This window comes from Rhinatrema bivittatum, chromosome 1, assembly GCF_901001135.1.
Source record: "Rhinatrema bivittatum chromosome 1, aRhiBiv1.1, whole genome shotgun sequence".
In the NCBI taxonomy this organism is placed as follows: Eukaryota; Metazoa; Chordata; class Amphibia; order Gymnophiona; family Rhinatrematidae; genus Rhinatrema; species Rhinatrema bivittatum.
In genome coordinates, this window is record NC_042615.1 from 441,753,750 (window position 1) to 441,825,838 (window position 72,089).

Consider the following 72,089-nt stretch of genomic DNA (forward strand, 5'->3'; position numbering starts at 1 on the left):
AAGTCCAGAGAACATTGTTCAAGATTTTGTTCCAATCAGCTACAAAATCTAGATCTTCACTGTATAAATATGGCTCCTTTTGAATTCTAAGGCCACGTAGTATTCTCTGTAACCGAAAATACTCTATTAGTGTCCCTAAATGCAATTCTGTCCAAATCAAACATTTATTCAGTTGAATCACCTTATCCCAAGCTACAAGGGTTTTCAACTCTGTTCAAAAACTGAGGGGGCTCAAATTTCCCATAATTGTTCATCTGAGAAACTCAAAAGTATTCTCCCAGTTGGCTATACATGCCATAATTATATAGGGGTTTAAATATATTATTTGTCAAAAAGATTAACATGACACGGACTAGAACAAGGAGTTCCAACTTAGAGTTTCACAAGCCAGGGTCAAGTCAAGGCAGGCTAGGCAAGCACTATACCCAGGGCCGGTGCAAGGGGATTAGGCACCCTAGGCGAACCTTCTGCCTTGCGCCTCCACACCCCCCTCCCGGTCACGCCGCCACCCCCAGGTCTCAGCCCTGACTCCTACCTCATTCTCGATTGTGCCCGCCTACTCGCCGAGTATGTGGTTTTCTGGGCCGTGAGCAGGTTGGGCGCTGCTCGTAGCCCGCCAAATCGTCACTCCTCTTTGCCGCCACTTGCTCCCCCATATGGCTCGCGCTCAGTGGCGTACCAAGGGTCTCTGGTGCCCAGGGGCCAATGCATTTGTGTGCCTCTCCAGCACCCCACCAAATCTTTCTCTCTCCTTCAACTTTACCTATCTACAATAAAAACATGGCTATCTCATAATAGATTAAAACTGAATGTTTCTAAAACAGAACTGATTTTTCTTTCCACAGTACCAGATTCATGTCATCAGCCTCCCAATACTTTCACGTTTGAAGGACAGGTCATTCCTATAAAACCGTATGCTAAAAATCTAGGTATCCTTATTGACTCAAAACTATCCATGGCCAATAACATCTCAGCCATAGTTAAAAAGTCATTTTTAAATTGCAAATGTTAAAAAAATTAAAACCTTTGCTATTCCCATCTGATTTTCACTCATTTACTCAAGCATTGATATTGACAAATTTAGACTATTGTAATTCCTTATATTTAGGCCTACTCATATCATCCGTTCATCCTCTTCAACTTATAAAAAACGCCACAGCCCGAATATTATTTAATTTAATGTGAAGAGACCATATTATACCAGTATTACAACATCTCCACTGGTTACCCATATCCTACCGTATTTCATATAAGATACTAATCATAATCCACAATCTCCTATATAATAATGATTCAGTTTGGCTCTGTTCATTATTATGAATATATAAGCCAACAAGACAACTTCGATCAATGGATAAATGTATCCTGGAAGTACCATCCATAAAAACAGCAAGTTTAGCGTTAACACGCAAACGAGCATTCTCTGTTGCGGGACCCATCCTCTGGAACTCTATTCCCAAAGAACTTCGATTGACAGTCAATAAGAAAGAGTTCAAAAAATCCCTAAAAAATTATCTCTTTACTCTGGCTTACAAATTCAGTTGAATTTTAAAATAGCACTACTGCTCCCTCAACAGTTCCTCATTAGTCAATGTTGGAAATGTAGTATATGTTATGTTTTATTTGTATTGTTATCTTAATTATGTATGTTAATTGTGAACCGTCTAGACAGACAGAATTCTGACCAATTCATGGTAAACAAAAATCTTCAAATAAATAAATAAATGAATAAATAAATCCTTCTTGTACTATTCCATAAGGCCACAAAAATCTGTGGTATCTCTAGAGAGAAGAATTTGGGGGGGCGGGGGGTAGCAAATATGACATTTCCTCATCACATCCACCTCCATAGCATGGCCCCCTGCTTTAAAATTGGCTATAAAAAAAAGTCTTAATAAGAAAGACCAAAGGGTCTTCTGCGTAATTTTAAAAAGCTGGCCAGATTCACACCTCTAGTAAAACTATTATTAAAATTATTTGATAGCTTTATTCAACTAATTCTATATGGCTATGAGAGTAAAGTCTGGAAAGTATACAGGAAAGAAAAGAATGTCAATATAAATCCTGTACCTCCATTTCTGTAACACACTGTGCATCCATAGAAATTCACCTAACAATGGAGCTTGGGTGTTTTCCTTACAACTCATCAAACAAAAAAATATTTCCAAATTCTGGTATCACCTCACAGTAATAGCAACACAAACACCTTCCACTGCCAGACACATGTGAACTAACACAAAACCCCGCAAAAATCCTTACAGCAAGCCTATCATAACATAACAGTAATATCACCAAGGACTCAAACAACAATAACCCTACCTGTGAAAAAGCAGCACTGTAAATATTACACTGGGTCCCAGAATACTAATTCACCACCTACTGAGGAAACAAAACAACCCCAATTGCTATAGATTCCTACACAGACACGCTAGCAGAATCTCTCATTATGGTCACACGCACAGAGCAGGGACAGACCCTCACATATTAGACAAACTGAAATGGAAACCTCAAGAAGCCAGATTCTGAATGTAGCAATGGAAAAACAGAACCACCATTCCTCATAAAACAAATAAAATCACGAAACATAAAGCATCAATTATAATAGTAAAAGCATTCTAATAAAAGAATATTTTAAAACTACTGTTAAATAGAATAATTTATATTAATCAAAATCAAATACATTTTTTTTAAATTTCCCAAGCACCAATAACATATTTCAAAACAGCATACATAACAAATAACACCCAGTAATTAAAACTAATAAGGATTTATAAAAGCCCCTGCTGTCCATACCTGGGAACTTTTGATTTCCTGTCACTCTGAAATTGTTAAGGATTAGGTTAGTGGAGCATACAAACTTTATCCTCTCTCTCACACATACTCACATGTTCATTCTTTCTCACACATACACTGTCACAGACACACACATATGCTCTTATACCCACCATAACCTCCCTCTCTCTCTCAGACATTGACACACTTTCAGGCTCTAAGACCCTCTCTCCCCCTCATACCACCCACACACAAGCTCTCACTCCCCTAGATTCTCTCATACACACACATGCTCTCACTCTCACTGGCTCCCTCACATACACGCAAACACACGCCCCCAGGCAAGTTCCCAGTCATTCTCACACACACATACACCACATACAGGCAGGCACCTACTCTCACACAGACAGACCCCAGGAAGATACCCATTCGTTCTCATACACAGATACAGCCTCAGGCAGGCACCCATACATTCACACATATACGCCCCCAGGCAGACTCCTATTCATACACTTGCACACACTGAAGGCAGACCTCCCTCTCTTTCTTTTGCCAGCAACCTCAGAGCCTCTCTCATTCCTCGGCTACTGTTGTCACTGCTGCCATGTGGCTATTTGGGGAGGTGCTGATTGCTGCTATTGGCACTGAGTGAAGCCCATTGTAATGCCTCCTCTGTGCAGGCACCGCGGTATTAAATATTTGCAGGCTTCCACTCCCTCCATGCCGATCTCGTACATTGCAAGATTGGCCTAGAGAAAGTGCTACTCTTGCACATTCCCAAAGATAACATATGCCAATCACTAAAAAGTTTTTGTTTTTTTTACCTTGCTGTCTGATCTTAGTTTTCTCATCGGTTGGTCACAGGCTTTTTTTCCCACCTTCCTTTTCTTGCTTTTTTTGTCAGTTCCTTTTACAGGGTATATTTTTTCTATTTCTTTTCTCTCCATCTGTCTTCTTCCCTCAAACACGCAATCAGGTTCTCATTCTCACATGCTGTCTATCTCACACATATACACACACACACACAGGCTCTCACACTCACATGCAGTCTCAAACATTCACAACTCTCACTCTCACATGTTCTCTCTCATACATACATACACACTTTCTCTCTTGTGCACATGCTGTCTCACTCTCACACACATAGGCTCTCTCACTCCCACATGCTGTCTTGCTCAAGCACAGGCTCTCACTGTCACATGCTTTACCTCTCACACAGAGGATCTCACATGCTGTCTCCAAACATTCAGGTCCTCACTCCCACACACAGTCTCTCAACTCACTCTCATAAACACACACAATCTCTCAACTCATCTCATACACACACACACACACACACACACACACACAGCCTCTCTCTCACATCTGGGCCTCCTCTGCACGGGTTGCCGCAAGATGGGCTTTGCGGTGGCCCTGATCTTCTCTCGCCACCTGTGATGTGGAATCTGTGGCGGCCCTGCTACCGGGTTTCCTCCTTTTCTCGGGCCACCACGACGTGGGATGTGCAGCGGCCTATTAATGCTGCTCCTCTTCTGTATGTGGCCGATGCTCCTCCTCTTTCTTGCCCATGTGGCTCCGGCAATGTTTTTCTTCCGGGGCTGCACAGGCAGGAAGTAGGAGGAGCACCTGCAGGTTTGAACATGACCTTTTTCTTTGGACCTTGGTGAGATAAGATCCACCACGGCCCCGCCAATCTTCCTGCTATGTGCATCCAGCACACAGCACAGCAGTAGTTCCCTGCTCACCCGCCGGTGAGATGAGGTTCACCGGTGGCGGCATGGGCCTCCATGTTGGCCATCAGTGCCCCCCTATGGCCCTGCACCTGAGGGCATTGGCTCCCCATGACCTCCCCTCAGTATTCCACTGCTCGCGCCCCCTAATGCTCAGCGCCCTAGGCCCAGGCCTAGTTTGCCTAGTTCTTCCGGCGGCTCTGACTATACCTAAAGCAGGGGAACAAGGCAAGGCAACTGGAGCTAGGTATTGTTGGATACAAGAAGCTAAACCATAGCAAAGGAATATTCACTTACGCAAGAGAACTGAGGTAGCCTTCTGTTGCTGTCAAAAACTTCCTGTTCCCAGCAATCTCTTTTAATTTAGCTTTGTCTAATCTCCTTATATCATAGGCAGGATTACTTCCACAACATTACATCCATGTCAATGATGGGGCAACTTGAACAGAACAAGGAAACTGAAATACATATGCAGGAGAAAACTGCAACAACAATCCTACAATGGTAAGTTTAACAGCAAGGGGGCTACCTATCTGGGAGCTTTCTAACAAGAAACTGGTTTCCCTCAGTATCCTCTAGTAACTAGGGAAACAAAGCACAGGTCCTCAGCACAACCAGGCCCTAGACAACACCTTGCAAAAGCTGACCCAATCATTTTTAAATAATAAAAAAATATATGAATTATTCCAACTCAATAAGAACTATAATCTCAAAACATGCTTAAAGAAAAACAGACCATGGAATTCAAAGGAAAATGGCCTGTTAGAGCTAAGACTAGCAGAGATAATTATGTTCTTGAACAATTATCTTGGTTTAGTGATGACAATGTATCATCAAGAACAGTCAAAAATATCCTTTTCAATGAATCTAATTATACATTTCAAATGACATTGCAAGCAAGCTTTAACTAATCAAAAATCCAGAGGTAAAAAATACTTTAGACACCAATTAAATATGTGTGATTTGGACCCTCATACCACCCCCTGGATACCAAGTATAATTTTTGTTCACTGTTTTCTAAAAATCTTAAAAATTATAAAATGTAAAAACTATAGTTGAGTATAAACCGATGATTAAAGAAGACCCTGATGATTAAAGTGGTGAAAACACCCAATAGCACCACCTTTTATGATGGTGCTATTGGGTGCGAAAGCCCCAGCGATTGCATTGCAGAGGTGCGATCACTGCCAGTTTTCGCAGGGTGCCCCCCACTTCGCCCCCCACTTTACCCCCCTGTACCGCGCGATTCATGCCGCTGTGGTGTCTTAGAAAATCTAGGCCTAAATGTATTATAATATCAAAATTCAAGGGCAGAAATGAAATTGTAAGGACTGATTAAAGATGGAATAAACAGGATAAAATTAGGAATGAAGATACAAGAAAAGAATACATATTTGTGCTGTGAATGGGAAACTCAAATACTATAAAGAAAAAAAAGAAGCCCTTCATTATTGCAGACGACACCACCCACCTGCGAACAACTACAGCTACGTGAAACTCCACTAATCTACAACCACCTCTTGAAGCCTAGGCTCAATGAGGACCTTTTACATTCTGTTCAAATAGCCCCGAGACCAACGGTGAGTCAGTAACTATCTTTTACCTCTCGCGTTTGGCTCCACAAGAACTATTTGACTCATATAACCTTTTTTTCTCTAAGATTTCTACCTACCATTTATTTTACAAAACCATCTAATGAATATGTATATGGTCTACAATACTATTTAATCATAACATCAACCAGCCTCCTAATTTGCTATTCTCCTATCCCAAAAAAAAAAAAAAAAAATCAGTCCACCATTTTCTCTAATACTAATGTCACCTGCTGATGTCTCAATTGTATAAGTGAATAGTCACCTGCTGATGTCTCAATTGTATAAGTGAATAGTCACCTGCTGATGTCTCCTATATATAAGTGAATAGTCTATGTTAATGTTATCCTAATATCCCTACCCCCTGCAGTGAACAATCTTTCTACGCACATACATCAACCACCTACTATACTGCAACCCACCCTCTAACCAGCAATATGGGTTATCAGCACATCCAACACATTCCCACCATTACACACTTCTACACATCATATAAAGTGATCCGAGACACCCACCAAACCATTCAACACAGATCACTTATACCCGTAATGGCCTCTCCCCTTACACAACTGATAGGCTTAATGACCTTCTCTATCCTACTTCTAAATGCTCAATCTATTGTGAAGAAAACCACCCTACTATATGACATTCTTACTGACGAATCCCCTGACATATGTGCCATCACAGAATCCTGGTTAAAGGATACTGATACTGCATTAATTAACCAATTTCCCACAGACCTATATAGCATTTTCTCCATTCCCAGACCCAAAAAGAAAGGGGGTGGACTACTCCTTGCAGCTAAAAAGAGATTCAACTTCTCTCTTCAATCCACTCCCCCCCCACCTAAACTAGAGATCAGCTTTTTTAAATCCAACTCTCTCCAACTCTGTTTAATCTACGCCCCCCCTGGCATCCTAGAAAAGAACCCCTCCTCCCTCATAGAATACATCTCTAAACACATAAACATTGCCAACCCAGCCATCATTCTCGGAGACTTCAATCTCCATGCTGACTGTGACCCCCTCTCCCCTTCATGCGAAACCATTTTGACAGCTATGAATGCCCTTGGTTTCAAACAGATTGTGACTAACCCCACACACAAAGCGGGTCATACCCTTGACCTTATATTTACCAACACCTTAATCCAAGCTGACCTCCCCACCTGCACACCCATTCCCTGGTCAGATCACTACCGTATTGATACACGGTGCACCATACAAGATTCCCCCCAAACCTCACAACCTACAAAAACAATCAGTTTCCGAAAACAGGCAAAAACTGAAGATATAATAGACGCCCTCTCAGAGGAACTACCTAACCTAGACCTTACAGATGCTAACTCCGCCACCGCTTCATGGTTCCAAATCACCACCAACATAGCAGATAAACTCTGACCCTCTCAAACCAAAAAAATCAACTTAGAAAAGAATAACAAAAAACCATGGTATATAAATGAACTTAAAACCATGAAAATGAATCTTCGCAAATTAGAAAAAACCTGGCGAAGGAACCGCCTCCCTACTACACTATCACAGTTTCGCACCCATTTACACGCCTACCGAAAGGCCACAGAAAAAGCAAAGAAAGACTTCTATGCCTCAAGAATCCATCAATTCCAGTTCAACCCACAAGCCCTTTTCCAATACGTAAACAGCCTCATTACATATCAAGATAGATGTAATCCTGACAATGACGATGAAACAAAATGTGAGAATCTAGCATCTTACTTCCTCTCTAAAGTGGAAACCATTATGGCACGCTTCACAGCTCATTCTGGTTCCCCAAACTCACTCACACCTAAAAACACCCCTATAAACTGCAACAATCAAAACACACAATCACACCCACACACGAAAAACCCAAACCCCTCACTACTGAACTTCGAAAACACATCTGCACTAGAAATCGAAACTACTCTCAAGAAAATCAAACCTGCCTATCACCCCTCAGACAACCTGCCTACCAAAATAATACTCACAAGCCCAGCGACTACAGCCAAACACATCGCAAACATACTGAACAAATCCATTACCCTAGGCCAAGTCCCAAAGCAACTCAAGCACGCCATCATCAAACCCACTCTCAAAAAACCTAATTTGGATCCTAACGAACTAGCCAACTATCGCCCAGTATCAAACCTCCCATTCCTCTCCAAAATACTGGAAAAGATTATCAATAAACAACTCACTGAATACATTGATGAACATAACATACTCTCCACATCTCAATATGGTTTTCGCAAACACCATAGTACAGAAACACTACTCATCACCCTCTCAGAAACTATACTTAAAGCCATGGACAACGGACAATCCCACATACTTGCACTATTAGATATCTCTGCGGCATTTGATACTGTCAACCACCTCACACTCATCAAACGCCTCATGGAAATTGGTATTGCTGGCACAGCCCTACTATGGTTCCAATCTTACCTTAATGACAGAAGCTACAGTGTAAAAATTGGTTGTAACAAATCTAACCCTGTCAAACTATCTCAAGGAGTACCACAGGGTTCATCCCTCTCTTCTACACTCTTTAATATATACCTCCTCCCCCTCTGCCAACTCCTCTCGAAACTGAGTATCCAGCACTTTATATATGCTGACGACGTGCAGATACTCATCCCTATTAATGATTCTATTGCAAACGCAATGAAGATCTGGAACTCTACACTATCTGAGATAAATAAACTGCTCTCCGATAATTTCCTTGCTCTCAATACTAACAAAACAGAGCTACTCATCCTCTCCCCTCCTAACAACCCTTCTCACAGTCTCTCCCCCACACCCCCACTACCCAGTTGCCCTACTACTCTACTAGTCCACAACCTTGGCATTATGATAGACGATCAGTTTAATCTCAAAAAATTCATTTCTGCCACCATAAAAAGCGGATTCTTCAAACTTCACACCTTGAAGAGAATCAAACCTCTTCTTCATACCTCTGACTTCCGTACAGTTCTGCAAGCCACGATCCTGTCCAAACTTGACTATTGCAACGCCATCCTCCTAGGCTTACCAAAAAATACCCTACAACCACTACAGTTATTGCAAAATGCTGCGGCACGCATCCTTACCAACACTCACCGTCATGACCACATTACTCCCGTCCTTCAATCATTACATTGGCTCCCCGTAACCTCCAGGATAGTATATAAAGTACTCACACTCATACACAAAGCCATTCATAACCATGACATGCAATGGTTCCCTGAACATCTCCTGTTTCACTCTCCGACAAGACCCACAAGAACGCATCACTTGGCCAAACTCCAGATACCCTCTCCAAAGCTCATGAAACATACCACCTTTAGAGAGCGATCCTTCATCATCGCAGGAACTGCCCACTGGAATAAAATGCCTTCCCATCTACGCCAGGAACCTTGCCACAAAAAATTCAAGCACAACCTTAAAACATGGCTGTTCAAACTTGCATACCCTGACTAACGAACTGACCCTCCATAAGATATGACATTACCCCGCATCCGACCACCCTCCTGACCCCCTCCCCATTACCCTTTCTCTTTTTTCTTCCTACCCTATTTACCCTCGCCCCTTCACTCTCCTCTCACCCCCCCCTACCCCACAGGTCCTCTCCTCTTCCTCACCCTCCTTCTTTTACTTCACCCTTTCTAATCTTCCTGATTACCTAATATAACATTATTGTTAAAAAACTTTCATGTACATTTGTATATATTTCTCGTACTATCATCCCCTACCCTCTTAACCGCTACCTGTTAATGTTCTATTGTAAAGCTTGTTGCTAGTTATTTAGTTTATTATTATTATTATTATTGTAAAGCTTGTTGCTAGGTTATGTTACACTGTGAACCGAGGTGATGTTTTGCAAACGTGCCTCGGTATATAAGAAACCCTTAAATAAATAAATAAATAAATTATTAGCCTACCAGAAAACAAGATCCAGGCAGACCCGGGAAAAGATAGATTGATGATGATGTATAATGATGCTAGAACAAGCACCATTGTCTAACGTGGAAGTGGCCAACTCCAGTCCTCAAGAGCCACCAACAGGCCTGGTTTTCAAGACATCCATAATGAATATGCAAGAGATAGATTGGCATATACATTGTAAGAGATTTGCATACATATTATATGCAAATCTATCTCATGCATATTCATTGTGGATATCCTGAAAACCAGGCCGGTTGGTGGCTCTTGAGAACTGGAGTTGGCCACCCCTGGTTTAACATATGATAGAATGATGACGATGAAGATATATAGAAATATTTAGTAATAACCAGAAAGAAAGGGAACATTCTTTACTTTTTCTCTGCTATATAAGTATATTAAGGGGTTTGTTTTAGTACTGCCCACATAGTTTGAAAGTCAATAACCCATGGAGTTTTACATCCGTTTGTAAAGGGAAATTATGCACATACTTTCCTTTTGATAATTACCTCATAAAAACCACCTACACACATTTTCACCTGCTAATTTGTGCAGGTAGACGTTTTGAGAAAACATATGCACAATGCTTTTGAAAATGGAAAAACATGCATGTAAGGTAAACCCCTTCCCAGCTTTTCCCCTGGGAAGGCTTCTCGTCATTGTGGGTTAAAGTGCACACACAGAGACTCTACCCAGGTGCTTTTACCTGCATATAAGGTTGGTAATTTTCTAAAAGGCCCTTTCTGCAGGTAAAAGCACAGTTTAATCTCCGCTAGTGGCTTTGGAAATGACCCTCCCTAGGTGCAAAGGAGACCCAAGCCCAAAAAGAGAAAGCTTCCAGAATATTCTTAAAGAAAGCAAAGCTTGGCAAAAATTACAGGACAAAACCCTGCAGGACAAAATACATAGAAGGAGAGTTAAAGCATAGTCTGAAGAAAAAAAATGTTAGATACAGTATCTGGCTAATTTTATCTGGGCAGTGCTGAATATCAGCCAAAATGAATCCATGCATCTAGAAAAGCCCCATTGTCATCTCTTTCAACGGGTAAATTTTGTGTGGACAACCAGGAGCTCTGATAAAATTTAGCTGAAGAGCTGGGCAAAATATTCAAATTTTAGGTTTTGTCTGAATAACTACAAAAGTTAGCCAGATAACCCATGTGAATATGCATTTTCTAGTCCAAGGCTTCCCAAAGCTGTCCTGGGGACTCCACAGGCAGTCGGGTTTTCAGGATATCCATAATGAATATGCGTGAGATACATTTGCATATCATGGAAGGTCAGTATATGCAAATTGCATCATGTATATTCAGTGTGGATATCCTGAAAACCTGACTGGCTGTGCAGTCCCCAGGACAGCTTTGAGAAGCCCTTTTCTAGTCTCCCAATTTCAATATATCGAGTGCACCAAATTAGCTACATAAATCACCATTCAAATAATAAAGATGGCTAATGGATAAAAACATAGTAATTGATTATCATACAAAGATATTATATCTGCCATGAAAAGGTAGAATCACCTGGATATACTAATCATCTGCACTTTAAAAAATAGTCCATATACAAAGAGTCGGCGAGCAGTGAGGTACCCAGGTAAAGTTACCTCAATAAATGTATTCACATAGTTAGTGGAACACAACCAGTTATATGCTAGGGATATTTAGCTCCTAAATTTTTGGCTCGGTTCATTTTTTTCGTTTTGTTTTTTCGATTGTGTGTTTTTTTTTCTCTTCAGTTCATTTTCCAAAGCAAAAATAAAACATTTAACCACAAAAACAAAAAGCAAACACAAAATGGACCATTGTAAAACAAATAACAAAGACACTGGTCTACTGCCTAGCCAAATTTGAACCTGGGGCTCAAGCCTGAATGACCCTCCCCGGTCCCAGCTAGGGCCCTCCCAGTTGCCTCCCACTGCTTGATAAAATGTGTCTACATCGAGAATCTCCCTCCCCATCCCTCGCTTAATCTCCATTCCTTCTCTTCCATAAATGAACATTAAGGGCCAGATTTTAAAAACTCTACGTGTGTAAATCCAGTGGATTTACACACGTAGAGTGCCTTACGCGCGCCAGGCCTATTTTATAAAGGCCCAGCGACGCATGTAAAGCCCCGGGACGTAACTAAGTCCTGGGGCTTTACTAAAGGGGCGGTCCAGGGGCAGGGCTGGGGCGGGGTTGGGGCGGGGGTGGGGTGGGTCAGAGGCTCCAGGCATAGCGGTCATTTGCTGCTGGACTGGGGGATTGCGCGCCAGCCGATTGCCAGCATGCGCAACTTACTTTAGCCCCAGTTTTGAAACAAACAGAAAACAAAGAAAAAGGTAGGGGGGAAAGGGCGGGGGAGGTAGGGGAAGGGAAGTTGGGGTGGGGGGTAGGGAAGTCCTCTCTGAGGCCGCTTCAATTTTGGAGCAGCCTGGGAGGGAATGGGGGAAGGCAGCACGGCTCGGCGTGCGCAAGGCGCACAATTGTGCACCCCGCTGCGCGCCAACCCCCAATTTTTATAACTTGCGCGCACATGTACGCCCGTGCGTACTTCTGGAAATCTACCCCTAAATCAGGGGTTCTCTTTACAGGACTCTTTGTGGCAGATGTAATGAAACCCACGCCAAAAACAGTGCTGCTGTTTAGTACCGATTTTTAATACTGTGCACTATAAAAATCAGTGGCCCTGCTCAATATAGTAAAGAAATGAGTCCCACATTAAAAATGCACGGTAGATTTTAAAAAAAAAAAAAAAAACGCACCAAAGCCCACATAAATCCTTCATGCAGAAAACTGTGGAAAAAGCCAGCATTAAAAATGGTCTTGTAAACCTCTGGACAAAGCATACAGGCCTGCCACAGTTGGTCTAGGCCTACATATTTGCGCCATAAATTTGCAAAATCAGTTTACTAGACCGATCCTGTAAATTTCTGGACCAAGGATGCTGAGGTTAAATGTTGACATTAAAATTCCATTCCAAACATCACTACCTCCTTTCTCCCTCCATCTGGTCAAATCATTCCATCCCCTTATAACATAGCCCATTCTTCCTTGCCGTGCTATCTCTGTCTGCAGCAGGTGCTTACCTTTCAATCTCTGGCCCTAGCTCTGGATTCATGTCTTGATGAATGCCATGCTGGAGGGCGATATTGCGAAGCATGATTTCTGTTGCTGTATGTGGCATGGACAGGGGCATGAGAAGCCATGCTTTGCAGCCATAACCAGCATCTGCTGTAAAAAAGAAAAAGAAAAAAGAATGTATTATTGTTTAGCAAAAAGCTGGCACCCAGCACAGAGAGTTTACATGTATAGAAGAACAGTACACACTTTTGCACCATATACCAAAAAGCACATCCTATTCTGCCTTTGGTAACCACCCCAGAGAGCTTACATTGAAATATTTTAGCTAACACTTTTGGTATCCACCCTCCAACCCACTTGATTTCAAAGGAGGATAGTATGCACTTCTGCCACCATGCCCCACAAAGTGCACACTAATCTGCTTTCGGTATCCATCCCAGTGGGCTTATATTTCAACCTTTTAGCATGTGCTTTGTTTTGACTTATTTCAAACTTACCAAGCAACCAACCTTCACCATATTTCCCTTCAGTAAAATTTTGAACCAATGACTGCCCAAGGATGGAGGAGTCATGGCTTCTTCTGGAAACTTGGAGACAGCACTGAGGATTTTCATGCCCGCATTGCAGACAACTTGTATATTCAGGGAGTGGAAATGCTTCCTGCTACGGTATGCCATTTTTCTCCCATGTCGGGGAGTAAGATTGACATTGATTGCATCTTATTACATTTAGCATTCAGGGCCAGCGTGACCTATTAGGCGAGCTAAGTGGTCGCCTATGGCGCCGACCATTAGGGGGCACTAAACACTGTGTGGAGCCGTGAGTGGAGCCTATCCCGTTCGTGGTAAGAGGAGTAGAGATTTGAAGGAGTAGAGATGGCCCGTGCCATCTTAAAAAATGGCACGGGCCATCCATTGCTCCTAGCATGTGACAGGAGCCAACCAATGGTACCGATAGCCCCTGTCACATGGTAAGGGCAAAGGGCCATCGGCACCATTTTGATTAGTGGCAGCCGACGGCCTGAGAGAGGGAGATCGCTCCCGGGACCCCGCTGGACCACCAGGGACTTTTGGTAAGTCTTGGGAGGGGGGTGGTAGGGCAAGTTGGGGGGGGGTTGCAATTAATTAAATTTGAAGGGTTGGGGTGGGTTTGGGTTTTTTTTTTAATGTGCCCTTTCTCTCCCCCCCAAAAAATAATAAGAAAACCACACGAAATTTTGTGTGTTTTCTTATCGTTTCATCGGCCCCCGAACTGCAACGAAATAGGAAATATCATCTCTATTTCCTATTTTGTTGCAAACAAATGCACATCCCTAGTCTTTCATCTCTTCATAGAGAAAGAATTGCCCTGGAGCTCAGGCTATAAGTCTGTACCACATCGTTCTCCAGCAACCCCAGCAGTGTTTTCCTCAGGTAGAATATCCATATCTGCTGCCTGTGTGCCCTTCTGTGAACGGCTTGAGCCAAGTTCTGCTCCTCTCAGGCCCTCCTTTCTTCTTCTGCAATAAACTGTCTTCTTTCTGTCTGTTCCTTCTCTCTTCCTCGCTCTAATTCTTTGGCTGACCAGCAAAATGTACCAAACCATCATACAAAAAAGTGTACAAAAGAGAAACACCCAGACAGAGCCACACAATGGCCAGCAATAACTAAAATGGCCACCAGAAATATGATTTAACTTTTACTCCTGCCCTGACCCAGGCATAAAACTTGCAGTGCTCAAAAACAAGCATTAGAATGTCTCCTGGCTAATGCAGCTCTGTGCATTGCCCTGTAATAGCTAATAGCATATGAACTAAGCATACAGAAGATTTTTGGTGCAGATTTTTTCAGTGCTAAAATCTATATTACATACATGAGTAAGGTTAGCACCGAAAAACCCACTCTCAAACCGGAGTCAAAACCCACAGTATGCCCAGTGCTGAGTATTACATAAGCCTCGTTGTGGCTCTGACTCTCTACTTTCTCCCCATCTCAGCTCTGCGAGTTGTACACATCATCACATTCAGCTTTTTGCTAAATAGTTTTCTACCAGAAATTTGAATAAGTTTGGTATTTAGATGAATCTAACCTAAAGAAAATAATGCATTTTCTCATTTCTAGGCCGAGCACAGCATTTGGGTGTTTTGCTTACCATACAAATACGTTCAGTAGAATAATTATTTCTATGAAATAGACCTCGATGTTCAAGACATGTTCTTGTGTCTTTGAAAACTGAATTTTATGATCTTTCATTAAATATTTATGAAAAGTTCATGGACACAATGAATAGTTTATGAGCATTTCATTTTTCTTCTCTTCCATAAAAGAGCTGAATTAACTGACCCTCAATGCATAGGAAATTCATACATTATTTATAATTCTTCTGCACTTTTCCAAGCCTATTGTTCTTGCTGGTTTTTATCTGTTCTCTTAGAGTGTATGCTATGCATGGTAACTTCTGTTATATACCATACCTCTTTTATTCAGTTACATGATTGATGATAACTCCTAAAAGAATGAGTAAAGAATGGGAACACCCTCACACCTGTATTTGTGTTTCCTCTATAATAAGGTGAAGAAATCCCCGTTTATTTATTGCTCCATATTAAAGTACACACTCATTTTGTTTCCCAGTCATCTCTTGGAGTCACTCGTAATCTGTCAGGTTTTCAGGATATCCATAATATATATGCATAAGATAGATTTGCATACACTGGAGACCCAAAGAATATAAAACTATTCCATGCATATTCATTGTGGCTATCCTGAAAATCTGACAGCTTAGGTGTGTATCCAAAAGAGGGTTTGGAAACACTGATTTAGTTATATGCACATTGGTGTTATCAAGATTCCAACAGGAAACAATCCACTCTTTTACTGACATGGTTTATTATTTTGTTTTAGACTTCACAATTTAAAAAAATTCACCATGTCTTTCAAGGCTTCTGTAATTATATGGGTCCATATTTAGTAGGATGTTTAGTGGACAAGTTATCCAACTTCAGTTAGTCAGATAACTTGTCCCGTATATTCAGCGGGATAAACGTCCTGCTAAATATATTCTTGCTTAAAGTTATCAGGCCAACCATAGCCAGATAACGAACTATAACCAGATATTTTTTTGAATATCGCCAGTTATGTATAAATTTATTCAGCTATGGTTAGTTGAATAATTTTAGACTTAACTGTATATATTCAAAAAAGAATATCTCTGGTTAAGTTACTGTCCAGTAAAAAAAAAAATCATCATGGCCTGTTCCCCACCTCCCTCCCACTTGAGTTGCAAAGGCACACCAGGGCCAACCATTCCAGCCCCCAAAATGGCCCATTTAAAGTAAAATAAAAAAATTCACACAGGGAAAACACCCTCCCCTCCCTCCCCCTCATCCCCTGCTCCAATTTCCCCTTAAACTTGCAAATTTTAACTTTCACAGCCCTCAGAATCCCCTGCCCCAAACTCTCGCCCCAACCCTTTCCCTTCTCCCTACCCCATACCTTTATTTAAAGTTGATGTCCAGGATCGCGGTAGCCTCCTACTGTGATCCGGGCCTGGCGCTTGTGGGGATGCTTCTGCCATTGCTAGGCAACCAAGATAGAGACATACACTTCCATTGTACACTTTTCATTGCCAATATTTTTAATGTTTTAAGGGGATTCAATCATCATTACTCCATTGTGGTATTTTTGGACAAATGCCTCACTTGTTTTGGAGGTTGTGTGAAATGTAATGTAGCTTGTTGACAGGACTGGTACTTCCAATAGGTAGACCAGGCAGTTGCCTATAGTGCCAACCCTTAGGGGGTAGCCTCTGACCATTAGCCAAAGATACACAGGAGAGCAGCCAAGTGGACACAGCTGAAGATGAGGTGAAAGGCTCAGATGAGGCTGCAAGCAGAACCCATTCTGTTCATGGCTCAAGGCTGAAGAGGCCTGGCAAGGCCACAAAAAGAGTCTATCTCACTCATAGCCAAAGTTCTGAAGAAGTCCAGTAGGACTGCAGGAAAAGCCCATCATTCTTCTGGCTGAATATTTAAAAACACAGATGGGGTTGCATGTGGAACCCATCCCGCACATGGCTCAAGAATAAAGAGGCCAAGTGGGGACCAGAGTGCTATGGTTGGAGCCCATCCCACCTGCACTGAAGACACCGAAGAGAGAGGTCTTGGACAACCACTGGTGAATCCCATTCCATCTGCAGAAGAAGAAATAGAGACCCCAGATCAAGAGCTAGAGAGCCTGCGACCCAGAGAGAGGAAATGTTTGTGTGTGTGCGAGTGAGAGGGAAAAGGAGAGAAAGAGGGAGCCTATGTGGGGATGCAGGTGTGTGTATGAGAGAATGGTGCATTGGTGTATATGTGTGTGAGAGGGATCCAAGAGAGGTTATGTGAAGTAAAAGAGTGAATATGTGTATGTGTGTGGTAGAGCATCTATGTATGGGGAAAGCCTGTGTGTATATGAGAGAAATAAGCATATGTATGTATGAAGTAGTGAGGAGAAAATTTGTATGCATCAAACTCTCCTTCCTATCCCATCAGCTAATCCATAACAATCTCAGGGCATCTGGAAACCAAAAGTTCACAGTTATGGACAACAGATTATTTTTTATCTTTGTTAGTTTAATCATTGGGTGTAATTTTATGTGTCTGCTGTTTTTCAATTTTTTTTTTAGTTTGGTACATTTGTTTTTAATTTTTATGAGTTTTTAATTATTGGATGTCATTCTATTTGTCAGCCATTTGGAAATATTATTTTTAATAGTATGGTTTTTATTATTATTGATGTTTTATATGTTAGGGAGTCTCAGTTTAGAGGACCCTTGGGCCGACAGATGTTCAGGCAAGACGTAGAGGAGCTTTTCACCCTGGAAGCTGGTACTCCCCCTGGAGGAGCCCGTAGGAGCCTGTAGGAGCCTAGCCGCTGGGACTTTAGGCAAGGTTTCACCCTTGTAAGCCGAAGCCCCCCCTGGAGGAGCCCATAGGAGCCCGGCCGCTGGGACTTAGGCAGGTTGGTGATCTTGAGACTGGAGCAGGCAGGCTGATGAGCGGAACTGGGAACTGGAACCAGACTAGAACAGTTGACGGGAACTGTAGCAGGACTCAGGTACTGGAACCAGGCAGGAACTGCAGCAAGACTGTAGCAGGCAAGCAGGAACCAAGCAGTTACTGTAGCAGGCAAGCAGGAACGGAGCGAGTTCCAAGGCTGCTCACTCCGGGGCATGAAGCAACAGGGATCCGGTAGGTAAGCCCGTTGCAAGGTAAAGACTAGGGATGTGAATCGTTTTAGGATGATTAAAATTATCGTCCGATAATTTTAATATCGTCTTAAACCGTTATGGAACACAATACAATAGAGATTCTAACGATTTATCGTTATAAATCATTAGAATCGTGAGCCGGCACACTAAAACCCCCTAAAAACCCACCCCCAACCCTTTAAATAAAATCCCCCCCCCCCCCCAACCCCCCCCCCCCCAATGACTTAAATAACCTGCGGGTCCAGCGGCGGTCCGGAACGGCAGCGGTCCGGAATGGGCTCCTGCTCCTGAATCTTGTTGTCTTCAGCCGGCGCCATTTTCCAAAATGGCGCTGAAAAATGGCGGCGGCCATAGACGAACACGATTGGACGGCAGGAGGTCCTTCCGGACCCCCGCTGGACTTTTGGCAAGTCTCGTGGGGGTCAGGAGGCCCCCCACAAGCTGGCCAAAAGTTCCTGGAGGTCCAGCGGGGGTCAGGGAGCGATTTCCCGCCACGAATCGTTTTCGTACGGAAAATGGCGCCGGCAGGAGATCGACTGCAGGAGGTTGTTCAGCGAGGCGCCGGAACCCTCGCTGAACGACCTCCTGCAGTCGATCTCCTGCCGGCGCCATTTTCCGTACGAAAACGATTCGCTTCGGGAAATCGCTCCCTGACCCCCGCTGGACCTCCAGGAACTTTTGGCCAGCTTGTGGGGGGCCTCCTGACCCCCACGAGACTTGCCAAAAGTCCAGCGGGGGTCCGGAAGGACCTCCTGCCCTCCATAAGAACATAAGAACATAAGAAAATGCCATACTGGGTCAGACCATCAAGCCCAGCATCCTGTTTCCAACAGTGGCCAATCCAGGCCATAAGAACCTGGCAAGTACCCAAAAACTAAGTCTATTCCATGTAACCATTGCTAATGGCAGTGGCTATTCTCTAAGTGAACTTAATAGCAGGTAATGGACTTCTCCTCCAAGAACTTATCCAATCCTTTTTTAAACACAGCTATACTAACTGCACGAACCACATTCTCTGGCAACAAATTCCAGAGTTTAATTGTGCGTTGAGTAAAAAAGAACTTTCTCCGATTAGTTTTAAATGTGCCCCATGCTAACTTCATGGAGTGTCCCCTAGTCCTTCTACTATCCGAAAGAGTAAATAACCGATTCACATCTACCCGTTCTAGACCTCTCATGATTTTAAACACCTCTATCATATCCCCCCTCAGTCGTCTCTTCTCCAAGCTGAAAAGTCCTAACCTCTTTAGTCTTTCCTCATAGGGGAGTTGTTCCATTCCCCTTATCATTTTGGTAGCCCTTCTCTGTACCTTCTCCATCGCAATTATATCTTTTTGAGATGCGGCGACCAGAATTGTACACAGTATTCAAGGTGCGGTCTCACCATGGAGTGATACAGAGGCATTATGACATTTTCCGTTTTATTCATCATTCCTTTTCTAATAATTCCCAACATTCTGTTTGCTTTTTTGACTGCCGCAGCACACTGAACCGACGATTTCAATGTGTTATCCACTATGACACCTAGATCTCTTTCTTGGGTTGTAGCACCTAATATGGAACCCAACATCGTGTAATTATAGCATGGGTTATTTTTCCCTATATGCATCACCTTGCACTTATCCACATTAAATTTCATCTGCCATTTGGATGCCCAATTTTCCAGTCTCACAAGGTCTTCCTGCAATTTATCACAATCTGCTTGTGATTTAACTACTCTGCACAATTTTGTGTCATCTGCAAATTTGATTATCTCACTCGTCGTATTTCTTTCCAGATCATTTATAAATATATTGAACAGTAAGGGTCCCAACACAGAACCCTGAGGTACTCCACTGTCCACTCCCTTCCACTGAGAAAATTGCCCATTTAATCCTACTCTCTGTTTCCTGTCTTTTAGCCAGTTTGCAATCCACGAAAGGACATCGCCACCTATCCCATGACTTTTTACTTTTCCTAGAAGCCTCTCATGAGGAACTTTGTCAAACGCCTTCTGAAAATCCAAGTATACTATATCTACCGGTTCACCTTTATCCACATGTTTATTAACTCCTTCAAAAAAGTGAAGCAGATTTGTGAGGCAAGACTTGCCCTGGGTAAAGCCATGCTGACTTTGTTCCATTAAACCATGTCTTTCTATATGTTCTGTGATTTTGATGTTTATAACACTTTCCACTATTTTTCCTGGCACTGAAGTCAGGCTAACCGGTCTGTAGTTTCCCGGGTCGCCCCTGGAGCCCTTTTTAAATATTGGGGTTACATTTGCTATCCTCCAGTCTTCAGGTACAATGGATGATTTTAATGATAAGTTACAAATTTTTACTAATAGGTCTGAAATTTCATTTTTTACTTCCTTCAGAACTCTGGGGTGTATACCATCCGGTCCAGGTGATTTACTACTCTTCAGTTTGTCAATCAGGCCTACCACATCTTCAAGGTTCACCGTGATTTGATTCAGTCCATCTGAATCATTACCCATGAAAACCTTCTCCATTACGGGTACCTCCCCAACATCCTCTTCAGTAAACACCGAAGCAAAGAAATCATTTAATCTTTCCGCGATGGCCTTATCTTCTCTAAGTGCCCCTTTAACCCCTCGATTATCTAACGGTCCAACTGACTCCCTCACAGGCTTTCTGCTTCGGATATATTTAAAAAAGTTTTTACTGTGAGTTTTTGCCTCTACAGCCAACTTCTTTTCAAATTCTCTCTTAGCCTGTCTTATCAATGTCTTACATTTAACTTGCCAATGTTATGCTTTATCCTATTTTCTTCTGTTGGATCCTTCTTCCAATTTTTGAATGAAGATCTTTTGGCTAAAATAGCTTCTTTCACCTCCCCTTTTAACCATGCCGGTAATCGTTTTGCCTTCTTTCCACCTTTCTTAATGTGTGGAATACATCTGGACTGTGCTTCTAGAATGGTATTTTTTAACAATGACCACGCCTCTTGGACATTTTTTACTTTTGTAGCTGCTCCTTTCAGTTTTTTTCTAACAATTTTCTCATTTTATCAAAGTTTCCCTTTTGAAAGTTTAGCACGAGAGCCTTGGATTTGCACACTGTTCCTTTTCCAGTCATTAAATCAAATTTGATCATATTATGATCACTATTGCCAAGTGGCCCCACCACCGTTACCTCTCTCACCAAGTCCTGTGCTCCACTGAGAATTAGATCTAAAATTGCTCCCTCTCTCGTCGGTTCCTGAACCAATTGCTCCATAAAGCTATCATTTATTCCATCCAGGAACGTTATCTCTCTAGCGTGACCCGATGATACATTTACCCAGTCTATATTGGGGTAATTGAAGTCTCCCATTATTACTGCACTACCAATTTGGTTAGCTTCCCTAATCGTGTTCGTGTTCGTCTATGGCCGCCGCCATTTTTCGGCGCCATTTTGGAAAATGGCGCCGGCTGAAGACAACAAGATTCAGGAGCAGGAGCCCGTTCCGGACCGCTGCCGTTCCGGAACGCCGCTGGACCCGCAGGTTATTTAAGTCATTTGGGGGGGGGGTTCGGGAGGGTGGGGGATTTAATTTAAAGGGTCGGGGGTGGGTTTTAGGGGGTTTTAATGTGCCGGTTTTGCGATTTTTCGATTTTTCGATTTTTCACGATTTTTCACGATATTTTACCCCCCCAAACGGCAACAATACGATTCCCTCCCCCTCCCAGCCGAAATCGATCGTTACGACGATCGAGGACACGATTCACATCCCTAGTAAAGACTGAGGATCCGCGGCCGGTTTATCAAGGCCGCGGCGTCTGACGTCAGGAATTGGGCGGAGTCACCACTGGCGGGAAACGGCCTAGTAAAGCGCCCAAGTGGCGTGCGCACGCGCGCGCCTAGAGACAAGGCATCCATGGGAGGTTTCCCAGTGGCGTGGCCCTCACAGGGACGCCGCCGAACAGGCCGCAAACTAGGCCAAGTGAAGCGGGAGCAGGTCCAGGAACACGGAGGTAAGGGACTGGTCGCAGTGCTCGCGGCCAGAACCGTAACATTATATTGCTTGAATTTATTATTTGATATTTGTAAAGACTGGCAATGTTTCTGTTTTTGATTGTTGTGCTGCATATACAATCTAATGTTGTGGTTTCTAGTTCAGTTTTTGTCTGCATTATTTTAATTTTTACTTTATGGTCTATTTATTCTGTATTTTGTGAGGGTCTGTATGTTCTATATGTGTGACCGTGTAAAGTTTCTGCTAGCATGTAGTTTCTATCTTTGGATCTATAGCAGCTAGGCTTTTTATATTTTTCCTAATATGAGATATATTGGTGTTTTAGGGCCTGGTGTAATATTTACAACATTGCCTTTTCTTAGGCATGGTTATTACTGTTTGAGTGCTGGTAGTTAATGCTGTTTTGGTATGGAAGGTTTACTATATTGCAATTGTAATTCAGTTATTCATGTTTTCTGAGTGTTGTACCCACACCCAATATACTCTACAATAAGTCTAATACTAAATGGCAGCAGGGGTGGCCAATTCCTGTCCTTGAGATCCACAAACATGCTTGGTTTTTTGGGTATCCACAATGAATAGTCATGAGATAGATTTGTGTGCAGTGCACTGCCTCTGTTATATTCAACTCTATCTCATCCATTTTCATTGTGGATATCTTGGAAATCTGACCTTTATGCAACTGGAGTTCACCACCCCTGTCATATGGGTTCCAAGTGTCTTTTTTGCTTTTTAGAAGAGTGTTTTAAGTGACATATAATATGTATATTATAGTTATGTGCACTGCTATAAGCGATATTTGTACCTCAGAAAACTGCACATTGAATGTGCTTTCATGTAAAATCTGTTATTATAAATGCATAACTTTTAATTATGTATGTGGGGTGGGCAGGGGAGAGAAGATTGAGGTTGAGTTTGGGGGAGGGGGAGGGGAGGGGAGGGGAGGGGAGGGGAAGGGAGAGAGGGGAGGGGAGAGAGGCAAGAGGAGAGAGGAGACAAAAGGCTGAAGGTTTACTTAGCATGCCTCATACTCTTGTACTGGCCCTGCTTGGTGAGGTACATACCCTGTAAGAAATGACTACCAGCAGAAATAGTAGAGGAAAGAAGTATTGACTGATTTGCGCATGCTTAGGAAAGATGTGGAGGGTATTTGAAGATGGGTAAGCTAAAAGACAAGCTGGAAGGGAGTTGAGGGAAGAGAATTGGTGTTGGGTTATATATAGAAGTATGTATGCTTATCTACCCAAAGTGGAAGACTTTCAATAGGAAAGACTGAATTGGACAATTTGGTCTTTGCAGTTAAAAGTTTTGTGAAACCAAGTTTATGCAGAAAATGTCATGTGTAAATTTGCTATTCACACAGGGGCGGATTTTAAAAGCCCTGCGCTCCGGCGCGTCTATTTTGCATGGGCCGCGAGCGCGCGCAGAGCCCCGGGACGCACGTAAGTCCCGGGGCTTTGTAAAAGGGGCAGGGAGGGGGCGTGTGGGGGGCATTCCCGAAACGATGCGGCGTTTTGGGGGCATGCCGCGGCATTTCGGGGGCAGGCCCGGGGGCGTGGTCAAGGCCTCCGGACCAGCCCCCGGGTCGGGTGATGGCGCGCCCGCGCAGATTTACGTCTGCTTTTAGCAGGCGTAAATCTGCCAACAAAGGTAAGGGGGGGGGGTTTAGATAGGGCCAGGGGGGTGGGTTAGGTAGGGGAAGGGAGGGGAAGGTGGGGGGAAGGCGAAGGAAAGTTCCCTCCGAGGCCGCTCCGAAATCGGATCGGCCTCGGAGGCAACAGGCAGCGCGCGCTGGGCTCGGTGCGTGTAGGTTGCACAAATGTGCACCCCCTTGCGCGCGCCGACCCCGGATTTTATAAGATATGCGCGGCTACGTGCGTATCTTATAAAATCCAGCGTACTGGTGCGCCTGGTGCGCGAACAAAAGTACGCGATTGCGCAATTTTTTAAAATCTACCCCACAGATTTGATAAGCTACTTTGCATAATTTTGCATCATTGTGATCCATATACTATTAATTTAAATAACATTTTGCATACTAAAAGGAGAACTTGTATACTCTGTCACAAACAACAAGCACTATTAGTCTTTTTTTAGCATGCAAAGCAGTTTTTGAGCAATTTTCCACTGCTTAGTACATCAACCCTTAAATGACTTAAACAAAGCCATGCTTGGCCTAAGTCCTAACAGCAACTGAGTCGAAAAGTTCAAATAAAACAATTCATAACAAAACTATAACACTCTCTTTTTCCCAATAAATGAAAGGAGATCTTTCTTATCTACTGCAGGGATTCAATGGCCAATAGCTGGTACTGTTTCTTATTCAATTGATAATCCCTGGTCCCTGTTCCTCTGTCTTTTTTTGCATAATATCTGTGACTGTTCCCTTGCAGAACTGACTGCTCCTCTTCCTTCTGGGCACACCGGTATCCTCGGTTTTTCTTTTTGACAGCTGGTCTGAACTCATTATTTCTAGTCTTTGCAATTAGCCTTAGCTGTAGGAAGTAAGCAGAACTAATTAACAGAAACTCCTTGCTTATCAGCATTTTCCATCTTGATTGCACTCTTTGTAGTATGAAAAGGTTTTATATTTGTTAATCTCCTCTGCTGATGTTCCCCGTAGTTTCTTTATGCAGGGTACATCCACTATGCCACAGCTGGTAATTTGAGCCATTGCGTTCCATTTAATAATCATAGATCATGCAGTATATAGCCTCACTAACACTCGTTCATACATTTCCTTTCCCTGTACATCATCCTACAAAGGGTTGGAAGAAAGCATGACCTATTTGCTAATTTGTCATAAGTAGGGGCAATTTTCAAAAGTCATTTATTCTAGTAAACAACCATTTACCCACATAAATCAACTGTTACCTCCCTACAAAGAAAAAAAACCCCCAAAACATACGTATCATTTACCCGCATTGAGTGGGGTCTTTCCCATGGTTGTGGTTAGGGTGGAGAATGCTACAATCCAATAGTTTTATTTTTTTCTAAACTGCATGTATTGTTTTGAAGGGAAAATGCATGTTCACTAAACTGCTGATCTTTGTGATCGTGGGCAAGTCACTTTACCCTCCGTTGCCTCGGGAACAACTTTAGGGGCCTATTTACTAAAGGTTTCCTCTCGTTCTGTATCTATGGGAAAAATGCTTAGAATTTACTTAAAATTATTTTTATACCGCTTATGATACAATCTAAGTGGTTTACAATTTTTATGCATACATAATTAGGTAAAACATCAAATTATTAAAATACATAGATCATGAAAATTTAAGACACTCAACTATAAAATCAGTACAAATCAAATGAGTACAAAAAATAAAACCAATACAAACAATAGAATATAAAAATAAATCAAAATGTAAAACAGAATTAATAGAAACTGGATACGTATCTCCTCCCCAATTCGTCCACATTTCACTCACCACTTATACAGTTAGGTGGCGATCTCTGATCATAACCCGATATTCAGCTGCTGTCTCTTAGAAAGATAAGTCACTAATTATATAACTAATTAGCGCTGAATGTTGGCCTCCTGGACTTATAAATTTGGGCACCTAAGTTAAGCACCTATTTTTTGTGAAACTTCATTCCTAAGAGGTTTATATTCAAAGAAAGCTTTTCTCCTAACTTCAGGATCCTAAGTTAGGTATCTATTTTCAGCCAAATTTAGGACCTTATGTTTTCAACTGAATTGACCTAAATTTAAGAGCCTATAACTTAGGGAGCTAAACTTAGGTCTATAATTTATTTGCCTATGTTTAGGAGTCAAAGGGCTTGAGTCACTAAACCTTTTCTCCCATTTCATGACTATGGGAAAAAAAAAACCTTCATGAATAGGCCCAAAGTTAGGTGACTAATGCTGAAGGTCAATATTAAGCAGCACCTCCACCCTAACTCTGCCTTTATAATCATTCACTATTTAGTCTCTAAAATGTAGGAACATAGTGATACAAGGAGCCTAAATCTAGGAATTAAGCCCTATATAGTTTTAAAAGGGTTAATTCTGGAGCCTAACTCTAAGAGTTAGGGATATGCACCCTTTGAAAATTGCTGGTAAGGATCTAAGGGTTTGATTTACTAAGGCATTTCTCCCATTCTGTGTCTATGGGGAAAATGGTTAGTAAATGAGGCCCTGAGACAGGAAATTAGAACAAACATAGGGGCTCATTCACTAACCTGTGATAGGGCTTTACCATATGAGAAATACCTTTTTGTGCTTTAAATGCCTAATCACACGATAGCATGCACCCGGACACATCACGGCAGTGTGTTTTTGCTCACCGCAGTTGCAGTTGTGGCCATGGCTCACACATTATTGCCCCCGTACCAGCAGTGGGAAAGATGGTGTTATTTCCAGTGCTACTGCCAGCGATAATGTCTATAACGTTGTCACCTGCAGCAGTACCGGAATCAAAATGTTTCTAACCCCGCCCAATCCCCGCCTTAACCCACTCCCCTTTCCGTCATTTAAAACTTAATTTCACAATAATGGCCCACTGCATATTAATGAATGACCCTCTTAGCCAGTTATAATTAAAACTTGGCTAAGTTAGCTGGATAACGCGCCTCCTCTCTGAAATGCCTTTTTATAATCCGGCTATAAGATTTTAGCCAAATAATTACTTATTTAGATAAAATCTAGCTGGCCAAGGAACTGAATATTGCTAGTCTTGCCATTTAGATAGATAAACTGTGAGTTATCCAGCTAAATGGCTTTGAATATTGACCTCAAGGTTTCAGAATTTATAATTAGGTGGCTTGTTAATTTGTGAATGATCAGCAACAACACTAAAATTATTCAGTCACTAAAATCAGGGTTAGAATGTTATTCTAAATCAGTAACTGGCTCTGATTTTGAAGCTTATTCTTCTAACATGGGGCAGTGTAATCTATTTAACAAAAAAGTGTCTGGGGAGGGTGGGAATCAACTGATTGCCCTGGATCTAGTACTCACACCTTTTCAGATCAAGTACGTGACCTTTGCAACCTCACAATTCTAATTATAGTTTCAACTGGCTCCAGATTTTCAGAACATGTTGATTCAGTCCTAGTTTTACCCCATTGTATTCTGGAACTTATTGTGATTACTGAAATGCCTTGTTACTAGGCCTCCCCACCTCATCCTCCAAATGTTACAGAATGCAACTGCTAGAATTCTAACAAGCTCCTACAAAACAGACCACATTACTCCTGTCCTCAAAGAACTTCATTGGCTCCCAATTGCCTTTCGTATCACCTACAAAAGCCTATCTATCATTCACAAAATCATCCACAACAACAGCATTCACTGGCTCGATAATTCCCTCCGCCTACGCACATCCAACCGCTCAACCAGATCGGCCTAAAAGGCTACTATTCATACCCCCTCCCCCAAGTCCACGCACCTCCTCTCCACAAAAGACCGCACCTTCTCCCTTGCTGGACCCACCCTCTGGAACTCCATGCCGACCGATCGTCAGCTAGAGCCAAGCACACAAACATTAAAAAAAAAAACTTAAGACATGGCTATTCAAACAAGCCTTCCCTGAATAGTCACTGCCCCCCCCCCCCCCCTCTACTCTCGACCTTTGTAGAAATCCTGAAACCCTTCTCTTAATGCTCTGCTTTTCTCTTGTAAATCTTCCCTCTCCCTCCCCCCTCCACTGTCCCTATATTATTACTCCTGTACATCGCCTACCTACTTTCTGTACCACATATTCCCCCTCTAGTCAATCTCCCCAATTCATCAACCCCCATACATATTACTGTACCCTTGTAAAATCTACTGTACATGTGTATATATTGTATATCCCTTATTTCCTCTAATTCTGTACGTTATACCCCCCTCCAAGTTCTTTACTCCCTGTTTAATTTATTTCCACTGTTTTAGTTCCATGTAAACCAATATGATGTTTCAATGAATACCGTTCTATAAAAACGTTTAAATAAATAAATAAATAAATACATTTATCTAAAAAAAAAAAAAAGCAAGACCATAGGGGGGGAGTAAAACCAGGACTGGATCAACCTGACCTGAAAATCTGGAGCCAGTTGGCAACCCACCAAGAATTTTAGATTGGTGTACTATAAATGCTTTAAAATAAATAGATAAAAAAACAAACAAATAAATAAATAAATAGATAAATCCTAATTCTAATGCTTACAAAAAAATTCTAACATTTGCTCACTCAGAAAATTGCTCTATATTCTATTTTCCTTAACACACACAATTTTTTATACTTACAAACAAATACTATCGTATACTAGCTCAAAAATTTAATCCAGTCTATTATACCTAAACATAAACAATTCTTAAAACTTTCAAACAATACCCACCTTAAAAACCTAATTTACAATATACACAGCCAGTAATATTTTAACCCTTTAAGAAAAGAAATTTCAAAATGTAAGCATTCTTTCTCAACAAGTCTAACTTACCATCAGTAAATGAAGGTTCTACAGTCAGCACTCCCTCTGAACTGAACTAAATTGTTGGAGGCTGATATTAAGTTGTCCTGGATATTCAGTGGGAAGAGCATCCCACTGAATATCCCTGATTTAAGTCATCCGACTAACCATAGCCAGCAGAAGCACTGGTCCCGGATCACGGTAGGAGGCTACCACAATCTGGGAGAACAACTAAAAATAAAGGCACAGGTGGGGGGGGGGGGGAGGCATAGAAGGGAAAGGATTGAGGTGAGCATTGGGGGGGCGAGGGATCTGGAGCCAATGAAATGTGCTTAAAATACATAAAAGGGGAAGTAAAAGCAGGGGGACAGGGAGGGGGAACTCTTGGACCTAACTTTTTTTTAAAAACATTAAATAATTTGTATTGGGGAGGGGATGGCAAGTTCGGCCCTATAGGGCCTTTATAACTCAGATGGGAGGGAGATGGGAGACAGGTTAGGGCCTATAGGCTCGTCACATGAGTTTGTTTTTTTTTAAACCACATCATAACTTAACCGGCTGTAGTCTTTTGAATAAAGCTGGTTAAATCTAAAGTTATTCGGCCACATAAAGCCGGATAACTTTAGACCTGGTTCTGAGAAAGTCTAAAGTTATGTGGTTAACTTAGCCGGATATCCCCAGTATTCAGCTAAGTTAACTGGATTAAAAATCCTCCCCGGAAAACACTTAAAACTCCCATTTTATATCCGGCTAAATTATAGCCACATAGCAACATATTTGGCTAAAATATAGCTGGATAAGAGGCTCAGTATGTCATATAACCTATTTAGTAGAGATGTGAATTGTTTTCCATATCGTCTTAACGATAGAAATCATGTGGCAGGGCAAGAAAATCGTGTTAGGCACGATTTTTTAGTTAAAAAATCGTTAAAAATCGTTTTTTCCGATTAGTGCACACTAACTCCCAGTTAGTGAGCACTAACTGGGAGTTAGTGCGCACTAACTGAAAATGATACAATTTGACACTTTTCAGGTCAGTTAAGGTCAGTTTAGGAATGAATATGTATTCCTATTGGCTGCCCTCTTATTTATTCATGTTACCAAGCTTCCCACTGACAGTATATGGGGGATGGGAAATGGAAACAGTTGGTAGCTTGACAAAACAAGTAATGTGATCAGTCAATGTGACTAGAACTTGTGCCCTAACCCTGATACCAGGGGTATTGTGATCTTCCTGCACACAGTGCCCTATCCCTATTAATACCAGGAGTGTTGTGATCTTCCTGCACACAGTGCCCTATCCCTATTAATACCAGGAGTGTTGTGATCTTCCTGCACACAGTGCCCTATCCCTATTAATACCAGGAGTGTTGTGATCTTCCTGCACACAGTGCCCTAACCCTGGCACCAGGGGTGTTGTGATCTTCCTGCGCACAGTGCCCTATCCCTATTAATATTATTTATTTATTTATTTTTAGATTTTTATATACCGGTGTTCCTGTATTAAAATACAGATCACATCGGTTTACATTGAAACATAAAAATTACGCCAAGAGGCGGTACATATAACAAGGTTATAGAACTTGGAAAACATGGAAAACAGGTTCGAAAAATAACATTGAGAAAATTGTATAGTCTCTTTGAGAAACCAAATCATAAAATAAGGCGTAATTGTCTAAGATAAATGTGATCTGCAGAAGGGATTGCGATGGTGAGAAAATCTTGATAGCTGGAGGTAAAAAATAATCAAAGTTCTGGAAAAGCTTGGCTAAAGAGCCAGGTTTTAATTTTCTTTTTGAAGGAAGCGAAGCAGATCTCAAGGCGGATGTCTGGCGGGAGCATGTTCCATTGGACGGGTCCTGCTAAAGAGATGGTACGTTTCTGATGTAAGGATATTGTTGAAGGAACATAGAGTGTGCCTTTATAAGCTCCTCTGATAGGTCTAGATGAAGAGTGAAACGAAGTTGGGTACTAAGTGGAGTGGGGATATGTTGTAAATAGATTTATGAATTGCTGTGTATACTTTATAGAGAATCCTTTGCTTAATAGGCAGCCAGTGGAGGAGTTTTAGTATGGGGGTTATATGGTCTCTTTATTTGTATTGGTAAGGATTCTAGCTGCAGAGTTTTGAATCATCTGGAGGGGTTGATGGATGAGGTAGGGAGACCAAAAAGGAGCGAGTTGCAATAATCGATTTTTGTTAGAATAATGGCTTGTAGAACCATCCGAAAATCATTGAAGTGGAGAAGTGGTTTCAATTTTCTCAGGACAAGAAGTTTATAGAAGCAGTCTTTAGTGGTGGTGCTTATAAATTTTTTGAAGTTAAGCTGATTATCTATCATGACGCCTAGATCACGTACATATGGTGAGTGATTAATTATAGGTAGTGGTAGAAATGAGTGGGACAGCTGGGTATATTAGATTGTTATTAACGTCATGATTGATAATTAAGATCTCGGTTTTGTTGTTGTTGAGAATAAGGCTGAGACTGGATAGAAGATGATTGATTAGTTGCAAGCAATTATTCCAGTGAATCAAGGTTTTGTGTAGGGATTCTGAGATTGGGATGAGTATTTGGATGTCATCCGCGTAAATGTAGTGTGTTAGGTTTAGATTATTAAGAAGACGACAGAGAGGAGAAGGTAAATGTTGAAAAGGGTTGGAGAGAGGGAGGAACCTTGAGGGACTCCTTGATTTGCTGGGACCCGGGTGTGATTCTTTGTTGTTTATCTTTACCTTGAATTGTCTATTAACCAGGAAGGACTTGAACCAGCTGAGTACTGTTCCCTTAATGCCTATGTCTATCAGACCTTGTAATAAAGATGAATGGTTGACAGTGTCAAAAGCCGCAGAGAGATCTAAAAGAATAAGGAGGTGAGGTTGTTTTTTATCCATATTAGTTAGAATATTGTCGGTGAGAGAGATAAGTAGGGATTCAGTGCTTAACGATTTACGAAAACCGTACTGGGGAAGGTGCAAGAATGTAGTTTTTCTTCCAGGTACTCTGATAGTTGTCTATTGACTATCTTTCCATAATTTTGGCGATCATTGGCAAATTGGCTATTGGGCGGAAGTTAGCTGGATCTGTGGCCGGAAGATTTGGTTTTTTAAGAAGAGGTTTAAGAATTGCTAGTTTAAGTTGGTCAGGAACTAGACCTTGGGAAAGAGAGCAATTAATGATATCGGCAATTGGCTTTGAAATGGTATTCCTTATAGCAATGAGGAGGTTGTTTGGAATTGTGTCTAAGGGATGAGAGGATGGTTTCATTTTCTTGAGAATATTTTCGATCTCAAGAGCTGATGTGGTTTCAAAAGTTTCTAGAGTCGTATTTAGTTTTGGTGGAGTATTAGGTGGAGATGGAGAAGAACTAGATGAAGAGAAAGAAACAGTCAATTTATCAATTTTTTCCTTGAAATATTCAGCTAGTTCGGAGGCTTTGTTGAGAGCTTGATCATCTGGGATGGTAGGAGGGGTTGGTTTAGTGAGGGCAGAAACGTAGGAGAAGAGTGCTTTCGAATCAAAGATGAAATGATGTATTTTTTTAGAGAAAAAGTCTCTCTTAGTTTTAAGAATGTTGATCCTGTAGGCATTGAGAGTGGTTTTGTATACAGCTAATGTTGTGGGGGATGGGTTTTTTCTCCATGTGTGTTCTTTATTTCTTAGTTTTTGTTTAAGCAGCTTCAATTCAGTGGTGAACCAGGGTTTTCTGTTGTCAGGCGAAGGTTGTACTACTTTGGTGATTGAAGGACAGGTTAGATCTGCAATTTTATTGGTGATGTTGCACCATGAAGATATGGCTGTAGAAGCGTTGGAGAGATCAAGTTGAGATAATTCATTAGAGAGATGGTTGCTAAGAAGGTCTGTGGAACAGGGTTTCCTAAATTGGATAGTGGTTTTTGGGAATGAAGTGGGAAGATGTCCTGAGAGCTTGAGTGTCGTGTTGATAATACCAGGAGTGTTGTGATCTTCCTGCACACAGTGCCCTAACCCTGGCACCAGGGGTGTTGTGATCTTCCTGCGCACAGTGCCCTATCCCTATTAATACCAGGAGTGTTGTGATCTTCCTGCACACAGTGCCCTAACCCTGGCACCAGGGGTGTTGTGATCTTCCTGCGCACAGTGCCCTATCCCTATTAATACCAGGAGTGTTGTGATCTTCCTGCACACAGTGCCCTAACCCTGGCACCAGGGTTGTTCTGATCTTCCTGCGCACAGTGCCCTATCCCTATTAATACCAGGAGTGTTGTGATCTTCCTGCACACAGTGCCCTATCCCTATTAATACCAGGAGTGTTGTGATCTTCCTGCACACAGTGCCCTAACCCTGGCACCAGGGGTGTTGTGATCTTCCTGCACACAGTGCCCTATCCCTATTAATACCAGGAGTGTTGTGATCTTCCTGCACACAGTGCCCTAACCCTGGCACCAGGGGTGTTGTGATCTTCCTGCGCACAGTGCCCTATCCCTATTAATACCAGGAGTGTTGTGATCTTCCTGCACACAGTGCCCTAACCCTGGCACCAGGGGTGTTGTGATCTTCCTGCGCACAGTGCCCTATCCCTATTAATACCAGGAGTGTTGTGATCTTCCTGCACACAGTGCCCTAACCCTGGCACCAGGGTTGTTGTGATCTTCCTGCACACAGTGCCCTATCCCTATTAATACCAGGAGTGTTGTGATCTTCCTGCACACAGTGCCCTATCCCTATTAATACCAGGAGTGTTGTGATCTTCCTGCACACAGTGCCCTAACCCTGGCACCAGGGGTGTTGTGATCTTCCTGTGCACAGTGCCCTATCCCTATTAATACCAGGAGTGTTGTGATCTTCCTGCACACAGTGCCCTAACCCTGGCACCAGGGGTGTTGTGATCTTCACCCCTGGTGCCAGGGTTAGGGCACCAGGGTTAGGGCACCAGGGTTAGGGCACCAGGGGTGCCCTATCCCTATTAATACCAGGAGTGTTGTGATCTTCCTGCACACAGTGCCCTATCCCTATTAATACCAGGAGTGTTGTGATCTTCCTGCACACAGTGCCCTAACCCTGGCACCAGGGGTGTTGTGATCTTCCTGTGCACAGTGCCCTATCCCTATTAATACCAGGAGTGTTGTGATCTTCCTGCACACAGTGCCCTAACCCTGGCACCAGGGGTGTTGTGATCAACACCCCTGGTATCAGGGATAGGGCACTGTGTGCAGGAAGATCACAATACCCCGGAGGAGTGAGGGTCAGGCAGCTCCCCCCTGTCTGTGAAGCCAGCCTCTCACTAGTAATGCAGGGAGGGAGCTGTCTCAGACTTCACCATCCTCCCCCCCCCCTCACCCACACACCATTCACTAGCTGGGACATGGGGGAAGTCAGGAGTGAGGGTCAGGCAGCTCTCCCCTGTCTGTGAAGCCAGCCTCTCACTAGTAATGCAGGAAGGGAGCTGTCTCAGACTTCACCATCCTCCCCCCCCCCCCCTCACCCACACACCATTCACTAGCTGGGACATGGGGGAAGTCAGGAGTGAGGGTCAGGCAGCTCCCCCCTGTCTGTGAAGCCAGCCTCTCAGTAGTAATGCAGGGAGGGAGCTGTCTCAGACTTCACCATCCTCCCCCCACCCCCACCCCCTCACCCACACACCATTCACTAGCTGGGACATGGGGGAAGTCAGGAGTGAGGGTCAGGCAGCTCCCCCCTGTCTGTGAAGCCAGCCTCTCACTAGTAATGCAGGGAGGGAGCTGTCTCAGACTTCACCATCCTCCCCCCCCCCCCCCCTCACCCACACACCATTCACTAGCTGGGACATGGGGGAAGTCAGGAGTGAGGGTCAGGCAGCTCCCCTCTGTCTGTGAAGCCAGCCTCTCACTAGTAATGCAGGGAGGGAGCTGTCTCAGACTTCACCATCCTCCCCCCCCCCCCTCACCCACACACCATTCACTAGCTGGGACATGGGGGAAGTCAGGAGTGAGGGTCAGGCAGCTCCCCCCTGTCTGTGAAGCCAGCCTCTCACTAGTAATGCAGGGAGGGAGCTGTCTCAGACTGGTATCAGGGTTAGGGCACTGTGTGCAGGAAGATCACAACACCCCTGGTGCCAGGGTTAGGGCACTGTGTGTGCAGGAAGATCACAACACTCCTGGTATTAATAGGGATAGGGCACTGTGTGCAGGAAGATCACAACACCCCTGGTGCCAGGGTTAGGGCACTGTGTGCAGGAAAATCACAACACCCCTGGTGCCAGGGTTAGGGCACTGTGTGTGCAGGAAGATCACAACACTCCTGGTATTAATAGGGATAGGGCACTGTGTGCAGGAAGATCACAACACCCCTGGTATTAATAGGGATAGGGCACTGTGTGCAGGAAGATCACAACACCCCTGGTGCCAGGGTTAGGGCACTGTGTGCAGGAAGATCACAACAGTCCTGGTATTAATAGGGTTAGGGCACTGTGTGCAGGAAGATCACAACACCCCTGGTGCCAGGGTTAGGGCACTGTGTGCAGGAAAATCACAACACCCCTGGTGCCAGGGTTAGGGCACTGTGTGTGCAGGAAGATCACAACACCCCTGGTGCCAGGGTTAGGGCACTGTGTGTGCAGGAAGATCACAACACCCCTGGTGCCAGGGTTAGGGCACTGTGTGCAGGAAAATCACAACACCCCTGGTGCCAGGGTTAGGGCACTGTGTGCAGGAAGATCACAACAGTCCTGGTATTAATAGGGTTAGGGCACTGTGTGCAGGAAGATCACAACACCCCTGGTGCCAGGGTTAGGGCACTGTGTGCAGGAAAATCACAACACCCCTGGTGCCAGGGTTAGGGCACTGTGTGTGCAGGAAGATCACAACACCCCTGGTGCCAGGGTTAGGGCACTGTGTGTGCAGGAAAATCACAACACACCTGGTGCCAGGGTTAGGGCACTGTGTGTGCAGGAAGATCACAACACTCCTGGTATTAATAGGGATAGGGCACTGTAAGAGATGACTGTAGTAGATTGAATAAAGATCTGATGTTTCTGCTCTCCTCACACCAAACAAAAGCAACACACAAGCAGAGAAGCCCTTCTTACAAAGCTGAGCTAGTGAGTTAAGTAGGAGGAAAAGTAAACATACTGGTGCCAGTGTGGCTACTTAAAAAATACACTTACCAACAATCAATTACATATATTTGAACTGTGTACAGTTCCAGCCAGGACCACCTTTCTAAAATGCACAGTGATTGGCAAATTCAACATGCACTAGCATTTCAGGTGCCTGCTAACAAAAATAATAAATAAACAAGTTCTAGTCACGTGAGTGCTGATCATCACATTACTTTTTTTGTCAAGCTTCCAACTGTTTCCATTTCACATCCCCCCAACCATTACCTCAGTGTTAACCTTGGTAACATCAATAGATAAGAGCACAGCCAGCCAATAGGAATACATATTCATTCCTAAGTGACCTTTACTGACCTGGGATGTGAACACTTTGTTTCATTTTCTGTTGGTGTTCGTGAGTTTCCAGTTCCATTTCCCATCCCCCCAACCATCACCTCAGTGGTAACCTTGGTAACATCAATAGAGAAGAGGGCAGCCAGCCAATAGGAACATATTCATTCCTAACTGACCTTCAGTGACCTGGAAAGTGTTTATTTGTATCATTTTCAGTTAGTGCGCACTAACTCGGAGTTAGTGCGCCCGTTAGTGCGCACTAACACGATTTAACGATTTTTAACGATAAATCGTTAGAATTTCTATTGTATCGTGTTCTATAACGATTTAAGACGATATTAACATTATCGGACGATAATTTTAATCGTTGAAAAACGATTCACATCCCTACTATTTAGAAGGAAAACTCACAAGTATTCTATCTGAATGGCTTTTGAATATCGACGTCTTAGTGTCTATATACAGTATATAGTATGCTGCTTGCTGCTGGTAATTGTCTCTCTGTCACTGGTTGGTGGGATGCACATGTGGCAGCTTCAGATTGCTGGTGGGGCGAGCATTAAGATCTCAAAATAAAGGACTATTGACTGTTCCCACAATAGAGAGCACACACCTCATGCAAATAAGAGATTGTGTGTTTGCCATAGCGGGTCAAAAACTCTGGAATTCACTACCTAAGATGCTACGTTTGATGCCAGATAAAAACATGGCAATTCAGAAACACATATTACCTAATGTGAAAACAGCAGAAAGTAAAGAACCACAGTAATAAGAACGACAAAAGATAAGAACTGAAGAATGAAGATTAGATCTAATGAGTATGTAAGAACCTCAGCACAAAGTACTAATAGGTGGCATTTGTAATATTAATTGATTTATGTACTTCTCGCCTACGTCCTAGATAGTTAATATGGAATGAACGTTTCATTTGATGCCTGCCTCTGAATATGACCTGGTAACCCATGTTGAATTGTTGACTCAGAGCTATGAATGTTACCTTTATAAACCGTTGTGATCTTTATATGGAGCGACGGCATATAAAATGTTTAAAATATATATATTGCTATGCAATATATCAATTTTGGTAGACAAATTTTAGGAAAACTAAGGAGATAGAAAAAGCTCTATTTCAATCAACTCTTTTGCCGCCCTCCCTGACTGCACACACAGAAACACACAGAAAAATGGATTATCATATTCATCTCTGTAGCGCTAAAAATAATATTGAGCAAAATGAGCAACTGGAAAGATGTCACCTTGACTGATCTATATTTACGGAGGCACGCTGATTGCAATCATGTACAGGTAAGAAATGGTGGCAGCTGAAAAGACTAAGAGGAATAAACAATTTCTGAAAATTTGAGAGCACTCAAAGAAAATAAGAAAAAAGTCCATGTCAAATTAAAACCCTCTTTCCCCCGCATACCCTCATCACTTTTGGCTTCCAGAAGGCAAGAATAATGATGGCCAAATAATAGGATATTTATCTGCTATTTGATGAGCTTTGGAACAGTCCAGAAGTTATTTGCAAGGGCATGAATAGGGATAATCTGAGAGCACAGGAGGCAGAAGCTGCCTGGTATTCTAAAGACTAAAGACGTTTCTGTTCTGCCAAGCTTTCCCATAACATCACGGACCCTCCACAGCTTCTCGGACTGCCCTCACCCAGGGCCTTCCCCTAAGTATACATCCCATATATTAATAAATCGATAGTTTCACCTTTCCCTCTTCCTCCCCTTCAGCCATCCCTCCCCTTCCTGCAGGCTTGATACCCCACAAGTCCAGCTACTACTACTACTCTTTATTTCTCTGGTTCTTCCAAGTTATGTTCATCCAAGTTGTTCGATTCCCTGTTCAATGTAAGACAATTGTTGTCATTGTTCACGTGCTTGTTGGAATGTAAACCGAATTGATAAGTAACCCTGTTACTTGAACTTTGGTATATAAAAGCTATAATTAAATAATTAAATAAATAAATAAATAAATAATCAGTCTCTTCTCAACCTCTACTCTTACCTCCAAAGCATTATTTAATCACTTAGACATGTAGAATTTATTAATCTCCATGGGAGTGTACGCTGAATATATTTAGTCCAGCTCAAAGCAGGAGTAAATCAGTTGGGCCTCCTTTCCACCTGCAGAGCTCCCATGATTTCCTCTGGGAAAAATATGTTTTTATTTTCATTTATTGCAATGGAAAATCATTATAAAAAAAAACAAACTCATGTCATGCTAGGTTCATTTACTCTATCCAACGCCATTAAAATTAAATCATAAAAAAATGTTTCAGGGAAAAGATATTTTTATAAAAATATATCATTTTCTGCCTTTTTAAAAAGCTGGTACCGAGACGGCCACAGCACATTCCAGCATTGGTGCATTGACTTTGTTAGACTCTGCCTACTGAAGTAGCATCTCGACAGACTTTATGTACATACCTTCTCCGCAGCCTCCTTCCATTCATATCTCTTTCTCACAAGCAGTATATACCCCTTCAAGAGCTTTTTGGTGGGCTCAGGAAGGTTTACTCTGTGGTCCAGTGTTGAAAGAGATAAGATTAGTAAAGACTAGTAAGTGGTTCTTTTCATCTGCTGTGCCCAAGCTATAAAATATATTACATTAGAGAAGCGTGATTATGTTCAGCGCTTTTGACATTTAGATAGAGAGTGAAAACCTGTCTATTCCAGCAGGCATTCTGTATTAGTCTATTACTGCTATTTATTCTTCATAAGCCTGGCCAAATAGGTATTCATCCTTAGCATCTTCTCTGGCCTCAAGATCTGAAAATGGTGAAATGACCTCGGGCATGAATGGATAGAACAGATATATGCATGCTGCATGCAAGATTCTTGCTATCAGGGTGACCTGGTGTTTTTAAAAGGTGTGCACCACTATTTCCCATTCCTTGGAAAAACAGCACAGGCCCTTTAAAATCAACCTTTGTACTGGAAGGGTAATCAATATAAAACAATGTAAATTTATTAAAATTGTTATCGGGGTATTATCTGATAGAGAAAAATAAAAATGCTTGTTCCTTTTTTTTCCCTTATATTTCCCCAAGTGTAAAATAGTTTTAAAGATTTAAAAACTGCATGACTAGGGAGCAAGGGAGCTATATGGTTGCTGCTGAACTGAGCACTCCTGTCTAGGCTTAAGATAACTGTCAGCAAAAGTAAATATATTCAGGTTGGAGGGTTCTTATTAGTCAGCATACGATGCATATTCAATCAGTGTTTATATGGATGTGTGTTGGTGGAATGGAAGGTGTTAATAGAGCATCTACAGTGGATCCTTCTCCCAAGCAATTTTAATTTAATTTTTAGACTATAATAAATATCTTTATTTTATTTTGTTTGTACAAATGTGGCACCCCTTTGGGTTGACCACTAAATGTTCCTAGTATCCCACAAATCTGCTAGAAGGGATACCACAGTTCAGCTCCTTCTCCAGAGGCTGCTTGAATGGATGGACCTTTCTTATAAGTAGGGACTGAGATAATAGGAGGTATGGCATTTCAGGATTTTATTTTTCATCAAGATTCAGTTCATTTAATTTTGTTTTTGTTACAGTTTGAGTGCCAAACAGAAAAGAAAAATAAACAGGAACAACCTCCCCCCCCAAAAAAAAGAAAAAACAGACAATAAAAAGGGGTCTCTGTTGAGTGAAACCAGACCTCAGCATCAAAGCTGAACTTGAGGTACAATTCCAGCATCAACACCTTGCCTAACACAGGGTCCTGGCACCAAGACACAGACCAAGATCAGGTCCCATCTCTGAGGCCTAGGCCCTGGACCAGGGCCCAGTCCAAGGCCTGTTCCACTTGCTAAGGCCCGACTCAGGATCAGATCCCAGGACTAGGCTACAGACCAAGGTCAGGTTCCATCACCGAGGCCTAGCCTGTATACTGAAGCCTGGCCCAAAGCCTGTTCCATCACTGAGGCCTCGGCCCATTGCCCAGGACTGGCCCGAGGTCTGGTCCCATTGACAAGGTCTAAGTCTTGCCTTGGGGCCCAACCCAAGCTCTGGTCCTGAATATAAGGCCCAGTCCCAGCACAGGAACCTGGACACAGGCCTGTTCCCATCACCAAGGCCTAGGCCCAGGCCAAACTCTGAGGCCAAGCCCTGGCAATTGGTCTAGACTTGGGTCCCATTGCTGAGGCCCAACCTGAGGCCTGGTTACAGCACCAGAGCTAAGGCCTGGTCCTTATATCATGGCTTGACCTGAGGCCCGGTCCTATCACTGAAGCCCAACACAAGGCCAGGTCCTTGTGTGGGGACCCGGCCCGAGGCTTCATCCCATCACTGAGCAAAGACCCAATGTTTTGTCTCAGTGTTGAGGCCTAGGCCCGCATTAGGGCTCGGCTTGAGTTTACCAAGCTTAGGCCCAGCCAAGAAGCCTAGAACCATGCTTTCTGATGTCATTTTTCTTCTGCTATCTTCAGAAAATGATGACTTGAAGAACATGCCACAATGATGTTTGCTGTGACACCTTCATTCAGCATGGCAGCACCATTTTGATGTATGGTCATTGAAATGTATGGCCATGCATCAGATTGGCACATTAAAATCATTGTGGCACACACTTCAAATGGTTAGCATCATTTTTCAAAAATTGCCAAAGAAAAAAAATGTCTGGAGGTCTGGTCCTAGGCCTCTGGGTCAGGCTAATGCACCAGTGATGGCACCAGGCTTTGAGCCAGGCCCTGGTACTAGAACTAAGCCTTGACCTAGGACTCAGTGATGGGACTAGGCCTTGGGCCAGGCCCTAGCACTGGAAATATGCCTAGGCTAAGACCTTGGCGAGATGGGAACAAGGCCTCAGATCAGTCACTGGCACTCTATCTAGGTCTCAAAGGTGAGACCAGCAGCCCTGGATTTATTAATATGCCTGTGCCTACGGAGGAAAACATTTAGACTGGCTAAGATTGATTTGCTGTTTTCTAGCTCTGCTGAATCTCATTTAGCTGAAAATAACCCTCTGCTACCCTATATCAGATAATTACAGGAGGTGGTGCTGGTAAAGAGTAAAAGCACCAAAAGTGCCTGAGGTGACAAAATTTTAAATCTGTTACTGGTGGCCAGGCTTCAGACTTGTCCCCAGCTCCAGGCCTGGAAACAGGCCTCAGGCCAAGCATTAGAAATGGAACCAAGCCTCTATAGAAACATAGAAACATAGAAATGATGGCAGAAAAAGACCAAACGGCCCATCCAGTCTGCCCAGAAAGCTTCACACTTTTTTTTCCTCATACTTATCTGTTACTCTTGGCTCTGAGTGACCTTTTGTTTCTATCTCCCTTCCACTCCCACCATTAATGTAGAGAGCATGGTTGGAACTGCTTCTAAGTGAAATATCTAGCTTAATTAGTTAGGGGTAGTAACCGCTGCAAAAAGCAAGCTACACCCATGCTTATTTGTTTACCCAGACTATGTAATTCAGTCCTTGTTGGTTGTTGTCTGTATATAGATCTACTTTTCTTCATTCCCTCTGCCGCTGAAGCAGAAAGTTATGCTGGATATGCATTGAAAGTGAAGTATCAGACTTTCTCCCCTACCGATGAAGCAGAGAGCTATGTTGGATATGCGTGAAGTAGCAGTCTTTCTCCCCTGTCGTTGAAGCAGTGAGCTATGCTGGAAATGCGTGAAATATCAGTCTTTCTCCCCTGCCGTTGAAGCAGAGGCCCTGGCACCTAGCTATCCTAGGCCTCAATAATGGGACCAGGCTATGGGCTGGTCTTTTCTGGTCATTTTTTTAAAATGCACAAATATGAATATACCCAAACAATTTCTGGTATTTTTATAAGAGGTTATTTTTAGTTTATTCCATTTAGAATTAAACAAAAATGGCCTTATTTGCTACATTTTACACATTTGTTTAAAACAAATGCATATCTCTACAGGTGGAATGAGGACCAAAGAAGAACAAAGTGTGCCTACATACTCCAGCATCACTAGCAAAGGCTGCAGAACTGTGAAATATATTTTGCATACCTGTTACAAAGACAGTACATTTCTGGCCAGAAACACAGAGAAGCACAGACAAAAATACACTCAGAACTATTCAAAGACACACAGAAACGTATGCATGCAGTGAGACAGACAGAGTATAGTGTTCTCATCTATTGAGGATTGAAATAATTTATGCTTACCTGAATAATTTTCTGAAGAAAGAACTGAAACCTACAAGACACAAAAAGTGAGAATATTATCACAATAGAATCATATTCCTGGTTTAAAAAATTGGTGCCAAAAGTTTGTGTTAATTATTTGAAGTGAAACTTACTTGTCTGATATTTTTCTGTTGGTGAATCCTTGTACCAGTAATATAATAGAAACAGAAAAGTTAATATTTGAAATAGCTTGAAAAATCTGAAGAAAAGAAAATAGTTAACAGTGAAAGAAAAACAGTTAAAGGAAGTATACTTGCCTGTTGAATATTTCACTGCAAGTATTGTTAAAGGTGTTCCTGAAAGTGCTTAAAAAATTGAACTTATTAACAAGAGAATGTCCTTCAGTTTCTGTTCTTTTAAATACAATCACTTTTATTTCAGAATTGGAGTAGAGGGTATTCATTACTGAAAGTTAATATCTAATTGCTTAAACATAACCTTATCATTAATTATTTTCAAAAACCAATTGTGTGGCACTTCACCACCTCTGGGAAACAACTTTTTTTGTTAATAGTTACAACAGAAAGAAGAAGTGTCCTTTGATATGTGACTGCCACTGGAGGAAAGGTGATGGAGAGAGATTATTTACTATGGACCTGTGACCGTTCAAAAGTTCTCCCTTTCCTCTTCTGTTCTTCGGGAGTTTACGCAAATAATTTCTGAATATCAATTTATAGGGCTGTTGCTACTCAGGTTTTTGGCTCTCTTTCTCCCCATGCCCTTCCCCTTCCCCCTTCCCTCTTTCCCAAACACACACCCACCAGAAATCAAAAGGCATTGGCGTGAATTGGTCCATGCTTCATATAGTCCTGTAGTACAATTATCAGACAACCATGAATATGGAAAGATTTAATGGCCAAATTCCTTTGTAAGCATCTTGGCTACCAGATAGCATAATGGGTATAGTCTGATGAGCTGTGAACACTGCTAAAATGTCTCAGAAGATACAAACATTATGCATATGTCAGCAGTAATTACGTACATGACATTATTTTGTTCATGTGCAGTCAGTGCATCATGAAACATGAATGCAAAGCAAATTTTCTGAGATGCTTGACTGCATTACAATGCACTCCAGTCTCATGGAAATGTTATCTGTGCTTGAGAAGAACAAAGAAGCAATTAATAGTTTTGGTAATTTGATTTAAAATCAAAAAAGAAAACAATTTTTTGTTTGCCTTCCATTTACATTACTTCCACAGCAACATTGCAGATCGGATAGGAACAGAAATTTTGGACTGGGCAGTGACCCTGTGCTTAATCATATGGGCAAAGTGGGCAACAATTTGGGCACAGCAAGCACTTTAAGTATTTCACTAAGTGCAAATGTTAGTCGTGCTGAATTTTAGCAGCTGCTCCATTCGCTGAGAAAACTGGATTATTTGCAAGCCGGGGTTCTCTTTATTGATCCAACATAAGAAGAACCCCCAAGGACGTTGTAGCACTTGAGTTTTCCAGACTTCACAGGTCCCTTCTTCAGATCCTGTTCTAAAGCAATTGGATTATTCTTATGTTGGTCAATAAAAAAAAAAAAGTATCAGAACTAAGAATCCAGTTTAGAGCAGGTATCTCCAAAACTGTGTTAAAAGTGAAAAAACAGGTTAGAGGAAACTTTAGGAGGCCAGTTTTTAAATATTTTTAGTAGGCAAGGAGCATTTTATTCACAACAGTCGGCTGTTTGAAAATTCCCCTCCATCAGTGACAACAGATGGGCTACTCACCTTATTATGAGGAGGAGACCTTTGGGGAAAAAGATGGTGTGCATGTAGAGGCCGGCATTTTCAAATCTTCGAGTGAACTCTTCAAGCAAGATTGTATGCACACAAGCAGGTGCAAATGACCCCGCGCACTTTGCACCCATGGCAATTTTCAATGTGGAAGTGCACACATGCTTTTTCAGTTTGAAAACTAGTGCAAAAACCCCAGGGAACCTACACACGCAATCTTAGTTCCAGTGTGCATAGTCTGAAAATTGCCCCCAAGAAGACTCAGAATTTCAGTATGCTTTACAGATCATAGTTACTTCTTTCTAACTATCAAACTTGTCAAAGTTGCTGCAGTTATTTAGTTATGCTGGTTGTTTTTTTTCTCAAATAATTGTATAACATGGGAAGCTTTAACTATTAAAGTCTTCTCCACTCTCCCATACCCAGGGATATGTTTTTGCTTTATTGTAAAATACAAAAATAGGAACCTTAGTTTAAATGCAAAACAGATAAATTAATAATGCACCTGAGCCAACATCTTATTGTCACGTTGAGCTGCGCACCATGTAACCGAACCGAATAATCCTGTCTTTAATCGGCAAACCTTACATCCAGCCCTCAGCTGCATCTGCTGGGAGCAAAGCTAGGTGCATCCTAAGAGGAGAATGTTGTGTGGGAGGTATTGTTCTGATCCCTTGGCTGTGTTTCTGTGCTAGAGTGCTGTAAGTACTGGAGAGGCAGCATCCATCTCCCTCCTTACTCAAAGTGGTCTCCTAGGTGATCCGAGAGATACATATGCAGAATAAATGACAGCAGTGGAATGGCACCTTATAAGCTAATTTATTAAAGCATGAGCTTTCAAGGACAGAGTCCTTGTCATCAGATGCAGAATTTAGAATGTATTTCTCAGTCCTGGTTTTTACCCCACTGCATGCTGGGACTTATTCTGATTTCCCTTTTGCATACCCAATGAAAAGCAAGACTCTAAGTACCTGCATGCAGATGAGTAAATGCAGGGCTGGATCAACCTGTCCTGAAAATCTGGAGCCAGTTGGTAACCCTAATAGGAGTCAGCCTACTGAAGATAAGGACACTAAACGCCTTTTTCTCTAGACCTCATCCCTGAACTTGGCTTTGGAACTTTGCAGGAGACCTGGGGTAGCCAAAAGTAGTCAATGTCTTTTCTTGTTCTCTCCCCTCCCCTGAACTAATGATCTGCGGTCACTGTTCAGACTATATGTGCACTAAGGACCTTACTGTAATTCATTATTAAAAGATCATGTACGTTAGATAAGTAAGCTAAATCCCCCTATACAAACTTGAAACATTATTTGATTCTCACTCATGTCTAATATGCTTCCCTCTAAATGACTGTAAATAGTAAATAGGGATTGACTTCCTCAGCCCCAGCTTCCAGACGGCCCATACCCTTTGCAGTAGAGGAGGACCGGAAGGCTCATCTGCATACTGCTGCCAGCATCCCCCGAGAGAGGAGTCCAGAGGTCACCACAAGTGATCCAGGGATTGACTTCCACAGCCCCAGCTTCCAGAGGCCCTGCACCCTTTGCAGCATTCTCTGAAATGCTTCCTGTTCCACGTGCAGGTCCCCAGAGGCAGGCAGAGTTCCAGAGTTTCAATGCGTGGATGAGATGATGGTGCAGGAAAGAGGGATTCAGCTTAGTAAAGAACTGGGGAAACTTATGAGGAAAGGGGAGACTTTTCCATAAAGATGGGCTCCACCTTAACCAGAGTGGAACCAAGCTGCTGGCACTAACTTTCAAAAAGGTGATAGAGCAGCTTTTAAACTAGAACAAGGGGGAAAGGCGACAGTCACTCAGCAGTGCATGATTCAGAGAAATGTATCCTTGAAGGATACTAATGAAACAGGAGAATTTGGGCATCCCAACAGAGAGGTTCCATTAAAAGCAAACATCATCCATGTGCCTATATGTAAAAAAATCACTGAAGTTAATGATTTCCAAATTATCCCTAACAAATGAAAAAGCAGGTTAATGCAAACAAAAAACACACTTTGAAATGTCTGTATGCCAATGCCAGAAGTCTAAGAAGTAGGATGGGAGAGTTAGAGTGTGTAGCAGCAAATGATGAGATTGACATAATTGGCATTACAGAGACTTGGTCGAAGGAGGATAACCAATGGGGCAGTGCTATATCAGGGTACAAATTATATTGCAATGATAGGGAGGATCAACTTGGTGGGGGTGAGGCACTTTATGTCCAGGAGGGTATAGAGTCCAACAGGATAAAGATCATACAAGAGACTAAATGCTGAGTAGAATATATATGGGTAGAAATCCCATGGTGTTGGGTAAGAGTATAGTGATAGGAGTATACTACCGTCCACCTGGACAAAATGGTCAGACATGCTAAGAGAAATCAGGGAATAAACCAATTTGGAAGTGCAATAATAATGGGAGATTTCAATTACCGAAAACACAAAGAAGCAAAAACCTTGCACATCCGCAAGTACTAAGGAGACATGGTGCAGGACAAATCTCACTTCCACCAGAGATTTCACTATTTTTGTTTATTTCAAATTACTCAGCGTATCAAAATTATTGTACTGGCAACTCCATCGTTAATAGCAATAACTTATCAAAGTCCCCCGACACGGTCCCGTGTTTCGCTGTGGCTGCATCGGGAGGGACCAAGGATATAATTGTAATCTGCAATAAAATGTACATATAAATAAATAGTGGAACATCTTGGCTACTCAAGTATATCATCATGAAGAACACATACCTTTAACATCAATAAATGGAGCGCAAATGCCCTCAAAAGTGACAGCCATTTAAAGAGAGAAAAAGGCGCGAAAACGGAACCTCTCGCGAGATCCATCTTACCCAATCACCAATCAAGGATTCACTCACTCAGTCAAACAGGTACCATTCAATGTCTTTGTTAAGTCCTTTAGGGTAAACAGTATCAAGAGTAAAAATCCATCTCTGCTCCCTCCGACCCAGTATCTCAGGGAAGTCACCCCCCCCGGGATGGGTGGGTAACCACCTCTAACACTGCGAAGGAGAGGTCAGAGATGGAATGGCTGCTATGGGACCAGTGGAACACCAGGGACTCATCCATTCTAAGTGACTGGATGTTGGAACAATGTTCGATCATCCTCGTTTTTACCATTCTAATCGTCTTGCCTACATATAAAAGGGGGCAGGGGCATTTGACTACGTAGACCACACCTTTAGTGGTGCAATCAGAATCTGAGTAAAGTCTAAAAGGACGACCAGTGATGGGGTGTACAAAAACTGAAACAGTATCCATGTGGCTACACATAGTGCAATGCTCACACGGTCTATGAGTGCCCCCCCGTGCTGTGAGTCCTATCAAAATTTAACAATGTTGTGTGCACCAACCGATCACGCAGGTTTTTACCCCACCGGAATGTGAATCGCAAGGGACTGTGAAACAGATCTGTTAGTGCTAATGCGGACCAGTGGCGCCGAATCATATCCGCTATCATTTTACCCACGATTGAGAAGGGAAGGATACAATTATTAGCCATATCATCTGAGCCGGTAGGCGGAAGAAAAAGCCAGTCCCGGTTAGTGTACAAGGCCCTTTTAAACGCTCTCTTAATCACCTGAGCTGGATAACCCCATTCCAAAAACCAGACAGTCATATCATGAGCTTGAGTCAGGAAATCAGCGCGAGAGAAACAAAGCCGATGCAATCTTAAAAATTGCCATCCTTCTTCATTATGAAGAACCCGGCTCATGCCAGAGAATTAGAAGGTCTTATGAATCCTTTATCCAAATTCTCCTTAATGTATGCTGACATTGCTTGTGTTTCAGGAAGCGAAAGTGGATAGGTTCTGCCCTTGGGAGACATGGTTTTGGTAGAAGTTCTATGGGATAGTTAAACTCTCAGAGAAGAAGCAGGATGTCAGTGTTTTGTTTGGAGAACATTTCTTTGAATTCCGAGTATGGGGCAGTTAACCCAGGAAGGGTTGTAGAGTTTAGAACGGTTACAGATGGAGACACTTTCCGTAAACAGTGGGTTTGACATTGAGGGCCCCACTGAGCTAGTTGCAGGGATTGCCAGTCAAAGTGGAGTGCTTGTAACTGGAGCCAGGGAAGTCCAAGGACTAGGGGGTGCGTAGATCATTTCAGGATCAGGAGATATATTTCCTCGTCATGGAGGTTTCCAACAGTGAGGCGAATGGTCATGGTACAGTGAGTGATACAACTGGAAAGATGCTCTCCCTGGATCGAGGCGATATGGAGTGGTACCTCCAGTGGTTGGACCGGTATCTAGAGAAGCTTGATGATATCTTCCATAATAAAATTTCCACTTGCCCCAGTGACCACGAGGGTGTTGGTAGCGAAAGGATGTGACTCCCTAAGGAGGGAGATAGGGAGCAATAGTTGAGGGCCAGAAACAGTAGTGCCCAAGCTCGGGACCCCCGCCGGGCTCAGGCTTTGGAGTTTCCCGAACGCAGAGGGCAAGTCTGAAGAAGGTGTCTGGAACCGCCACAATATAAGCAAAGACCTGCTTTTCTGCGTCAGAGACGTTCCTCGGGTGTCAAGCGGCCACAATTGATTTGCATGGGCTCCTCGGGTGAATGAGGAGTTGCCAGTAAGGCCTGCAATGGAGGAGTCGCTGCTCAGGATGATCGTAGAGCAGGAGATCGGAGGAACCTTACCTCCTGATGTTGTTGTCGGAAACGGTAGTCAATTCTACCGACAAGGGAGATCAGGTCATCCAGAGATAAGGGGATCTCATGGGCAGCCAGTTCATCCTTAAGGGCAGGAGACAGTCCCTTGAGGTAGAGTGCCCACAAGCAGTCTTCTTGCCAACCTAACTCAGTATCTAGTGTTCTAAACTCCACTGTATATTCAGCAAGCAAGTGCAAGCCTTGATGGAGGTGGAGTAGGTGGTGGCCAGCGACTGCCTGTCGGCCTGGGTCCTTGAACGTACGTCGGAAGATGGAAATGAACTGAGGGAGATGGTGAAGGATGGCATCAGAATGGTCCCAAAGTGGAAAAGCCCATGCCAGGGCCTTCCACTCCAGGCGCGAAAGGATGAATATGATCTTAGTTGCTTCATCAGGAAATAGCGAGGGTTGCAGTGAAAACTGCATATAACATTGATTTATGAAGCCTCGACAAAGGCGTAGATCCCCATTAAAATGGGCTGGAGCCGGGAGGGCCAGCGGTGCCCATGATGGCAAGGTGTGGGTAAGACCCCTTGAGTTGGCCATGACAGATTCCTCCAATTGAAAACGTAGCTTTACCATTGAGGAAGCCAATGTTTCCAGGACTTGTTGATCTCGGACACGATTAGCCAGACCAGGGATGGCCTGCAAGACAGGAGACTCTGCCGAGTCCATGGCCTTGGCAACCTGTTGCACTGGAGGTGGACCCTTGGCCTGATGCAGCACTGGTATTGGTATGGCCCTCTGGTTGGACCCAGACAGCACCTGCCACCAGGAGGCGTAGCACACAATGAGACAGAGGCTAACTGAAGCTTCACTAATAACAGTCCGGGGTTTCCGCAGGTTGAGCCCTTGGGTACCCGGACCACCTGGACTTAGGTGGGCCTCTGGTGGTCTCCCAGAGAGGTAGCAGAGGGGTGTGCCCATCACGAGCAAGGGTGCGCGGCTGATGCAGAGTGGATGGACTAGACCCGAACTGGGAGCTCCGGAGACCTCAGGGAGGCAACAGTTCAGGAAGGTTCTCCGGGCAAGACAGGCAGCGCCTGCAGGTCTAGTCAAGTGGAAGCCACGGTTAGGTTCCAAGCAGGTTGGTCTGATGGACACAGGAGGCCAGAAGAGAGTGTCTGAGTGAAGTGCAAGGGTGAGAGCCAGAATATCAGTCCAGGAGAAGTCAGCCAAAGCAGGGGTCAATACCAGAGTCAGTCCGAGCGTAGTCAAGGCAAGCGAGGGTTGGTTCTAAGTGGCAGACAAGAGAATGATCAGGCAGGTAGTGGTCAGTTCCAGGTGGCAGGCAGAGAATGGTCAGGCAGGCAGTGGTGAGTTCCAGGCTGCAGGCAAGAGAATGGTGAGGCAGGCAGAGGTCAGTACCAGAGGTCAGTCTGAAGAGATACTCCCTGAAAAGGATACAGGAACACACGGAGCCACTGGGAACAGAGAGACACTGGAACACGGAGACACTGGAACAGGAGAACATTGGAACAGGACGATGCAAACCAGCACACCAACGGTGTCGACCCGATTGCCAAGGCAGGGATCAGGAGACTGAGTCCTGCCTTATGTACAGGACTCTGATGATGTCATCTGAACGCACCTCCCTCGGGTTTCCCGCGCTTGTCCCTTTAAAAGAATGGACATCGGCCGCACGTGCATCTAGGGGCGGGGCTGAGATGGCTGAAGATGCGGAGCACCATCAGGAGCTCCGCTGCGAGACCTGCAGGGATGAGGATGTCGAGGAAGGCCATGGTGAGCAAAGGGGATATTGGGGGTTAGCAGCAACAGCCAGGCTAGGGCTTGTGGAGGGCAGCGCAAGGTGAGCAGGCCTGATCACGGCACCCCTGCGGCCGGGACGCACAACAGTGGCACCTGTCTATTTTGGCACAGGTCTTTTGTAATTCTCAGGCACATAATTACTTGATAAATACTTGAGAAACAGAGATCAAACTTCAATGTTATGTTTAAAATAAAGGGAAGAAATGTTGTAAAGATATCATTTTAACCTAAGAGTAATTTCTTTGAGTAAACTATAGTAAAGAAAAGCTATACATATATATTTCTAATGATTATTAGTATAGAAGTAAAATTAATGAAATAATTGAGAAAGATGCTGCAATTATAAATTGATGGAACCAAGGTGATCCATCTAGGGAGTATTTTTATGGTTATACAAAGATAATACATTTTATAGTCCTTCAGTATTAATATGCATGAAACTATTAAGCTTGATAGACTTTCGAGAAGTGAATTGCATACGGATAGTTGAAGTAAGCATTTTTCCCACAGACACAAATTTAGGCAAATTCATCAAGATCTTTTTACATAGACAGAGGGTGGGAGAAAAGTTGAATCACTATCAAAACTGGGAAAAAAATACTTTTAGTGTAACTGACCCAAAGTGAGTTAAGCAGGTGGAACCCAAAAGGTAATTTTATTCTGCATGCATATTTGAGTATGTTGAACGGCAATGGTATTTCTTAAAAATATAAACACAACAGTAAATTTTGACCAAATATGACCACGTTTTGCGAGTAAAGGATCTAATTCCCAAATGGGTGATTTTTGCATGGTTTCCATATGCAGCTGTGCCAATACAATGCCTACAGCAAACCTTTACATACAGCAGTATTTAAGGAGTACATTTTCAAAGGGGTTTTTGCATGGCAAAATGGAATATAAATACTTAATAAACATGCAAGTTTGTATATGCTTTCTTAACAACATTGAAGGTATGCACATATATTCAGTTTTAAGCATACATTTTACCAGGAAAAAAAGATTTGGTATAGGTACATTCCAGAGTGGGGTTCAGAATTATGTGTGTTAGTTGCCATTTTATAAAAGTTATACTCAAATATGTTACTAAATGTGTTCATACACTTTTACACCTGCTAACTGACTCATGCATTTGAAATCGGACCTGCCTGTTGTATGCAATTTTTGATGGGGAGATCTGAGAGAACTCATGGGAGCTCAGAGTGAACTAGAAAAGAACTGGGTGAAATGGCAGAGGTATCGGGGAACTGGTGATTCTGAGTATGTACACAAGTATATTCAAAACAGTATGCCTGCATACTTCATAAAAGACATGCCTCTGTGTTTAATACTGGGTGTTTATTCACATAGCATCACAGTTATTTCACACCTAAAATATGTCGCCTGAATTTTCAATTGCTGGCATGTGCAAATCTCAGCAGATATGCGCATGGCCAGGCCGAGCGCACACCAAGCACATTTTTAAAGTGGCCCAGTCATGCGTGTATCTGCCGGTATGTGCAGAAGTGCGGGCAGATCAAAAAGGGGTGGGCCATGGGTTGGTAAGGGGTGGGTTATGGGTGGGCCCGAGCATGATGCAGGGGCCCTCGGTATTGCGCCATTAGATGCTGTCCCAGGGAAGTGTGTGCCGGCAGCCGGCTGACGTGCGGAAGTTATTTCTGCTCTGAAGGAGCAGTAAGTAAGTAAACAAAAAAACTGGTGATAGATAGGGTTAGTTTAAGGTTCGAGGAGGAGAGGGGAAAAGGGAGGAAAGGTAGGTAGGAGTATAGGAAAGTTCCCTTACAGTCCGCTCCTTAATTGGAGGACCCTTACCTCCTGATGTCATTGTCCTTAATTGGAGCGGACTGGAAGGGAACTGGGCAAAGGCTTGATCGCGTCGCCATGCTACGCGTGTGAGTTGCATCCTGCCTGCACCTTCCTGCGCAGATATTAAAATTGGGCACGCATGTGCACGCAGGAATCATATTTTATAACATGTGCCCGCTAACGTGTGCATGTTATAATAAAGCCTCATCCATGTGTGCACCGGGAACCGCGTGCACATGGATGCATGCATGCGGGTTTTAAAATCAACCCTTATGTGCATATGTTTAGAAAATGCGTAGAGAAAGTACATGTTTTCTTGCATTGGAAAAATATGCATGTACTGAAACATATGTGTGTACTTTTGGAACAGAAATACTTGGTATTGTGAAAAGTGCAGCTCTTCCGCTTTAGCCTTAATTTCCATGCATCCACTTAGGCATGCAAATGCTGTACCGTGGATAAGTTTGAAAGTCGGGCTCTGAGGTTCTGGTATGCAAATGAACACTGCAAGCAGTTTACGGTGGTAAGGAGATTAGGACTTGTTAATTTTGATTCTGAAAGACATTGTGGAGGATATCAGGAAAGGATGTAGAAAATGCCTGCTAAAATGGAAAGCATTCCTGTGAGGATGAATAGCTTTGAAAAAAATATGTGAAAAGATGTTCTGGAAGCTGAGCAGTATGTTAACATTCCTGACAGAGGGAGAAAAAAAGGGAATTGAAAGTTATAAAGCTATTAGAAAAATAAAAGCAAAGTGTGAAGCTCTGGATATCTTTCCATAAAATAGTGTTTTGTAGGGATGTGAATCGTTTTCCATATCGTCTTAACGATAGAAATCGTGTGGCAGGGCAAGAAAATCGTCTTAGGCACGATTTTTTAGTTAAAAAATCGTTAAAAATCGTTTTTTCCGATTAGTGCGCACTAACGGGAGTTAGTGCGCACTAACTGGGAGTTAGTGCGCACTAACTGAAAATGATACAATTTGACACTTTTCAGGTCAGTTAAGGTCAGTTTAGGAATGAATATGTATTCCTATTGGCTGCCCTCTTATTTATTCATGTTACCAAGTTTCCTACTGACAGTATATGGGGGATGGGAAATGGAAACAGTTGGTAGCTTGACAAAACAAGTAATGTGATCAGTCAATGTGACTAGAACTTGTGCCCTAACCCTGATACCAGGGGTATTGTGATCTTCCTGCACACAGTGCCCTATCCCTATTAATACCAGGAGTGTTGTGATCTTCCTGCACACAGTGCCCTATCCCTAATACCAGGGGTGTTGTGATCTTCCTGCACACAGTGCCCTATTCCTGATACTGGGGGTGTTGTGATCTTCCTGCACACAGTGCCCTATTCCTGATACCGGGGGTGTTGTGATCTTCTTGCACACATCCCGATATCAGGGATAGGGCACTGCATGCAGGAAGATCACAACACTCCTGGTATTAATAGGGATAGGGAACTGCATGCAGGAAGATCACAACACTCCTGGTATTAATAGGGATAGGGCACTGCATGCAGGAAGATCACAACACCCCTGGTATCAGGGATAGGGCACTGTGTGCAGGAAGATCACAATACCCCGGAGGAGTGAGGGTCAGGCAGCTCCCCCCTGTCTGTGAAGCCAGCCTCTCACTAGTAATGCAGGGAGGGAGCTGTCTCAGACTTCACCATCCTCCCCCCCCCCCCTCACCCACACACCATTCACTAGCTGGGACATGGGGGAAGTCAGGAGTGAGGGTCAGGCAGCTCCCCCCTGTCTGCGAAGCCAGCCTCTCACTAGTAATGCAGGGAGGGAGCTGTCTCAGACTTCACCATCCTCCCCCCCCCCCTCACCCACACACCATTCACTAACTGGGACATGGGGGAAGTCAGGAGTGAGGGTCAGGCAGCTCCCCCCTGTCTGTGAAGCCAGCCTCTCACTAGTAATGCAGGGAGGGAGCTGTCTCAGACTTCACCATCCACCCCCCCCCCTCACCCACACACCATTCACTAGCTGGGACATGGGGGAAGTCAGGAGTGAGGGACAGGCAGCTCCCCCCTGTCTGTGAAGCCAGCCTCTCACTAGTAATGCAGGGAGGGAGCTGTCTCAGACTTCACCATCCTCCCCCCCCCCCTCACCCACACACCATTCACTAGCTGGGACATGGGGGAAGTCAGGAGTGAGGGTCAGGCAGCTCCCCCTGTCTGCGAAGCCAGCCTCTCACTAGTAATGCAGGGAGGGAGCTGTCTCAGACTTCACCATCCTCCCCCCCCCCCCTCACCCACACACCATTCACTAACTGGGACATGGGGGAAGTCAGGAGTGAGGGTCAGGCAGCTCCCCCCTGTCTGTGAAGCCAGCCTCTCACTAGTAATGCAGGGAGGGAGCTGTCTCAGACTTCACCATCCACCCCCCCCCCTCACCCACACACCATTCACTAGCTGGGACATGGGAGAAGTCAGGAGTGAGGGACAGGCAGCTCCCCCCTGTCTGTGAAGCCAGCCTCTCACTAGTAATGCAGGGAGGGAGCTGTCTCAGACTTCACCATCCTCCCCCCCCCCCCTCTCACCCACACACCATTCACTAGCTGGGACATGGGGGAAGTCAGGAGTGAGGGTCAGGCAGCTCCCCCCTGTCTGTGAAGCCAGCCTCTCACTAGTAATGCAGGGAGGGAGCTGTCTCAGACTTCACCATCCTCCCCCCCCCTCACCCACACACCATTTACTAGCTGGGACATGGGGGAAGTCAGGAGTGAGGGTCAGGCAGCTCCCCCCTGTCTGCGAAGCCAGCCTCTCACTAGTAATGCAGGGAGGGAGCTGTCTCAGACTTCACCATCCTCCCCCCCCCCCCCTCACCCACACACCATTCACTAGCTGGGACATGGGGGAAGTCAGGAGTGAGGGTCAGGCAGCTCCCCCCTGTCTGTGAAGCCAGCCTCTCACTAGTAATGCAGGGAGGGAGCTGTCTCAGACTTCACCATCCTCCCCCCCCCCCTCACCCACACACCATTCACTAGCTGGGACATGGGGGAAGTCAGGAGTGAGGGTCAGGCAGCTCCCCCCTGTCTGCGAAGCCAGCCTCTCACTAGTAATGCAGGGAGGGAGCTGTCTCAGACTTCACCATCCTCCCCCCCCCCCTCACCCACACACCATTCACTAGCTGGGACATGGGGGAAGTCAGGAGTGAGGGTCAGGCAGCTCCCCCCTGTCTGTGAAGCCAGCCTCTCACTAGTAATGCAGGGAGGGAGCTGTCTCAGACTTCACCATCCTCCCCCCCCCCTCACCCACACACCATTCACTAGCTGGGACATGGGGGAAGTCAGGAGTGAGGGTCAGGCAGCTCCCCCCTGTCTGTGAAGCCAGCCTCTCACTAGTAATGCAGGGAGGGAGCTGTCTCAGACTGGTATCAGGGTTAGGGCACTGTGTGCAGGAAGATCACAACACTCCTGGTATTAATAGGGATAGGGCACTGTAAGAGATGACTGTAGTAGATTGAATAAAGATCTGATGTTTCTGCTCTCCTCACACCAAACAAAAACAACACACAAGCAGAGAAGCCCTTCTTACAAAGCTGAGCTAGTGAGTTAAGTAGGAGGAAAAGTAAACATACTGGTGCCAGTGTGGCTACTTAAAAAATACACTTACCAACAATCAATTACATATATTTGAACTGTGTACAGTTCCAGCCAGGACCACCTTTCTAAAATGCACAGTGATTGGCAAATTCAACATGCACTAGCATTTCAGGTGCCTGCTAACAAAAATAATAAACAAACAAGTTCTAGTCACATGAGTGCTGATCATTACATTACTTTTTTTGTCAAGCTTCCAACTGTTTCCATTTCACATCCCCCCAACCATATTGGTAACATCAATAGATAAGAGCACAGCCAGCCAATAGGAATACATACATACATATTCATTCCTAAGTGACCTTTACTGACCTGGGAAGTGTGAACACTTTGTTTCATTTTCTGTTGGTGTTCGTTAGTTTCCAGTTCCATTTCCCATCCCCCCAACCATCACCTCAGTGGTAACCTTGGTAATATCAATAGATAAGAGGGCAGCCAGCCAATAGGAACACATATTCATTCCTTACTGACCTTCAGTGACCTGGAAAGTGTTTATTTGTATCATTTTCAGTTAGTGCGCACTAAATCGAGTTAGTGCGCACTAACGGGGAGTTAGTGCGCACTAACTCGAGTTAGTGCGCACTAACACGATTTAACGATTTTTAACGATAAATCGTTAGAATTTCTATTGTATCGTGTTCTATAACGATTTAAGACGATATAAACATTATCGGACGATAATTTTAATCGTTGAAAAACGATTCACATCCCTAGTGTTTTGTATTCCATTTAAGCAGGAAGGGTGAGTTTTCTGGACTGGCTCCTCAAATACCTTTTACCAGCAGTGGTCAGAAATAGTGATAAACTTGAGGAACATGCTCACCACATCGCGTGGTAACTTAATCCAAATAGGATTCCCCTATGCAAGCTGATTCTTAGATGCCTGAACTCTGGTGACAGGGATCTAACTGACAGAGCAGTAAAAGCAGAAGAAGAACATTTTTGTTGAAGCTAAACTTCTCTTGAGACAACATGACAGTAAGCATGTCATGCGTTTTCCTTCCTCATTGTGGCTGGAGTAGAGCAAGAAGTCAGAGTTTTGTGACACCTCAAAATCCGTGGAGTGTGATGTGCCAGAAATAGAGGGAAATCTCAGTGTCCCTCCTGATGGCAGGCTTCTGGATCTAATCCAGGTTTAACACTCATTTTATACTGGAAAGTTTTGTTTTACATTGGTGGAAAGTCTGTGGATACCTTTTTCCTACACACTTTAAACCAATTTTCAAAGGGGAAATATGTGCACGCTTTCCTTTGAAAATGATCCCACCAAACCTACCCTATTTTGTTTGTTTGTTTGTTTGCTTGTTTTTGGGGAGGTTTTTATTAGGAAAAAATGGTGCCCATACTTTTAAAAATGCAAAAGAATGCATGCAAGGGCAAACCCTGCCCCCTCGACTCCGTCCCCGGGAATGACTCTGCTCACTGTAAGTAAAAGTACGAAGCACAGAGACCCTTCACAAGGATTTTGATCCACATACAGGGTGGACAATTTTGTAAAAGCCTATTTCTTCATGGAAAGCATTGTTTTGTCCATGGAAATGGCTTTGGAAATTTCTCTCTGTATGCTCATGGGACTCTGTAAAGTGGTGGGTAATAAACATTGGAATATATACGAGGGTGCCTCTTTTTCAGTCTCTCCTTGTATTTATATTTCTTGTCCTTTTTTTATAATATATTCAATAATATTTATTGGCAAAGTGCAATAACAAAAACAATGTAAAAGAAGTGCAGCACATAGCAAAAGATGGAATTAGAATAACACTACAGGTGAGGGAGCCTACCTGGAGAGACGCTCTGAAAGGAGAAGGGCAGCTGGGACAGAACGCTTTGGTGAGCGGAACATCGCCTCCTCCCCCACCCGTGACGTCATTAACAGCGACGCCCGGCTGTGTGGATTTAAGGGGAAGCACAGCGGTGTGTAAGGAGGGAGCCTACCTGGAGAGACGCTCTGAAAGGAGAAGGGTGGTTGGGACAGAACGCTTTGGTGAGCGGAACATCGCCTCCTCCCCCACCCGTGACGTCATTAACAGCGACGCCCGGCTGTGTGGATTTAAGGGGAAGCACAGCGGCGCGAAGCCGCGCGCCAAAGGGGCGCACCCCTGGGGAATTTTTTCTCTCTCCCTGCTTTCTTCTCTTTAAGACTGGTTTGGATAAATTTATGGGCAAAAAGAGGAAGATCAAGGCCACAACATCGACGCCATTGGGGAAGGAGATGAAAGGCCCAATGGACACTCATATTATCCGGAATCAACCTTCTAGAGAAATTGCTCAAGAAATATCATTCTCTTCGGGGACCACGGCAAGTCCAGCCCAGGACCAGAATTCCAACGGCCCTCCCGACCTAGAAGGGGTAAGTGTTTTAAATACCCCGGAAGAAAGGGAGGGAGTAACAACAAGAGAAAATGGACAAAAGTCCCTAGAGCAGGCTTCAGGGGAGATCCTGGTGCCAGATAACATCTCACTAGTGGACATATGGAAAGCCATCACCAAAGTAGAAAGGATGGTTTCCCAGTCCATTACTCAATCCACCGTCTTCTCAGCTGAAATTAATGTGAAAATGGAGGATCTCAGTAAAAGAATTGAAAAAGTTGAAGCCTCTAATGTAGTGATGGGTTCTCAAATAACTTCCCTACAGACAACAGGGACCACCTTTATAAAAGACACTATGATATTATATAAGAATTTAGAGAGTATGGAAAATTCATTACGCAATAAGAATCTGCGACTTTTAAATTTTCCATATACGAGATTACTTTCTCCTCAAGAACTTTTTAAAAAATATGTTAATGAGATACTACATATTTCTAATAATATTTTGATATCCAAAATGTATTATGTATCAAATTATAGGAGAGAGGTAATAGAACCTGAAGGAGGAATAGATGTTTTGAGTGAAAAAAGCCCAAATTTAACATCTTTTTTAGAGGCTTCAATGGATGATATATCCACAAGAGCCACATTAATTGTGGCTTTCTGTTTAGAACAAGACAAAAATCTTGTTCTACAAAAATATTTCCAGAATAAGAAATTCCTTTTTTGTGGTAAATTGATACAAATATTTCCTGATGTATCTAGGAATACTCAAAGTAGAAGGAGACAATTTCTTTTGTTGCGACAAAGAGTGTTGGCCCTTGGGGCATCATTTTTCAAAGTTTCCTTGTAAATGTCTCGTGACATATCAAAAAAACAAGTTTGTTTTTCTTGAACCTTCTAACTTAGAAGTATTTCTAGTAGATAAAGGAGGATAGGGATTGAGATTTATGTTGGAAGTATAGATGGTCAAAAAAGTTTATTCTCTCTGTATTCTAGATATGAATATTTTTGAAGTTTAATTTCTTAAAAATGCTCCCCTATAATGTGGACTTATATGGAATAACAAGAAGATGTTTTCCTGTGATGTAATTTCAAATATGAGAAGTTCCTGCTTGTTTAACATTATGCCTATTCTTTTTCATTGTAAGAAATGTTTGAGAAATTTAATAAAGTATAAATAAAAAAAAAAAAAAGAATAACACTACAGGTGAGCATGAGTAACAAACACAAGGATTATAGATAAGAGATTACTGAACACAGCCTAACTTTTCCCTTGTGTTCTGCTCCCTCTTGTCCATTTATTATTATTATTATTATTATTATTATTATTATCATGCTATTTTCTAATTTTGTTATGTTCTTTCAAGATTAGCGGACTTCTTCTTTTAGTCTGTCCTGTCTCCACAATTGATGCTCTGTTTGTTTACAGTTGTCCTGCTTTCACAGTGCCCTGCTTCCACCAGCAGATTTTTCTGGTTCTGTTACTAAAGCAGTGTTCATGCTTGTACTCTGTATAAAGTTTCTTTGTTTACTGTTATACTGCTGTAAACACCCTTGGGCACAAAACTATTTCAGACACTGTCAGGTGGGTAGCCAGATGGTAAGCTATTTCAGGGTTTCTTCTTTAAAAGATGTTATGGAAATCGTTTGAAAACCCAGAGTATTTTCACAGAGAAATAAATTAAAACAGATAAATGAACTCATAAGCATTTCTATAATCAAATTTGCAGTTTTATTTTGTTGGCAAATGGGCAACTCTTCAAGTTCTTCATTTCTTAAAACAAGTTTAATTATTGAACAGATTAAACATTTCAATTTTTTCAATATTTTGAATGAGAAATATTTTGACTCCGATATGCAATACTATTGTTATGACTGTCGGTTGCAGATGGCTGCGACCGATTCAACTCACGTCATGTGCTGCCCTGCTCTCCTCTCTGGGCCTATTCACGGCTGGGACCAGCCGCTGCCGACGCATTCCTCCGGGATCTCAGGGCTGCTCATGGTGGCCAGGATGACGCCGCCACCCACGCTGACTCTGGGCCTTCCTAGGCGTGCGCACGCTCCACCGGGCCTCCCTTTGAAGACCCAATGGTGGGAACCTCAGGGGCATCCCCAACTGATGACATCACAAGGTTGGGATTCTTAAGCACCACCTTTGCCTCTTGCTAGCTGATTTAGCAACAAGTTCCTTTGCTACTGGTGCTTGTTCCTGTCTCCTTGGACCCGTGGTTCCTGTATCGGATCTACCTGTGACTCTGGACTCTGGTTTGGGCACCCGCTCCTCGGAGGTCTGCTTGCGCTCCAGTTGGAGACCTCGTCTCCAGGCTTCCGCCGCTCCTCAGGCTAGCCCTGCTGTCTGACAGCCTCCCTGCTCCTTGGGGTTGTCCCTCGGAACTACCTTACTGCTTGGGAGACTCGATTCTGCTCTTCCTCACTCCTTGGGGCAGTGCCTTCACCAGTGACTGTGCCTGTGCTTCCCCGCTCCTCGGGGCAGTGCCTACATTCTACACCAGTGACTGTACCTGTGCTTCCGTGCTCCTTGGGGACGTGTCTTCGCTCTACACCAGTGACTGCGCCTGTGCTTCCCTGCCCCCTCGGGGCAGTGCCTACGTTCTTCACCAGTGACTGTGCCTGCACTTCCCCACTCCTCGGGGCAGTGCCTACGTTCTACATCAGTGACTGTGCCTGCGCTTTCTCGCACCTCGTAGCAGTGCCTATGTTCTATACCAAGTGACTGTACTCTGCACCTCCCCGCTCCTCAAAGCAGTGTCTGTGTTCTCTATCAGAGATTCCTTCGTGTGCAGCACCACTCCTCGGGGTTGCTTACATCACTTCTTCAGAGATTCGACTCAGGTTTCCCTGCTCTGCGGGACAGCCTACATCATCACACCAGAGCCTCTTTCATTATGCAGCCCTGCCCCTCGGGACAGTCTCTGCTGCTGACCTCCAGAAGTTCCTGTCTTGTGCTCCCCGCTCCTCGGGGTCTGTCTAGTGCTACTCTCTCGGAGGTTCCTGCTCTGGCACTTGCATCTCCAGTTCTGCCAGTATACTCTGGGTTCCCTCTGAACTGTGTCTCTTACCCCTCTCCTTGGGATCCCCCACAGTACTCTCTCTACTAGCTCCTGTGATCACATGGCTGTGATGAAGGACGCTCTGTTCCGCTACTCGCTACTATATCTCCTGCTGCAGCTGACCTCGCCTCCCGATGGTGAGGACCTGTGGGGCTCCTCCCCACAGGTGTTATCAACCCTCACCTCGGGCCAAGGGTCCACAAAACCCACGAATCCTAACAACTATTTTTTAAATTTTACTCTCAATCTAATTTTTAACACAGTGTTTTGAATAGAAACAGGCTCCTTTACAAGGATTACTTCTCACCAAAATACTATCAGATAAGTATTTTCCTTATTTAGTTCTTATTAATGAGAACAAATGTTGAATTTTCAACTTTAATCCAGGAAAATCTGATTCTTTGTGTTAACTTTTTATCATTACAGACTCTTCTGAAAATTCTAGAATTCTCCAGGATTCCCCTTCAGGTAAGTATGAACAGTTTTTTGGTTTTTTTTTTAACATTGTTTAACTTCTCAATGAATAACTTAGTTCATGTCTGTCTGTGTGTTGCACTAGATTACCAATGCAATTAACCAAATTTTGTCACAATTTGTTTGTGTGCACTTATCTTAATTTTACTTCTGGGTAATAAATTTTGAAAGCACAGCTTGTGAACACTGGATAGAGAATTCTGATCAAGGAATGAAGTGAAGCTTTGATGGCTTGTTATTGGATAATAGAGTATGCTGCTTGATAGCGTCAACTGGACCTGGACTCCCGCTCTTGATCAAGATGTCTCAGGATATAATGTTTTACCTACTACGTTAACTCAAATCAAATCAATAACAAATACTGACTTCCTCATGCCTCCAATCTTCCTCAGCCTACAATGTTGCTGGTCTCTATCTCAATGTGTAATTGAGACTAAAGTTCTTACTAACAGAAATCAAAAGATAATTATATCAGCCCCATACAACTATCCTTAGAAGCTCAACTTGTTATCTTACTGGCTTTGTGAGAACTTAGAGTAAAAAAAAAATAATGATGAATATTCTCTCTCACTTTTGATACATAAATTTACCAGTAAAGACAGGAACATATTATGTGATTTCTACATTCTAAATTATTCCAAAAATGTTTCCTCTAAGGAAACAAAATAGAAGTACCTTTATCTACAGGTATTGTATACTCAACACCTTTATTTACAGGCAGAGCATTTACAATTTAAATTCTATGAGACTCTATGAAATAGTTTTCTTTGAGGTAGAATGTATTTTGGTTAATTAAATTCAGAATTAGATCACCAATCATCCATTCTTCCTCAGATTCACTTATCTATCAAACCTGATAAATACCATGAACCAGCTAAGAGATTAAATTTACCTCAGCTTAACAAGTTGGAAGGATTTGGTTCAGCACACTCTTCTCCTTCTGGCAATCAGGATAATATATACACATTGGTGTTTATTCTGCCAGGCATATATTGGACCTTGAAATTAACTATGGCAAGTTGGCATCTTTATACCACGGCCTCCACATTCACAGTGTCTAAGTAATGCAGGGGATTATGATCAAATTTGACTATAATGTTTTAATAATAAGTTGGCGCCAGCCGTCCATTGCTCCTACCATGTGACAGAGGCCAGCAAATGGCAGTGATAGCCCCTGTCACATGGTAAGGGCAAAGGGCCATCGGTGCCATTTTGATTACTGGCAGTTGACAGCCCAAGAGCAGGAGATCGCTTTTGGGACCCCCGCTGGACCACCAGGGACATTCGGCAAGTTTTGGGAGTTGTAATTAATTAAATTTGAAGGGTTGGCGTGGGTTTCGGGTTTTGTTTCAGGGGCAGCCGAAATAAAATCGGCCCAAACCACGGGAAAGCAAAATGTCCGACGGCGGGCCAATAACGAAGGCCAAACTGAAAGGTTTGGCCGAATCACATCTCTATCCAGAAATGAGGTCTAAGGTGGAGAAATATTTCACATTACCCAGGGTATCAAGCAATTTCTCTATGTGAGGAAGTGGGAATGCATCCTTCACTCTTATACTGTTGAGTCTGCGATAGACCACACAGAAATGCATACCACCATCTTTTTTCCTGACCATAACAGCTGGGGCGCCCAGGGACTGCAACTTCTCTGTAAGATTTTCTGATCCACTAAGTCGTAGATATGTTTCTTGAATTCATCATAAATGTGTAGAGGCACTCTATAATATAATTGTTTGATCAGTGCCATGCTGCTAGTGTTTATTCATAGTCTCAATACATCTGTGTATCCAATGTCTTGATCTGTTTATGAAAGTACATAACTAAGATCTATCAGCAATATTTACAAAGTTTCTTTCTGAATCACTGATAATGCATCCCAATTAGTTCACACTTCAAGGAAAATCATTCTTGTCAGGTTCTCCTGAAATTTCAGAAATGGTTATATGTGAACCTGTCCCTTGAAAGCCCAAATATCTTTGTTTTACAGCAGTAAACTCATTACCACCTCAATGTAGGACCTTGGACATAGCTGAATGGTTTTTGTACTGGCATTTAACAACCTGATAAAGAGTCTTCCTTCCATTTTGTTGATTAACAACTTCACCACCAGTAATTCCTCAGGCACTGATGCAGTTTGTGAAGGCTTTATTATCATTGAACTCAAAGAAAGTATTTGTAATTGATGAGATACGACTTGCGTGATGGCTTCTGTGAATGGAGGAATAACTAACTGATTGTTCCCCACCAGTTTAATGAAACCTAGGCCCCCAGGCTGTTGTAGATACTGCTGGTGTGCCAACAATTTAGGTCAGATTTTTGCCACAGTTTTACTGTCCAAACTGGATCCTTCCCATTTTAGATGTTGGAATAGGCCTTTAAGTTCTTTCAGCACATTTGTGCTTATTAATCCTAGCGCTTCTTCTTTACCATCCTCTGCATTCCCAGTATCATCTCATGTAATGAAAATACAACAATTAGGAATTTTTTGCCCAAAGCACTCTATGGTAGTCTCCATGCACCCTACCCATGGAATCTCCAAACTATTTCTTGTGGTTTTTATTAAGGGGTAGATTTTTAAAGTTATGAGTGGGCGTAGATTTGTTTGCGCAACCTGGCGCGAACAAATCTACGCCCGATTTTATAACATGAGCGTGCTGCCGTGCGCATGTTCTAAAATCCAGGGTCGGCGCATGCAGGGGGGTGCACAATTGTGCAACCTGCGCATGCCGAGCCAAGCAGCCTGCCTCCATTCCCTCCGAGGACGCTCTGAAATTGGAGCGGCCTTGGAGGGAACTTTTTTCTGCCCCCCCCTCCCTTCCCCTCCCTTCCCCTACCTAACCCACCCCCCAGCCCTAACTAAATCCCCCCTACCTTTGTTAAGAAAGTTATGCCTGCCTGAGGCAGGCGTAACTTACACGCTGGTGGGCTGCCGGCGTGCCATTCCCCGGCCCGGGGTCTGGTTCAGAGGACTTGGCCACGCCCCCGGAATGCCCCTGGGCTGGCACCACACCCACGGTCCCACCCCCGGAACGCCTCTGAATGCCGCGCCCCCCCCCCCCCCCGACATGCCCCCCCAACAAAGCCCCTGGACTAACGCACATCCCGGGGCTTTGCGCGCGCTGGTGGCCTATGCAACATAGGCGCGCCGGTGCGCAAGTCCCCTGCATGCATAAATCCGTGGTAGTAGATACACAGCCTTAAGGATCTGTCTTTTTTTGTGACGAACAAAAATCCCTCTCTAGTGGGAGAAGTTGATGGTTGAATGAAACCTTTAGCCAGGTTTTCTCGGATATACTCCATCATGGCTCAGAGAAATGTGACAGAGGAATGGTCCACCCTTGAGGGGGTGTGGTTCCAGGCAAAAACTCGATTGGACAATCGAACCTCTGAAGAGGCGGGAGGATATCAGCCTTCCATTTTGAGAAGACATCTTCAAAGTCTGTGAAGGGAGCTGGAATCCAGAGGAAGTGGTCGCTAGAGCAACTGTAGGAGACGGTACTCCTTTCTTCAAACAAGTCTGATGACAAGCTGGGCTCCATTCATTCAGCTGGAGGGACCCCCAGTCAAACTGGGGAGAGTGAAGTTGGAGCCAAGGTAGTCCCAGGACCACCAGATGAATCGATTTTTCTAGGATGAGAAATTCAATTTCTTCAAAGTGAAGTGCGCCAGTGAGGAGACAAACTGGCTCCGCAGTCAAGGAGATCTGGCTGGGTAATGGCTCACCATAAATAGATGCAATACACAAGGAAGTTGCCAGAGGCCGGGTATTAATACCCAAAAGCTAAACTAGGTCCTTGAGAATAAAATTTCCCCCTGCTCCAGAGTCTATCAGAGTAGGGACAGGGAAGGACCGGGAGTCCCAGGTTAACGTAACCAGCAAGGATAGCTGAGGGGCCAGAGAGGTAGCACCCAAGTTTCCCGGATGGACAGAGCAGGTTTGAAGATGATGGCCTGATGTTCCACAATATAAACATATAGGCCTGATTGCCTCACCCAGAGGTGCTCTTCCGGGGACAGCTGCCCACGGCCCAACTGCATGGGCTCTTCCACTTTAGCCAAGGAAGGAGTCCTGCCAGTGGCAGGACTCGTGGTAGGTGGTGAGCTGGAGCATTCCAAGGTGAACCTCCTGGGCATCCAATTCTCCTGATGGCGCTCTTGTAGGCGATAGTCGATTCGGCCAGTCAGGTCAATAAGATCCTCGAGTGAGGATGAGAGTTCACGAGCTTCCACTTCATCTTTTAGGAGGAGATAGTCCATCCAGGTAGATGGCTTAAAGGCAATCTTCTTGTCAGGAAAGTTCTGTAGCTTGTGACCAATATTCTATAGTATAATCAAACAGGCTTTGTTGACCTTACTGCAAATGAATAAGGTTAGCACTTGCCACAGCGTGCCACCCTGGGTCATCAAAAGTCCGACAATTGAGCCAGGATAAAGGCGACCTTCGTGAGTTCATCTTGGAAGATAGACAGCTGCAGAGCAAACTGCATATAGCATTGGTTAATAAGCCCTCTGCAGAGCTTGGAGTCACCGTTGAAGCGAGGCGGAGCTGGTAGGGCCAGCAAGGCCCTGGATGTTGGTTGGTGGAAGCTGGTACAGGAACTGAGTGACTGGATTGGGCATCAAGCCGGGCGTGAAGATGCTCGATGGAGGAGGCCAATGCCTCAAGGAACTGCTGTTGTTCTTGTACTTTTGAAGCCTGACCAGGGATGGCCTGGAGGGCACCCAGCTCCACCACGTCCATGGCCTTTACAACCTGATGCACAGGAGATGGACCCTTGGGCTGTGGTTGGGTTGATGCTACTCGTAGGGGAGGCCCTAAGGGGCCCCACCATTGGTAGGCAAAGCTGGCTGACTGATGGAGGCTGGCTGGAGCTTCGCCAATACCAGTCCTTGTTCCCCGCATGTTGAACCAGTGGATGCCGGGGCCAGCTGGAGAGTCTGTACTGGATGAGTGGGCCTCCGTCCGAGGTCTTCTGGTAGATGAGGAGATCAGCAAGGGGCCAGCAACTAGATGTGGCAGCGTCCTCCTGGTTGTAGCTAGAATCTCCTTCAATTTAATTCCCATTCCTACTGTAACCCCACACTAGTTACAGAACTTTCCTGACAAGAAGATTGCCTTTAAGCCATCTACCTGGATGGACTATCTCCTCAGCTAAAAGATGAACTGGAAGCTCATGAGCTCTCATCCTCACTCGAGGACCTTATTGACCTGACTGGTAATGGAGTGTCTGTACTGGACGAGGCAGAGTCCCGGAGACCCAGGTGCCAATAGGAATGAAAGTCAGACAAGGGGCACCTGAATAAAAGCAGGCCAAAGCCTGAAAGGCTAAGTCCAGAGATTGAAGAGGCATCGTAGAACTGGCTGAAGTCAGGGCAGGCGGCAATGAAGAAGTACTGGCAAGGCAAAGGTCATGTCCGGGAGATAATCAGTAGCATGGTCGGGCAAGGCAGAGGTCAAGTCCAGGGGATGATCAGTAGCATGGTCGAGCAAAGCAGAGGTCAGGTCTAGGATGCTTTTTTAAAAAAAATTTCCTTGAAAGAAAATGTTTTTTCTTGAAAGAAAAAAACTTAAAACCTGGCTATTTCATAAAGTCTTCGCAGCATCAACATGACTGAACCCCACTCCAGACCCTAACCCCTACAGCCTAGTCAGTAACTAGCTAGTGCACACCCCCACACCCTCCACCCTCCCCCCCCACTCCCACCTAACAGTTCACCCCTATCCCTACTTCCCTGCAAGAAACACTCATTAGATGTTGTACAACTGCTTATCCATTCTAAGTGTTACTCTGTAATCAACAAGAGGAGTCCCTGTCTATACCCACTCCTCATCTCCCTGTATACTGACATGATATACACTATATTACCCATGCTATTTGGTTAATCTTTCATCAATCATAGAGGTTCTATTTTAAGATACAATATATAGGGATGTGAATCGTTTTTCTGACAATTGAAAATATCAAACAATATTTTCAAACTCATCAAAATTCGGGGGGTCCCCGAACCCGATAGGAAAACCCCATTGGCTGGCCCCTGTCACATGGTAGGAGCAATGGACGGCACAGATAGCCCCTGTCACATGGTAAGGGCAAAGGGTCATCGGCACCATTTTGTTTACTGGCAGCCAACGGCCCGAGAGAGAGAGATTGCTCCCGGGACCCCCGTGGACCACCAGGTACCTTAAAAAAATTGTGGGGGGTCAGGAGGGTTGGGGATTCGAACTAATTAAATTTAAAGGGTCGGGGTGTTTTTTTTTTTTCGGCACAAGACAGTCAAACAAAATTGCTAAGAACCTCAGGAACAAAGATTTTTCCCTGAACCCAATACCAGAAACGAGTCTGGTACCGATTCACATCCCTAACAATATATGCACCTTGACTATTGTAAGATAGAAATTCTGCCCTTTGACTATTGTTCAACGTTCCTCCCTCTTTTTATCCATTTCCTATTGTAAGTCTATCGTAAGATAGAAGTTCTGCCCTTCGACCATTGTTTAACGTTCCTTTTCCATGTTACATATGTACATTGTATTTGACAAAAGGAAATGCCTGATTTCCTACACCACTCATGTTGACTGTAAACCAATGTGATATGTAAAATTGAACATCAGTATAGAATAAATGAATGAATGAATGAATGAATAAATAAATAGAAAATGATCGGAAACGTAGTCGGGCAAAGCAGAGGTCTGGTCCAGGAGATGATTGGTAGCGTGGTCAGGCAAAGCAGAGGTTGGGTCCAGGAGAAGATCAAGGATGTGGTCAGGCAAAGCAGAGGTCGGGTCCAGGAGTCAGTCCGTAAATCAAGTATAGTAAACACAAGGCACAGGAACTAGGAGAAGTAACGGAACCAGGATCAGGAACACGGAAGAAAAAGGAACCAGGAACATGAAGGAAATCACCAGAGGAGGCAATGAAGTACATGTCCAGCATGGAGACCTGTTGCAGGAAACTAATTGAGGCTGGGCGCAGCCTTATATACCAGAGCCCAGTGATGTCATCATGAGGGGCCATGGGTTGGTTTCCCACCACAGCCCCTTTAAAAGGAAAGGAGATGCTCACGCGCATGCCTAGGGAGGAGCGCAGCACGGGATGGTGGCGTCTCTCCACGAACCACGTGGGGAGGCCCACCACGGAGTACAAGTGTCCACCATAAAGACAGGAGCACCGGGGACGGCCCGAGGTCATAGGCAGCAGCCCAGAGCTGCAAGGGAAGTGCAGCCAGATGCTGGAACAGGCAGAAGAGGGTAAGAAGGCCTAGCCGTGGGCCTGCCGCAGCCAGCACACACAACACCATCCTGAGAAAACATAGTGGTTTAAAGAAATTCACTGCTGGTACATATAGGGGAAGCCAACTATGTGGAGATGGAAGTCTTCTAAGACTATAATATTTTTCATATCAACTTTTCCAGTGAGCAGGTGGTCAAATAAAAATGATCAATTAGCAGTTAAGTAAGGGGGACTATATATCAGACATAAACTGCAATTTTGTGATGACATTTTAAAAAAGCATCTCTAAGGGTGTCATAGTTACAGTAGGAATGGGAATTAAATTGGAGATTCTAGCTACAACCAGGAGGACGCTGCTGCATCTAGTATTATGCAGTTTAGAGAAAACGAGTAACCAGAAAGCTGTAGCTGATCCAATAGTGCAAAATCAGAAGACAGAAGCCATGATTCAGTGATCCACAATAGATCGAAGCAACTGTCCTAGTAAAATGGGGATTTTACGAAAAGTAGTCAGAGCATTAATGAGATCAAGTGATAGTTCATCAGGATTAATAGTTCCAATGCCATTGGAGATGCCACTGTGGACAGATATTAAGGCAGTGCAATTTCTCCCAGGGCTACCATGCTTGGAAACTTTGTAAGTCAGGCAGCCATAATGTCCTCTGTCATAAATTACATGGGTGTATTGCTCCATTTGTATGAGGAGAAACAGAAACCAACAAATTAGATAATATATTTTTAAAAGCTTCTTAATAGGTGGGCCAAATGAATGGCTATAGATATTGTAAAATAAATTGCTTAACTAGCACACAATATCATGCAATGGTTCAACGTTATATCAAGGCTTTACGACTTTCTAGGAGATAAATTGCATCAAATACAACATGGGGTGAGAGTTAGACATATAGCTGAGGTACAGGGAATAAAAACAACATAAAACTGCAGAGAATTGGAGAGAAATTGCCAAGAAATTGGAGGTGCACACTTAACATGCATGAAGGAACTCACAAAGGAGCATTTTTCTTCTTGCGTGCATCTGAGGTGCAAGCACCTCCAGCATTGCTGCGAGCTTCTAATAGGAGAAACCTAGAGACGTCATTGAGGGGTAGGGTTTCAGCAACACTGAGCAACAGCAGAGAAAGGAACAGGAATGCTGACCTGAAGGAAAAGCACAATAAACAAACTCAATCCCAGGCCCAGCAGTCAATCCTATGCAGCAATAGTCATGCAGCACAGCAGGTGAGGTAACAGGCACTATCACCCATATTGATGTAGGCTTCTGAACTCTGCACATAACTTACACTTTGAAAACTGGAGGAACGTCTTTCAGAGTAAAAATTGCTGCAGGTAGGGGTGTGCACAGAAAGCTTTTCAGTTTAGTTTATTTCAGTTCAATTGCAAACTTTATTTGTTTCATTCCTTTTGGTTCTCAAGTTCATTTATTATATCATTTCATATATTTCTGTTTAAATCAATGTGGTCCAGCGGGGGTCCCGGGAGCGATCTCCTGCTCTCGGGCCGTCAGCTGCCAGTAAACAAAATGATGCCAGTGGCCTTTTGCCCTTACCATGTGACAGGGGCTATCGGTGCCATTGGCTGGCCTCTGTCACATGGTAGGAGCAATGGATGGCCGGCACCATCTTAAAAAATGGCGCCGGCCCCAAAAATTAAAAAAGAAAAATCTGCCCGCAGCCCATGGGTTGGAAAATGGCCGCTCAGTTTTGCTGGCATTCGTTTTCCGAAACCGTGGCTGTTAGCGGGTCCAACAACTGATGCCGGTAAAATTAAGCATCAGCTGTCAGACCCGCTGACAGCCGCCGCCTCCTTATTAGGGCGGGCCCTAATTTAAATAAGGAATTGCGCACCCAGGAGAGGTGCCTGGGCGCACGTCGGGAGAGCAGGCGCTCGCCTCGGAGCGCCGGCTCTCCCACGGAGTTTGCTGAATCGGTCTGAATGTGAGGGTTAAAGCACCACGAGGAATAAAAGTGGCATAAGAGAGCAAGAGGAGTGGCATCAATACCTAAGGTTCAGATTGCAGACTGAGGTAGCAAGAGGAGTGGCAAGGAGGCAAGGAAGGAGGAGCAGACAACAGCAAGACTTCAAGGCATCCAGAGAAGGGCATAGGCCAAAACACCACAGTATAATCAGGAGAGTTGACAGTGAAGGAGGGGCAGATCAGGCAACAAGTGTCAACAACACAGCAAGGCACTGAGGTGAAAAAAATGTAGGCATTGATTTGGTATAGCTATGCAATCGGTTCTCCTGTCACTCTTATGGAAAATCAGGTTAACTGAGCAGAGTGAGGAATATCAAAAGGAAAACCAGCTTTTCTACCAAGTATTAGGCCAGTGATCAATGTAGACTTAAAATGACCCCATCCATTAAGAATGCCCATTCATTAGGCATACTGATTGGTGGGCAGGAAAGAAAAAGCAGGGTGGAATTTTCTATGTCCAACTAGATTGTGGCCTTGTGTACCCAGTATGTCAAGGTGTCTAATAGGGGTAGGCATTCATTTGGAATGAAATAGGAAATACTGATGATATTTATAATTTGTTGCATTTTGGGTATTTGAAAAACTGATAGGAAAAAATAAGAAATTTTGTGTTGTTTTTCCTATCTTTTTTTAAGGATGGAGCCAAAAAAACATGTTTAAAAAACCCCCAGAACCCACTCCATTCCAGAACCCACTCCAACCTTTCCCATTTATTAAAATATGGAGCCCTCCATACACGGAGCCCCTGTTTACCCTAACCCATCCTCCCATCCGCCTCAGGACTCACCAAAAATCCCTGGTGGAAAAGTGAGGGGGCCTGGGAACAACCTCCAGGTCCAGGTCAGCGGCTGTCATTAGTCAAAATAGCACAGGATTCCCTTTGCCCCTACCATGTGACAGGGGCTGCAGTAGACCCTGTGACATGGTAGGGGCAAAAAGCGGCAGGCACCATTATGATTAATGACAGCCACCAACCTGGGAGTAGGAGGCTGCTCTCGGGCCCCCTGTTAGACCATCAGAGATCTTTGGTGAGTCCTGGTGGGTCAGTAGGGCGGGCTAGGGTGGGAAGGGGCTCCATGTGTGGGAGGGCTCCATATTTTCATAAATGGGAAGGGTTGGGATGGGCTCTGTTTTTTGTTTTTTTTTTTAATAAAATGCCCTTTCATAATCCCTTGACACAGAGG